The following is a 72,089-nucleotide window of genomic DNA, read 5'->3' on the forward strand; positions in this document are numbered from 1 at the left end:
CTTCTCAAAAGATTGTTATGAGTTTTAAAAAATCTAATAAAATTAGCTATTCATTCAAGGTCCTTTGTAATCTGATGTCATTGTACCTATTCAACTCTACTGCCCTCTACTCCCTATCATAAATTATCTCCTCCTCTTGGTCTTTGCTAAATATGCTGATCTCATTCAGAGTTGGGCTTGTCTCAGTTCTTTCTGCATCTGGAATGTCCACTTGACTTCTTCCACTATTAATTGATTCTTCCATTTTGGGCTCTAATATCACATTTCCTAGTGCTTTCACCAGCAAATCCTTTTCACTTTATTTTTCTTTTTTTTCACTGATGATAACCATTGCTTTTAACACACAGTTATAGGTTCTTATTTATTCCTTAAACAATGTTCTATCTCCAAAGTAGGAATAGAGTGTACAGGGTTGATCTAATTTATTTTCTTTTCTGTTGGTAATGATGCTGGGTGTATATGATTGAAAAAATACATGTCCCAAAGTCTCAGTTTAAAATGAATTATTCAGGATGAGGGGTGTTTGCCTATAGAGTTATTCACTTGAAAGTAGTGGGACACACCATTTGTTACTAGCCTATAAGTCTTCTTATGAGGTCTTAGTCTACTTGTTTGTCACCAGACTTTAAAGATTGCTTGGTTTAAAAACTATTAAACATTTTGGCGGAAGAATAACCCATCCACAACCTATTTAATAAAGGTTTAAAAAGCATTTCTTTTACTTCATGTATAAATAATTACACAGCCTATTTCAGGAGAAGGAAAAATAAGTGTGTACTAATACAGGCCCCTGTAATTACCACAAACTCTTCATTACATTTATCAATAGCCTACCTCTCAGCCCTAAAAGTAATCTTAGCAATTATATAACTATTTAAGGCTATTGAAATATAGTCAGTTTTTGGAACATAAAATATCATCCTTACTTACTATTTTTCTAATTATAAGGACACAGTGAGGCAGTGATTAGAACGCACATAAGAGTTGACAGTTATGATAGTGTGATAGTTGATAGTTTTGTGAGTATAGAGAATGTGAAGTTTGTTTCTCCCTCCATCCTGAGCATGATTTGTTTCTATTATTCAGGCATTTGTTAGATAGGACCTTGGATTCATAAAGACTATGATTGACAGTATGTAAGAATCATGTCTTCTGTTGAGGAAATAAATTCTAGGATTTTAACACAAGACTAATTATTAGACATATGGTCTATAGCGTAAAATACAGATTTAAAATACTTGCTGAGAATTTGAATGACTTCACATTTAGCTGAAACAATCTGCCATGTCTCTTATGAGATAGCTGGAGGCAGATTCAAAAGATTTGGGCCTGACCCTTTAGTCTATTTCACTGTAACTGAATCATTTAATCAGATTTTATAAAACTCCGGGCTATAGGGTGGTGAAATGTTAAGCACATCTTGCTCATTAGAAACAAATGAAAAACTCATTAGCCTTGAGATACAGTCATTTATATTAAATATCTATATAAAATGCAGCATAGATATTGGGTCTGGCCTCGTAGAATCTGTGATGGGGCCTATTTAAGAGATTTTTTAAAAATATAGTCTATTTTATATTACCAACATTTCCATGGCACAGACGAATTAAAAAAACAATAAAAAGAAATTCAAAGAGCATATTTTACTTTTTATCGGCTTTTTATATATCCCATTTCATGTTTTAATTTGAAATTTTGTTGGTGCCATTCTGTAAAGAAATTAAAACATGGGACAGAATAAAATGTAGTCAGGAAACTTGTGTTTAGTCTGTCTAAGCTGTAACATTGGAAATTTAGCACAGGATACATAATATACACAATATTCTACAAATTATTCACTATTAATTCATTACTGATTATTAAACTCCAGTTAGAGAATTTGTTAAAAAAATAAAAAAATACTTTGGGAAATTAAATGAAAGGAATGACACCATGAATGTGTATTTTTTTTTTAACTTCACTCTAGACTATAACCTCTGTGAAGCACTTAGCCCTGTATCTCCAACATCCAGGATATTTAGGGGCTCATAGTAGTTACTCATTTAAGAAGTTTATGGATGATGGTATGAGAATTAGTTATACTATAAGAATTCCAGAGCATTTATTGATTGAAATAAAATCTGTGGAAGACTTCTTTTTTTCTTTTTTGTTACAAACATTCTGATCAGATATCTGTGGTCAGGCACGTCCAAATAGTCCTTAGGTGGCAAGTATCATGTTTTGTAATAGGAGTGTGGACATTCTTATGTATTGCCCTTCTACTCACGCCACTGGGTGGGAAGATATTCCTCGCTTTCAGATGAGAGGCCTGAGGAGTAATCATTTGTTCACGTTTGCTTATACTAATTCAAACAGAAAAATGACGTTAGTCCTTATTCTCCATGAATTACAGACTTGGAGAAGAGAGATCTGGATGCATTCAAAACAGGGGGCAGTTTCATCAGCAGGATCCTTTAGAGGGCACAGACATCTCTGAGAGGAGGAGGGAGGAACTGAGGGAGGGGGGAAGAGAAATGAAACAGGCCAAACTGGAGAGGGAGACTTGGGAAACTATAAGTAACCAGGAATGTAAGGATTTTCAGATACTGGAACATAATGCCCCAAACCTCGGTAGTGTGAAAAACTACTGGTGTGCTCAGAGAAGAAGGAGAGTCACATTAGCAGCGTGTGAGTGTGTGAGGAGGTGAGATGCCAGGGGTGGGAGAGAGATGACAGGGACTGTGTAAGATTAACACCTGTGTCTTGCCAGGAACACTGGATTTCACCGGTAGGGTGTGAAGTTTATTTTTAAAACTCTTCTGGGAGGTTGGTTTGGCTAGGTTAACATTTAGAATACTAATTTCCATTCTTTTATATTGACAGTCTACTTTTGACTCACTGATATCTTTCAAAATAAGATAAAAACACTTGAGTCCCTACCCTATCTTATCACACACCCCAACAGTTTTTTTTCCCTTATAACTTTGCTGATTTATATGAAGCAATTTTAAGTAATAAGATTTATTTTGGTTCAGAATATAAATTTCATATTAGAGAGTTCCCCTTCAAGAAACCCTTAAAATATAAAATCACTAAATTATGGATAATGATTATATATTGAATTTCAAATCCTCAAATTTTCTCATGTAACAAATAGCATGTACAATTTATGTTAGTGGACACTATGCTGTGGACCAATGATTTGTCAACAAATCAATTTTGAAATGATTCTTATTTTGTTTTGTGTCAACAAAATGCATGTTAAAATGTTCGTTCAAGTGGTGTTTTAAGTGGCAGTGACAAAAGACCTAAATTACTTTTATCGTTTGAATTTGAAAGTATTCATTTTCATGCTAAAAACTCCTCAAGTTTAGTGCAGATAACTTTCATGTTTTGTTTCTAAATAAAATTGACATATTGACATTTTTATAAGCATTCTGGCCCAATGAACACCTCTTGAGTGTAGACAATTATTACTTCTAATAAATAAAGTCAAGTTAGGTTTCAGAATGATTAACTGTCTCTGGTTAGCACTGTGTTTTATAGCAGAGCAGGCTTTGTAGGTGCTGCCTGAGAAACTGGTTTGTACTGCAACTTGCATATTGAATGTTGGATTTTTTTTTTTTTTTTTTTTTTTTACTACTAGGGATTGAACTCAGGGACACTCGGCCACTAAGCCACATCCCCAGCCCTATTTTGTATTTTATTTAGAGACAGGGTCTCACTGAGTTGCTTAGTGCCTTGCTGTTGCTAAGGCTACCTTTGAACTTGCAATTCTCCTGACTTAGCCTCTCAAGGTGCTGGGATTACAGGTGTGTACCACCGCGACCGGCATGAATGTTGTTAATCTGGAGGTAAACTTTGTATTCCTCTTAAGTTTGCATTTGATCTTTTTGTTTTAAATAGTGCATATACACTGAGGAATATGGCTAGATATAATAACCTATAACAGCCATTCAGACCTGAATTTCTCACCCAGAGTTCCTGGTGCACAATAAGTACTCAAAAAATTAATCATTGGAAATTACTGGAAAATGCTAATGATAAAACATATCTCAGAAGGTGTTGTAAAGACCAACAGAGCAATTAGAACCAGGTCTATCATGAACGTCACTCTGTTCATCTTGTCTCTCCTTGTGAGTTGAATTGGGTCTTCCCTATATTAGTATTGTGAAATTCTACTTTGCTTGAATATAGGGTGTTTGCAGAGGTAACCAAGTTAAAAATGAGGTCATTAGGGTGGATTCTAATGTTTACAACTGGTGTCAAAGTCATGTGAACCTGAGGGCAGAGGTCAGAATGCTACTTCTTTATGCGAAAGAACATCAAATATTGCCAGAAGAGCCAGGGGACACACATGAAAGAGATTCATCCTCAGAGCCTCAGAAGGAACCCATCTGTCCTCACCAATATGGGACTTCTCCTTTTCAGGACAGCAAGACAATGCATTTCTGTTGTCAAAGCCACTCAATTTGTGGTTGTTTTCTATGGCCATTTGTTGCATACACTCAGTGTGGCCTAGGGACCCCACCTGGATCCCTGCTGGCTGGCTGGATTAGGACACACACTAGCATAAGAAATAGGCAAAAGGTGGAAAAAAGAAAAATGTACTTTATGTAGTTTGATCAAAGAAGTGGGCAATCTCAGTGCTTACTACCCTGTCTCCCTTTTTTGATGTCTGTGAGGATGGATGGTCATAGCCTCCTTTCTTAGCATAAGGAAGCTATTCCCAGTTTCAGATGGGGGTGGGTCCTCAAATTCAGTCTTTTTCAGCCTCCGGAAACTAAGAGAACTCTCATACCCCATCCCCAGTTTATGTCTTCAGATGCCTTTCAAATTGTGGCAAATGCTACAAAGGAGAACAAAAATTGGAGCCCAGAAATTTAATGAAATATAGAAAATAATTACAACATGTCAAGATAACTTTAGAAGAATTCCACATAGTTTGAATTGTGAAAAAATCCCTTTGTGTTATATTTATGTACAGCTTATGCTATGTGTAGCTTGACGTTACAATAACATTTCATTTTTTTCAAAATGCCACAATAAAAATTTAATTTGTTTGATATCAGATTAGATATAGCATTGGATATTTGAAGCACAAAAACCTTTTATATGCTTTACACTCTAAACTTTTTTGATTACAGAAGTGTGATTTCAAGATGTACTGAATACCTTGATTCTGAAAAAGCTTCATGCCAGTTGGCTCCACAGAGTAGGCGAGGGAATGAAGGTAGGTATTTTATACTGTGTATAGAAAATTTGCTGTGTTCTCTGTGCCTGAAAAGAACCTCTCATGCCCCAGGGAGTTTTGTGGGGGTTTTTAAATTAGCAATTTTTCACATCCTCTCCCAGAACCTTAATGTACCAACCCCACTCCATTCTTTCCCTATTCTGGACTCTGTCTTGGGGTGGGACCAGGCAATTTTGTGTCTTGGGGATGGGGATGCAGATGGTATAATACTCACTGTGAGTGTAGTGGCTGGTAAGGCTATTGGCATCCCCCTTTCCAGGGAGGTGTTGCAAGTTCAAGACTCTGGACCTCTGTCATTGCCCTTGCTACCCACATCACAGGGATAAGAATCTATGTCTGAGTTTATCACTCCCAACAGACTTGGCTTCTTTGGCAGCATTGCCTTGGTCTTATATTTTCCTATACCTGTTGTAGGCTATATAATGCCTGGCCTGCAGAAAGTACAGGCTTCCCCTCGTCCTTGGTGCAGGACAGCACTTTGGTGTCTGGCTCTACTGAGCCAGTGGAGAACACTGGACCTCGTCTTATCCTGATGAGGGCTGAGGGGCTGCAGTGTTTACACATGGACTCCCACCATCTGGGAATTAATTCCTCATACTTCTGTCTTGTAGGCTATACTGGCAGGGCTGGTTTGGATGATCATAGAGAGACCTAAGGTAAAGTCAAGCAGATGCTAGGGCAAGTAGCAGAAGGGCTGTGTACACTGTCATACTATCACAAGGGTGTAAGACTATGGTTGGGATCCTGACTTCACCTGCTATACCTACAGTACCTACCCTCTATTAGCCAACCCAAACTCCGTTTTTTTGTGTCTTAAATCTTCTGAAACTTGGGACTCATCTAGAGTCTAGTTACTTGTGTGGTTTCCTTAATTAATTCTTCTTGGGCTCCATTTAGGCCCAGGGACTTTCTGTGACTGGATGGCCATAGCAACAATGTCTCTGCAGGCAGGTGAGCGTTCATCATGTCCTGGGTTGCGGTTCTTCAGAAGATCCAGGGATGAGTTCATTCATTCACATGCTGGGCCAGGGCCTGGGCTACATGCTGTGAGTAACTGGTTCTTGGCTTCTCAGAACTCAGAGTCACAGGAGGAAGACAGACACTTAATATATAATCACAGCAATAAAAAATAACAATTATATGTGAATTGTGAGTCACTTATGAAGGTTAAAAATGATGTAATGCAAGAATAAAATAGGGACAAGGGGGCTGAGTTAGAAGAGGAGACTTAAGGAAACTGGTATGAGTGGGACGTGGTGAGAATTTTCCAAAAAATCATTCACAGAACCTGAAAGGTAGGGAAGATCTTGGAGCACTGATGGAACTCAAAATGTTCTCTGCCTGCTCTTGGATTTAAATGGCAGAGAACAAAATCAAATGCAGAAAAATGTAAAGAAGAACACATATCCTATTGAGAGTGGAATAAATTGTCCAGTGACTGTTCTCTGTCCCTCATGGGCATACACCCATGTGCACACAAGCACACCCGTTTATGGCAAATCCTCATTTTCCTTTGCTTGCTTGGCATTGTGTTTTGTGTGACATTTTGATACAGCCTCAGATGGATAAGGGTACTATGTAAAAGTCTCAAGGTTTCATGGGTTCATTTTCAAAGTTAAATTGTATAGCTTTGATGATAGGAGCTTTGACTTAAACCATTTTACCAAAGTAAGTGTGTGTGTGTGTGTGTGTGTGTGTGTTTCTTTAAGAAGAGTTCCAGGGATAAAATCTTTATGTAAACTAGGGCTTATGTGTCAGGGAGCCAGCCATCTCCAAGGGTTTATGGATCAGTTATTTTACTTTCAGGTCTGATTCCTGAGGGACAAATGCTATTGGACTTACTGTAGGTCGGAGCAGGGAAAAACACAATTTCAGGCTCATCCATGTCCTGCAGTCCATTACAAGAGGGAACATGAAAGACACTGGTTTTCCCAAGCTGAGTCAGATTTGGACTTGATGACTGTCTTTATTTCTGTACCATTGTGAGGTTGAGGAAATTGCAGCTCAAAAATGTTAGGTAGCTTGTGCATTTTCATGGAGCTAGGAAATTCTAGATCAGAAATTACAACCAGTAGTCTGGAACTTACCTACTGTTCAAGTTTCCTTCCTGATGTCAGACAGGGTAAACACAAAGGGCTGTGGTCAACATTTAGTTGGGTGGAAGAACAAGAGTCAGAGAAGGCTCGTGGCAGAGACGATGCTCTGGCTAAACCCTGAAGGTTGGACAGTATTGGAGCAGGTGAAGATTTGAGGAAGTTGGTGGTTTTCAGCAGGGGCAGCCTAGGAGAGGTCAGAGGTAAGAGGGAGCTGGGTTTCATTTGGTAGGACTGTAAGTGAGTTAGTTTTGCTCTTGCATAGGGCAGGATGGGAGTGTGAAAAAAAAAATGACATGGGAAGTTAAGTGTGGATCAGGGAACATGGGCGACTTGAATGCCTGAATCGTAATGAGGATCCCTGGAAGGCTTTTAAGCAAAGCAGTATTGGTGTCAGATCCAAGTTCAGGAGAGATTATTCTGGCTTGTAGGCTAAGACAGAAGGCAGCAGGGCTTGGAGCAGGATTATGCAGCTTCTTGTGATGAGGAGACAGTAACTTGCACACTAGGAGGGGGACAAGTGAGATAAAGAGAAGGGAGAGATTCCAACAGTGTTGGGAGCTAAATAAAAAGGAAATGTGCTTGGATGCATGTGGGGCGACAGAGGAGGAAGGGTGATGGATGGCCCCAGGCTTTTGGATTGAGCAGGTGGGTAGAAGGAGGGGCATGTTTTGAGGCTGGGGGCTGGAGAAGGTTTAAGGTTGGATGAGAACAGGTTCCCTTGAGGGATGTGAAGTTTGAGTGGACTTTGGAAAACCTGGTAGCTGTCCAGCAGGCAGCCTGATGAATGAGTCTGGGACTCAGGAGAGCCCATCCAGACTGGTATAAAAGAATTGGGGAAGAGTGAGCTCATTTGTAGGTGATTATTCAGGCTTTGGAGTAGATGGAGGTGTCAGCTTGAGGATTAAGGGACCACATTATAACTGGTGAGCTCATATCTGAATCTCGGAAATAATTTCATCCAATATCATAGTTCATTTTCTTTTGAAAAATTCAATAATATTCTACATCAGCCTAGCCCTTTGCAGTTTTTCCAGGACTTTCATATACATTATCTCATTAGAACAATGTCTGCTTGGGAACACAGATGAGGAGGGCTCATCTCTAAAAATAGGAATGGTATTTTAAAGGTCTGTAGAACTTGCCAAATTCCTGCTTAGCTAAGGGCAGGGTTGGGATGGATGCAGGATGCTTATGTTTTAATGTTTTTGGAATCATTTAGGAATCTAGCAGGTTCTGATTTATTGCTGCTGCTGCTGGGATTCTTATTTCTAACATACACCCAGATGACGTGGCTGCTGTTAGTCCAGGAATTACTTTGAGTATCAAATGACTAGAGAAGGGAGTTTTCTTCTCTTTTTCCAGTGTTTTTTTTTCTACTAACCCATTTTGAATCTAAATCTAAAACTAAGAATGAGCCCGTCTAGGCGAGATATGTCACGCCAGGACCTCAAGGGATGAAAGTTTTCAGATAGCAGATTTCTTAGAGTTTTGAAACCCTGGACTCCAACATATAACTCCCACTTTTGCAGAAAGGAATCTGCTATGGTGTGAGTGTGTGTTTCCCCACAATCCCTATGTTGAAATTTTCATGGGTGTGATGGTATTAGAGGGTAGAAGCTTAGTTCAGCCATAAAGGTGAAACCCTCAGGATGAGATTAGAGCCCTTAAATAGAGACCCTAGAAGGAAACCTTCCCCCTTTCACCATGTGAGGCTACAATGAAAAGATGGTCATCCAGGAAATATAAAGTTGTCCTTCATAAGCACTGAATCTGCCACATCTTGGGTCTTGAGCTTCCTGACTTCCAGAATTGTAAGAAATCAATTTCTGTTGTTTAAAGTCACCCAGTTTATGACATTTTGCTTTAGCGACCTGAATGGTTTAAGACAGGAGCTGACACACTCAAGGAATGATGGGACCCCTAGTTTCCTGACTCATAACCCACCCAGCACTCGCCGTGCCCCATCTTTTCCACTTTACATATTTGGAAGCATATGGGGTTCTACAGGATCTATCAGAGCTGGGTGTTGAAATTGTTGAAATGCCAGTTCACATGGTTTTATTCAATCCTGAAGTATGGCCGAATACATTCTGTTATCAATTGCTCTTGGGTCATGTTTGAGGGGAAGAGCAAGTTTGCATCAAATGTAATTAATAAGCTCAAGTGGGAAAGGACAAAGAGGAGAGATATTGGTTCTGATGTTAAAAACCAAACAACAGACATTATACCAGGTTCTGATCCCAAGTTCTTACAAGAGGTCCCTGCTGAGGCCTGATTTTTTTTTTTTTTTTAAATCTGTGTCCCACTGCCTCTGAGTGATAGAGTTACACTTTTAAAGCCCAATTACTCTGCCTGGGATGTACCTTTTGTGGCCAACTATGGTACAATTTTTCAGGAGATGATCTTTACTTTCATATTTAAATTCAGGTTTCTGTAATTTAAATTTTGCTGAAAACAGCCATATTGCTCCGAGTGTAAATGAAGGTAGATGAACATTAATGGTGTCAGTTCACAGCTGTTCTTAAGTTAAATAATTACTGCTCACTCCCTGGGATCTCTGTTTGAAATGCCTACAATATTCAATTAGATGCACAAGGCACTTTTCTTCGTCATTGTTATTAGGCTCCGGCGCAGGCTGAGGAACTTGCCTGTGATATGAGACATGGAAATAAGACAGAGGATCTGCTGATGAAACACAGCCAGTTTGTGTTTGAGAGGAGTCTGGAAGCTCTGTTCCTTTTTCAAATGTATTACATTTTCTTAAAAACACCCAAATTAATGCTACATTAATTACTGGTGGGTATGCACCCTGCAGCATATGTTGCTATTAATTGTATCCATTATCACAAAATAAACATCTCTTTATAAAAACAAATGATGCTTCATTTTAATATGTGGCTTGAAACACCCTCCTTCACAGCTGTGGCTGCTTCTGTTTCGGTGCTTTTCCTACAAAGAGCCACCTGTTACAATAGGCATTTCATTTTTTTTTTTAATTGGAAAAAGGGAGAACCTTTAGAAAACAACACCCCATCAGCTTAGAGCATGAGGTTAATAATAATCATAAAACATAATAACCCGAGGGCTTCAGAGAAAGTTTCCTATGTTTTCTTTCAAAAGTTGTCAATGAAAGAACAGGCTCCATACCTTTGCCTTTTTAACCCTAATCATTTAATCTAGCCTTGTCTGATTTTTAGATCTAGAAGAATCTCTTTCTAGTCTAAATGTCATGTTGCAGCTGAAGAAGTTAAGAGCAGCTGGTGTAGACGCAAGGCAGAACCGATGTCCTATGACTATAATGGGTACTTTTTGTCCCATAGCATTTGGCTTTTTTACTTCATGAGCCTGTGGTTTGCATTGATGAGCTGTGTGCCTTTTAGAAAATCACCCAACCACTCTGACCCTCAATTTCATTCACTCCATAAAGGAGTGAATACTTCATTCACTAGGGTTGATGAGAAGATTTAGTTGATATTACTTAGAGTCTAGAATGTGCTAGGTCCTCAAAACTGTTGACTACTATAAAAATTGCTCCTGTTATCATTATTACTAGAATAAATGATAAACATTCCCAAGTTGATGCTTAAAACATTTGCAAAAACTATGTTACTTCTCACCACTAGCTTGGAGACTCCTTCAGAGACCTTGGAATGTCATTCTCACATTGCAAACTTTTGTTCATGAACAAAGAAGTATATAACTATAAATTAAGTTAAAGTCAAATAATGAAGGGGCACTGAGTAGAGTTGTACTAAATCAGAAAGATTGAAGTTGCCAGAAATGTTTGGGAAGACTTCCTTATCATTGGCCACTTTCTGCCTTTTTAAATAAAAAGAAAGACAAATCCCCTTAGCATTTTTAGACTGGTCACAAATGAGTAGGACTTCATTCTGGCCTTATTTAACCACAGTGCCATCTGCTCGTTCATTCACAATCATAGCTGTGCAATCAGTGTTAAATGTGGGAGATCAAAGGAGATAGGATATAACCCCTTGCCTTGAAAAACTTGGAAAAAGTAAGATGGAGACCACAAAAACGTTTTGATTATGAGGCATATGGTTCAAATATTTGAATTCTTTTAGTTGCCCTTAACCTTAACCCTTGAGCCTGTTCATACTCTTTGTTGGTGCAACCTTTTGAACCTAACAATGAAACAACAATGACGGTGACAATAATCACTTCCCATGTAGAACAGTAGTCTCCTGTCCTTGTCCTAATTTTCCCCTTCTCAAATTCCGTGCAGTACCTCTGAAGGCTACAAAGCAGACAGACCCATGTCTCATCTCAGAAATGTGTTGCTTGGTACCTGGGACACTTTGGTTTATGTCTCAGAAGAACCCTAAACAGACTTTGATGTGTCACCCAGGACAAGCCTGTATTTTCTCTGTCTTCCAGATCCAAGACTATTTTCCTTTTTTCCCCAAACTACATCTTCTCCTAGGATGCAAGAGGATTTTTATAAAGAAGCAAGGAATGAACACAAGTAGAAAAAAAAAAGTTAAACTTAAGTATAGCAAATAATGCTCAACAGCAGAAGCAGTGATGTGAATGGCAGTGTTAAGAATATTTTATTATTTAAATAACCTGCTCTAAGTGTATTAAGTGGTTACTTTGCTGAGTCCTTTACTAAGTGATGAATATAAGGAAATAAATTAGAAGTGGATTCTTGTGCTTAGCTGATGGTCCATCTTCTGAACTTAGGTATGTGTATATTCTAGCAACCTTGAAAGTATTAAAACTGGAGTTGAAGAGAAAATGAAGGGAAATGCACCTTGACTCAGCCTTGTGGAAATAACTAGGGATCTTGCTAGAAATACAAACTAGTTATTTCCACAATATGCCAACCCCAAATATGACACTTGGCATATGGATTATTTTAAACCAAAGCAATTCAAAAGAAGCAGACACAAGGCATGTTCTTTACCCTTTCCCATTTGCCTGAAGGCAAGATATAAATTTCTAAAGGTGTCCCTTCCCTCCCCAAAACAATTCTGCACCCTCATTAGCTCAGAGGAATCCATGCAAGAAACTTGACTAACTAGCCCTTGTCTTCCATTAGTCTCCCCTCTTTTTACTAATAAAGAGTTCGAGGTGATTAAAAAGTGACAAATTACTGTTTCAAGTCTCAAATAATGCTAAGATTTCATGGATGTTTCTGGAAATGAAGACTAGAAGACTTTCTGAATATTTTTAAGGAGCCTAGAATTTCACAGTGTGTTACAATTTTCTCTGCATTGGAAAACAATTAAAATATTAGATACATATCTAAAAGCTATCCACCATTCTCAGTCAGCATGATGTTCCTGAGCTGGCCTTGCCTAACTCTCCAGCTAAAGTTTTCATCTACCCAACAACATTCAAAGTTCCCTGGAGGTCCCCAACAGAATTGCCAAACAGGCAATTCTGTGCCTGTTTACATGCCACAGTCTGGCTGGGCACAAAATCACGAGCCACTCAAGCAGGAACAAACTTTATTTTTGAAACTGCCGCCAATGCCCCGTAGGCTCCCGGGAAGATTGCCGACCAACCCACATGGTGTTCTCCCGGGTCCCAACAGGAAGTCCCTCCTCTGGAATTCCCTCCTACCACACTTCCCCAAATAATGGGAACTCTCCAGGAGTCCCTTAGCAGGCCGAGGTGAACAGCAGGAGTCCAATATCCATATGAATGCAAATCTTAACATAATCATATCATCTCAATGGCTTGCTGGCATCACCTTTCAACCAAAAATGCCATGCATCATATTACTTGGCTGTGGCTCTTAGCATTTACATGCTGGGCTTTCTGCCTAAAAGTCTTTTCCCTATCATTCAAAGTCTCATTGTGCCTAAATTCCAGAAGTTTCTACTTCTGGGAGAAACCGTCTTCCTCCCTCTCAGGCAAGTGAATCATGCAAACTTGTGCTGTTGTGCTGAAGAGGCTGCTCCCCATAACAGACTAAATTCAGCAAGGTGGGATTTCTAACCCCTAGAGCAATGTCAGCCCAGAGTGGGTGTCCCAGCATGCTTATTGAGCTAAATTCTAATGAGTCATCCCATGCCTTTGTAGAGATTTTAAAATAGAAAGAAGCACAAACATTTGATTTTTAGTGCCAGGGTTAGTCATATCTTTAATGTCTGTTATTTCAATTATGTAAAGAGAATTTTAAAACAAAGAACAATCACTTTGTGATGACTAAATTGTGGGGGAATAATATTATTTTGGGGGGATTTGGAACTTAGGAACTAAGTGGGTTGTGTACTGATGGGAAAATAACTGCCAAGTATTTTTTTTCTTATCTTTCATGGTAATGGCGAAAGACCCTAGAAAGGACTGTAAAATGATGTGAATTGTTGGGAGAGTCTCATAGTTTCTTGCAACTGAATCAAAAGTACCTGGTTTTGCTGTTCTGGGTTGGGGTTTGAGTTTGTATTTCTAGCAAGATCCCTAGTTATTTCCATAAGGCTGAGTCAAAGTGCACTCTTGAGATTACAAGAATCCTGCATGGATTCAAGGATTCTCTCAACTCTTGGTAGGAAAACTGTAGCAATTTTTGATCCCAAAGAGTCACTTAGGTCTATATGTAGCAAGAAAACAAATTCAATCTTAGTTTGTTTGTTTTTTTTTCCTTCTACCTGTTATTTGGACACCAACCATTAATTTTTTTCCTTCTATAAGTCTGATCTTGTATGTGATTAATATAAATTGGTTGCTAGGAGAAATAGTAAATGAGGCTTCACAGTGGGAATAGATAGAAACCTCAGCTGTTAGGTAGTCAAGTGAGAAGAATGGAAAAGTAAATTATTAGCTAGCTTTTCTCCTATTCATCATATAACTTTTAAGAATAACAGGATATCAATTAAGCTCTAGATATCATCTTCCTCTGCATTAAATGTGTTAATTGACTCTGCATTGCTTAATCAATCTTGTTTTGCACTAATTAAATAGCTGCAGATTTTTTCCTTTCCTTTTTTTTTTTTTAAGGTAAAAGAAAAATTGGTTGCCAACCGATACCAGTCAATGTGAGCTCTTAAATTTCCTAAACTGGATAAGAAACTTGTTTCATGCCCTCTTATGTGGGATAACAAAGCTTTTGTAAAAGATGAAACACCAGAGACAGAGAATATTTCCTATTTAACTGTTAGTTCCAGAATCACAATGATGTCTGTAAAGTGGATCTTGCTTTCTGGAAAATAACTAATAATAGTAGTCTAGTGGGTCAAGTCTGTGTGTGGGGAAACACAAGGTCATAGACTTCAAAGGATCTTAAATCTAAAGGTAAATTTTTATTTTAATATCTATAAAAGAAGAATCTAAGGGAGATGATCTATTTAGAAATTCAAGGGACTTGTCTTCAAATTGCATATTGCAATAACTGAGAAGGACTTTTTTTTTTTTTTTTCCAGGATGTCTATTATTCCGGAAGGCAAAGGAGGAATCATTGATGGAGTTCACCGTGAGGCCAAAACCTCTTGCTCCCACTACAATTTCCAAAGCCACCTCTTGGTACTGCTATTAGCATGAAATGTACAAAACTGTTCATATCTCTCTATATATGCATACTATGGCCTGTAAAACACTACCCAAATTATAGTTTGCATTTTCTAAAATAGCAGAATTGGAAAAAAAAAAGAGAAATCATAAATGAAAGCAAATGCAGCCTGAATCTCTGTTGAACCCATTTTTAAAGAATTGCTAGTGAAGTTTTAAGCGTCCATAAGAATGTAATTATGCTTTCATTGCTTAATGTATGGACTCAAATTCTGACTTAATTATTCTGTGACTAAATTTATATGTCATTTATGTAGTAAATCTTGGCAATTGCTCTCACAACTATCATTGGAAATGTAATTAACTTGGGGTAGATAAGTTTTTACAGTGAGAACTAAATGCAGTGTAATACCCAGACAGCATTTACAAGGCAAAGGCCAAATACATCTTCTTTCTAAACTTTCTTGTTTGTTTGCAATTTCTTTTCCCAGAAGACTAAATGCTGAGTTTGGTTTTTTTTTTTTTTTTCTTTCCAGTTTCACATTTTCCTCTGTTAATTGGAACAATCTTTTTCTTTTTAAGGATGAGGCCTCTACTCTTTGTGTTACATCTTTTACTAAGAACCCACTTTATTTTTGAAAGCAGCTTTTCTGTATGTGATAAAGCTGTTGGGTTCAAAGCGACACTCCTTTTGTTTTACTAGTTAACTGTCGAATGACTTTCTTTTTGCAATCTGTAGCTAAAACTTCCCAAGAAGAAACATTCCACTGAACCTAAAAACCGCATTTTTGTGATTTGCTAAGAAATGACAATACTTTATTTTTATTAGGAATGAGACAAATGATCATTAAAGCAAAATGATAAAATAAAAAGGAGGATTCCCAGGCACTGCGTTCACTTTCTCTTTTAAGCTCATTGAGAATATGTTACTAGGGAATATCTTAGTTTGCTTGGGCTACCATGATAAATACCATAGACTAGGTGGCTTAAACAACAAAATTTACTTCTTGTGGTTCTAGAGTCTGGAAGTCCAAGGTCAAGGGGCCAGCAAGATCAGTTTCTTTCTGAGGTTTCCTCTTGTGGCTAGTAGAGGACTGTTATCTTGCCACACCCTCACAGGATCTCTTCTTTGTGCATGTAGAGCTCTCTTTCTTTCTCTTTCTGTTCTTACAAGCGCTCTAATTCCATCACAAAGACCCTACCTTTATAATTACATCTCAATTTAATTATGTCCCCAAAGCCCTGCTGAGAGCCATTAGCCAAGTAGGTATGACAATTTCCTTGCCAGCGTACCCCATGTTGCTTAGAGGAAGGACTCGTGGAAATGGGTTTGCCTTGGACATTTGCAGTGACATTGCATGTAAGGTGACCTTGCTCAAGGACCAGGGCGGATCCGGGTTTAGGGCGGGTCAGGGTTTAGGGCTCTCTTTGGGTTTAGGGCGGTTCCAGGTTTAAGGTGTACCCTGCTGGGAATAGGGCGTATCCTGCTGCCTCAGGTGTGCCCGCTCCTGGAGTTCCCCATTGAGTTCTCGTGGGATTCAGAGAGTATTTGGGATTTTGAGCCTGGTGGATTTGGCCGAGAACGTGGATTTCCCCAAAACGTGTTTGTAGAGGGCCGGTGTGAGTTCGGGAACAAAGAATTGCTGTTTGAATCTACAAAGCTGTGAGTGGCTCGTGATTTTGTGCCCAGCCAGACTGCGGCAAAGCCCCATTTCCAAATATCATATGAATTTCACGGGCAAGGAGAACAGAATTCAGTCCACAGCAGATAATTTTTTTTCCCCACAAATTTGGATTTTGGATATGTCAGCCATTACATCAAGATGATGTTATGTACTACTATCTGGTCATCATAAATTAATGCTCCTGTTTTGTGTGAATTATAGATATCTTTTTAAACTGCATTCTGTTGATGCCACTTACAACTGTGTAAATTTATTAAAAACCAGATTAACTACTTCTTTTGGGTGAAATTTATGGCATGGAGACTCTCCCTTAATGATGTTCTGATATGAAGAAGAGAAAAAACAAGTTTTCTGCTGCAACCTGAAGTAAAGTCTTCTTCTGTGCTTCTTTGTTTTAAATATGAGTCTACGAGGGAAGAAGATTGAGGAAAATTTGCTGGAATGCCATTTCCAAGAGAGTTTAAATAAATGAAATCGAAAACACACCATTCAATTTATTAACACACCAGATGTTTATATTAGTTACAACACAACCAACAAACCCATTTATTCACCTGGTGACAGCAGATTCGAACATTAGAGAAAAATGGAAGCAAATGACTTTGAAGGTTATAGGAGCAGAAAGATCCTTAGAAGGTGTCATTGAAAGAATGCAGCTTCCACAAATATGTAAATTTGGGAGAAGGCACACATGGTTTAGCAAAAGAGGGCACTGCTGTTTCTGGTTTTCTGCTAAGTGGCACAGACACAGCATTACCTCTTGTCCAATGAGATGTGCTTGTGTACACCAAGTCTGAAATCCTAAGCAATTTTCCCAAAGACAAAAACATTATGTTTAATTAGGATTATTTTGAGCCATTCTGTTTTGGTGGAATCATCCTTGTAATAACATCTGCTTTCAGATACTTCTAAAACAAGAGTTGTTGAATTCTGAGGTAAAAATGTGGTTGTACACTGAACTGGCTGCTCCATCCCCTAAGTCTATCCCCACTGTTCCTGTGATTCATAGACATTTTAATTTGTACTTCTAAAATTTCCTCCTTCCATGATTCTTTGAATCATTGCTGTATTCTTAAATGCAATAGTTTGAGAGATAATTTTAAACATAGATGTACACTTGAATCTATATTTAACTTTCAAATATTAGCTCTTTCAAAATATTACCTTCACACAAACACACTGTACCTCCACTAACTCTTATACTATAGAAATTCCATAGTCTTATTCTGTCATAGAGATAGTGGTCATCAGCAGGTGAATTACTTATTATTTATCTATATTCATATTTTAAAGAATAGAGATGTCAATCTCGTCTGAAGAAAGACCTCTTTAACACTGAAACAAGAAAATCTCTCACCGCCCCAGAATCGCTTTGATTAATTTCTTTCTTACATTCACTCCCTACAGGTTGCTGACCATGTTTCCTGCACATAAATAAACTATGTGTTAAGGTCTCTCTGTTATAAGAGATAAAATTGATTACTTTATTATTATCCTGCTTTGCTGGTTTAAAATATTATAGCCTCATGAATTGCTGTCATCTTATTAATTATGAATTAATATAATTTGTGGAGGTTGAAAGCATTAGCTGGTTTTCTTTAATTAATTGTTTTTAGTTGTAGTGCTAAAGGAGTCTTTTATAATGGTGATGGAGGTTAATGACAAAGCCTTTCATTTTTGGAGACCGGGTCCTGAATTAGATGAGCACCATAAATAACATGAAACACATCTTGTTTTAGTTGCCACTCATATGTCTTGATGATAACTCAATCAGTTCACTCATTACAGAAGAAAATTTGCAGGGAGTTTTCTAAGATCTGAATTGGCAGGGGTGGGGTGGGAGTTACATGAAATATTCCTTTGGTGGGCTCTGAGCTCAACATTAGTCATGTCAACTGGCTGTCCACAGAATCTTTGGGATCATATCATGGCTCCATGCGCCCTAAGAGCATAAATCCTGCATAATCTTGGACAAGTTATTGCAACTTCCAGGTTACAGTTTGTTTATTTCTAAACTGAGGAAAAATATTATAACTATCTCAACGGGTTGATGTCTTTATCTATTCATGCTGCTGTAACCAAATTTTTGAGGCTGGGTATTTTGTAAGTAGAAATTTATTTATCACAATGAGGGAGGCTAGTAAGTTCAAGATCAAGGTGAAGGAAGGTTCACTGTCTGCTTCCAAGATGATACACTGAATGTTGGGTCTTCAGAAAACAATAACTATTGTGTCCTCATGTGGCAGAAGGGACAGAAAGACTAAAAAGGGGTCTGAGTAGTTTTATTCATCCCCTTCATATAAAAGGAGTCCTTGTGATTCTATCACTTCAGGAAGACCCTACCTCTTCATACTATCACATTGGCAAATAAGTTTTACCATATGAGTTTGGTGGGGGGTGCATTCGGACCAGAGAAAACCGTGATAGGGTTGAATGAAATAAAAAATAGGAAAATGGGTAAAGTGGTATGAACACACTGTGAAATGCTCATTAGAAGTTAGTTGCAATACTGTCATCATTGTCTTATGGTTAATAATAAACTTATTTATGGCCTCATTTCCCACCCTTTAATTCTCCCCGCTTTCTCCATTCCATTATCCTGTGAACCTGGGATTCTTTAATACTTTTATCTTGACCTAAAACCACCAAAGTTGAATTTATAACAATTTAAATGTCTAAAACAGCATTTTGTTTTCATCTCACTTAAATGTCCTTTTAAAAATATGAACTATTTTCTTTTTAGTTCATTGACTTAAGTGACTGATTACATGCAAACATGCCTAAAAGTTAATTGATTGGTAAATATTTTTAAATTCATGCATTATTTTTAAAAGTATTTTTTGCAAACATTATTATCCTTACTTTTTTACATGTAATTTTGTTGTGTGAATTTAAAAGATCTTTTTGATTATGTTAGCAATAATCATATAGCCATGTATTTAGCCAATAATTCTTGAATATCTAGCTATTTATAGCTTAAAATTGACCACTGGATTTAAAAACACAGAGGTCATTGAGAGTCTTGCTATGAATGGCTCCATTGGGATGTGATTAAAAGAAGACAAGTGAATTGAGGAAAGCAAATATAGTTAATTTCTTTGAGTTTTTTTTTTTTTCCAGAAAAGGACAACAAAATGAATTGACAATAAAATAATCTTTTGAGTCAGGGGAGGTTATTATTTTTGAGATGGAGAAATGATGGCTTGTTTGTATGCTAATGAGAATAATCCAGCCAGGCAGGGAAAGGAGAGGGTCCAACTGCTACATCAGTATCCCTAAGGAAGTAAGAGGAGTCAGAGTCTGTGTCCCAAAGGAGTACTAAGCTGTGTGTGCATGTGTGTGTGTGAATTCATGCATGTTTATGTAAATGGAAACTGCATGAAGACCAGCATTCTGTATTTCATATCCTTGCCCGCAGCACTGGGTCGGATACCTATGCTCACCTGACTTATCCAGTATGGAGACTTCAGTGGGCTTTGGTACAAGGGTTGAATGAGGGACCCATGCTGAGAGAAGGCTGCTCTTTTCCCTGTAGTTATGGTAGAAGAAGAAAGTTTTAATTGCTCTAATTACTGCCTTGGGTTTCTTTGAAATCCCCTTACTCCTCTGCACAGCTATGATAACATCACAACCTCTCTGTGAATCAGTTCCAGGAGCAGCAGGGGACTTGACTTCACTCACAGGCAATAGCCTTTGATTTCTTCTTATGTAAAAGCCGCTTATCATGGTTACCACCTTGGCTTTGCCAGTAGCTCTGAACTAATTTCTCATTCCTATTAGCAGAGTGATGTTTTATTTCATTGAAACTTCTGAAGAACTTTTTGTTGTTGTTGTTGTTTTGGGGTAAAGAGATAAATGATGCATTAAGCTCAATATGAGCTTTTTATGTACCTTGAGATTGTTCACTTAGTGGATGATCCAGGATTGGATCTTGAAATCAGAAACAAATAATAAGATAATAGATGAAATTTGAAAAGAAAAAAATTCTGTAGATTAGATAATAGTATATCAATATTAATTCCTGATTTTAAAATCTGTACTCTGGTTATATGAGATATTATTTCTTGTGGCTCTGGATGAAAAAGATGAGGGGATTCTTTGTACTATTTGCACAATTCTGTAAGTCTCGACTTTTTTGATATGCAAATTTCCTCACCAGACACACCTTAATTTCACCAATTCTGGAAGTTTAAGGTCTTAACAAGGCTAAATCTAAATCGACATAGGTTGAGTGACCGTGAGGAAAAAAAGTGAGGCCACATTTTGGGGGGAAACATAAAGTCTGTTAAAAATTATAGGTTTGAAAGTGAAGCTATTGGAGTTGCTAGGAATAGTGAGTTTGAGGTTGTCCTTGCAAATAATCAGAAAAATTGTGTAAGTAATGATTGTGGTCACTTTTGACATGCGTCATATAAAGGAAGAATTCAATTTTCCCCTATAAACTTAATGACTTAATTAAAACCAATGGCTAGAAGATAGAAAGAATGGGTTTTGATTTATTATGTGGAAGAAAATCCTAATAATTAGACTTATTCAAATGTAAAATGGCTCCTCACACAGGTTTATTGCCATCTTTGGTATTTAAATTAGAGACCTGATGAGCTTTGGATTTTAATATTAAAAAAAGGAGATCCTAAGTTGTGTAGGAAGCAACAAAGAAACAAAGTTTGAAACCTTTGCTAATTTGATAGTCTATGATATTTGGTTTCATACTAAACGAATGATGTTACCAACTGTCTAATTTACTGTAATTAATAAATATTGCCACTAACATTTGTGTGTGTGTGTGTGTGTGTGTGTGTGTGTGTTTTCTCCCCTAAAGGACAGAATGCTTGAAACATTATCTTTAAAATCATGATTTTTATGGATTATATATGTGAATAATATTAGATGTTGCACAGCACCTATTAAAGTGATTTATTTGTCTGTAGAACAGTGGCCCAAGACTGCTCCAAATATATCTACAGGGTGCAGGTTTGAAATTAATGTGCTAGAGTACTGTAATGCGGGGAGCATGCTGTCTGGGTTTGCTGATGTTTCGTGCAGCCAAAGGTTCTTACCTTGATGGATGGTTGTGTTTCCTTCTTGATCAATGCATGAATCATCTCTCCTAGGTCAACAAAGAGAGAAAACAGTAGGGGGTCCTGCCTACTGCTGGATTAAGTTCAAAACCTGGAGAGAACTTTGCATTTGTAGGACAAATATAAGAAAGTATGTTTATTTGAATCACTGGCATATTACCTATTTTCAAGCTCCTGTTGCCCAAACTGAATGAAGGACTTACCTTTCTGTACTCATTGGAATGGTCTAGATTTAAATGAGATCATAGAAACTATCTCTTCTCATGTTTTGGTATTCTATAAGGAATAATAGTTGATTTATTTTAAAAAAGGCATTAATAAACATGTCAGCTTGTAACTATCCCAGGATACAGTGACACACTGCAGTTGATCAGTCTTGTTTCAGTCTTGCGAATGAGGGAAAAGAATTTTATACTTTATGACAGAGGCTTAAATGCTACCTGGGCAGTCCCTAGATTGCTGGTGGACCAAAACAGACAGTCTAAGAGATGTGGGAGCTCCAGATATTAAATTTAAGCTATTGTTAGAAATATGTGGATGAGGTACAAATAAAGGAAAATCCTATAGGATAATTTCTTGCTGACTTAAACTCAGCAGATCAGAATATATGATATATAAATTAAAAAAAGTATTTTGGGGGGGGCATTGATGGGCATTGGCATCATCAGATCTTGTTGGAATGAAGATCTGTCATTTACCCATTTTGAATCTTGGAAAACGAACTTGTTTCCTATTTTTTTTTTTTTTTGTAAAGTTGACATATCTATCTCAAAGGGCTGTTGTGAGAATTAGTACAGATGCTCTTTAGTAATCATCATACTGTATGGTATGCAATACACACTCATCAAAATTTTTATTAAAAGTTAATTATATCTCCTATACTGTTGTCTCCATTAGGAGAGAGAAATGCTTGAAATAAATTTTTTTTTGGTAATCTATGTATCTAGCACATTGCCCAGACAGAATAATTGACCCCTAAATATTTATGAACCTAATGTTTCAATAATTTTAGTTCCTATTCTCTTGGGAGTTTTACTAAAGTGATATTCTGGTTATGATCATATCAACTGAGGTGGGCAGCAGGGATACTGGATGTGGCCCTGCAATGTATTGGGATTGGCTAATTAATAGCCAATCTATTAATTATTCAAATCTATTAATTTGAAGATACTCCTCTTCCCAGAAGGAAAGAAATATCATGTGGAAAAGACAAGCATACCCTTTCTTTTAGAAGTGGAAAGATTTGGCCTGTTCTCCAGTTAAAGCAAAGTGTGCTTTGGAGATGCTGGTGGGAGACGAAGTGGTGGGCAGAGGTATCCGGAAGGGCCACCTTGGAAAAGTCACAGCTTTCCGGTTCCTTTCCTGAGTGCAGTGATATTGACTGCCTTGAAGATCTTTCACAAGGTGATGGTGGACTCGAGTCCTTCTGGATCAGTCTTCTTTCAACATTACATGAAGGCAGCTGTTATCAGCATGGTCAGAGCTGTTCTTATCCATTCGCACTTGAAAATTGTCTCCATTTTTCAGATTAATCAGAGAAAAGATGACATTAATGTTCCCCAGATGACTCTCAGTCCCTTTCTGGAAGCCTCTCAACCCTCCCAGGAGTGTGTTCTGCACATGAATGAGTTGCTTGAGCTCTCAGAGTGTCACGTTCTGCAGACCCATTAGTTTAGAAAGAGGCTCATTATTTTTGAAATTTCTGCCATTGGGTGTCTGTGGTTAAATTTCAGACATGAGGATTTTTAATTTAAAAAATTATTAAACATTTTTTGCTTCCCTTCCATTTATCTCATTCCTTTATTTTTCCTCCACAACACAGCTGAGATCCCTGAATCACTTTTCATCTTTTACTTCTTTGTGTCATGAAAAATTGGTTTTTATTTCATATTAAATGGAATGCATGATTCTGTATCAACATCCCCAAAAAACCTTCTCTGAGTACTTCTTAAATGCAGCTGACAGTTCTTTAACGTCAATGGCCACATAGAATTATGGATAGACCACAGAAGTTAAAAGAAATCTTTCTCCAACCATGCTTGGCAGTTCAATTCCAAAACGGAACAGTACACTCTTGCCATGGGTGAGACAAGGAACAGTGACCTATTGTCTGGTGTTACCTCTATAGGTCTGTAGAGACCCAATTATCAGAGTAGCTACTTGGAAAGTCACACCTTATATAAAACACTAATCAAAATAACTGTGAATGTAGCAGTGGGAGAATTCACTGAGATCATGTCGTACATCAGAAACTATGAGCTTTGAACTTAGCAAAAACTTTGTTTGAATTCCCGATTGTGTGATTTATGTGATCTCCATGAGACTCAGTATTCTCTCCTAGAAAACAAGAGTACTTAAATATTACTTGAGGCAGTAGTTCAAAGACAAAATGAGAGACAAAATAATGCCATATGTGTTTCCTTGAACTCTTAGTAGCCATAATTTGAGAAGGAAGCTCTGTCTTCAAAATCTGTTTGAATCACTGGTTAAGTTTGGGGAAATTATTTACCCTTTGAGTTATATGTCTCCCTTTTTAAAGTTTTTATTTGTTCTTTTTAGTTAAACATGATCATAGAATCTATTTTAATATATTTATACACACATTGAATATAATTATGGAAGGAGATACTCAGGTGCAGAGGTCTAAATCAATTACCTCCCCAGTGCATGTACATCTCCTCTTGTTAAATTTATTCATTTTATTTTTACTTCCATTATTTAGCCCTGACTTAAGTTTTATAAATGTGTATCCTTTTATGTACATATTTTTAAGACATATACTGTTGTTAGTGGATAATTCTAATTTACATAAATTATAAACTCATTTTAAAAATAGTTTTCATCCAATGCTACATTTTAAAAGATTTATCTTTGTTGTGTGCATAGAAATTTACACTTTATTCCATTGTATGTTTCCACTATATTTTACATCTCCATTTCTCCAGTGATGAACATCTGGATTGCCTCTCGTTTTTTTTTCATTGGACTAGCAAAAGTTAGAAAATTGAACATTTCCAAATGCCAGAAAAAAAGAACTTTCCTGTGCTGCTGGTGGGAGGAGAAATGAGTTCACCACTCATGAAAATTGTGTGTATCGGTAGAGAGAGAAAGATTTATATTATGGGGGTATAGAGATTTACACATGTGGCTGTACACACTTGCATTCTCTCACCTAGCAAGTGTTTTCCTAGAAATCTGAGCAAAGTAGGTTCATAGCATGACAACTTCTGCAGCATAGGAAGACAAATTAGGAGGAGGCATAATGAAATCTAGGTGTCAATTCTCCATTCTACCGCAATCCGGTGATGTGTTTCACAGTAAATGTAAAAGCTCTTCTGTGTTCCTTCTGATGAGATTAACCCCTTCCTGGGCTGTAGGCTCCCCTGGCAACTAGGGAAAGCCTATGAAATCCTTCTCAAGATGTCTTCTTTAAATGAATAAGATAAAATTTAGTGATCACTAAGGAGATCACTCAAATTTTGCTATAAAATTATTAAAACAAGGTATTGCATTCTATCATGTATAACTAATAAGAACAAATAAAAAGTATAAAAAAGAATAAAAACATGTGCTATAAATATTGATCTGTTTTTATAATTTCATTAACACATTAAATAAAATCTAGTGGTCTATCTCATGATTAATTATTGTAATTTTGAAGGAGCAATGAGTACAAATACTATTTCAAGTTATCTTCCATAAGTATAATGTGATAAGAAAATATATGTGAGTAAATTGGTCATAGTCATAGGTGCTACTGATACCACTGTGGTGGTTTTCCACATTCATAACTGAGAGAAATGCTCTGAATTCCAGGTTCAAACTCCTCAGTTTAAGCAGAGGAATGGTCTGAGCTTTGGTCATCATGGGCTACTGACAGCACTCATTGGCCAGTAGCCCACTGGGTGGGTATCTCCTGAAGTTAGGAATTCACACTTAAACTCTGAAAACAACAATTTGGCCTTGAAAGGTATAGAATCCCTTGCTCTAACCTTGGGTGCTGAGAAGTGGAGAAACTCCTAGGGTGAGTAGCCACCATAACCCATCAATGTGTCATCCCAATGTGTGTCCTCCCCTGCTGTTCTTCTGAGAATTTTGGTGGCTGTCAATTTCTGTGGTCATAGTGCATCCAAAGATTGTTCCTCCTGAGTGCATGTAGTGGGTGTAGGTTTGGTGAAGAGGAAAGAGTATTGAGCACTTTTCAAACTCTCCCCTGTGACTTCTGCCCACCCTCTGCTCCAGACCAGGGCATATCCCCTCCCATCTTTGTAGCTATTCTCCAGAATGTAAGAGCTTTCAGATTGCCCAAGAATTTCTGGCAGTTTTGCTGTTCATTCTTTAGATCCATGCTCTTCTCTTGCTTCAGTAGCTTCTCCAGCATTTTATTTTGAGGGGAAGCAGCCAATAGTTCTTGCTAATTCATCATTTTGACAGGAACCTATTAGTTTCACTATTTGAAAAATAGCAATTTAATACCATCTTTATAGGATTGTCTGGAGAATAAAATGAGGCAATGCAACATACTTAGCACAGCTCTTGTGCTAAGGACACACAGTAGGTACATGTCTCAAATTCCCCACATTTTCAGAACATGTGCATGCCAACAGTAATTGGGTACATATTGGTGTTCACCAGTGAAGAAAGACATATGACAGAGGCCAGTCCCTCTGAGGTGGTGGCCTTCATTCTTGGCTACATATTACAGTAATTCAAAGAGCTTGTTAAAGTCCAAACCTTGGTTCAATTAAATCACAATTTTCAGAGAGGGACTCAAGAATTTGCAGTTTTAAAGTTTCTTAGATCATTCCAACCTGCAGTCAAAATTAAAAGTCTCACATTCCAAAATGCAGTCAAAATTAATGAGGTCCATGACTTGAAATTTTTTTCCTCTTTTCTTTATACCCTATAGCAACTCTGAGTGATCCTTGAGAAGAATGAAATTTCTAGGTGAGAGATTGAGTTTACACAAAATGTCATCAAGCTTAATATTTCATGAATACCCTCTCATTCATAAACACATAAAATAGACAACAAAACAAGTATTTAAAAGCACTCAGGGGCAGGATCACTTTAAGGAGGAAGGGGAGAAAATGATCCCGAATACCACATATTTTTTTTTCTGTTGTCAAGGACTGATGAGTGTAAGTTTCCTAAAGTTAGTGAGTTGAACACTTTGGAAAAGGATGCTAGAAAGAACGTGGTAATATCCCTCAAGATGATCATGTCATTCATTATTATGAAGTTTCTCTCCCTACATTTGGGTCTGCAGGAGATTGACATGGTGACATTTGTGGTTCTGGTTTATGTGACTCATCAGTAGTTCTTCTGGCTCAATATGATCTAAAATCCACCAGATTTGGAACATATTATTGGGAGTTATTATAGACTGTAGTGTCGTGAAGTTGCCTGCCAACTCAGAGTTATATCTGTATGTTCCTTCCATGGAGTGAGGTGTGGGAGAGGGAGGGAGAAGGACTTGGCACTAAGGGCCCTTCCTCAGGAAGAAAGAGAGAGTGCAGATGGTCCTGCTGGTGGGGGTGAGGAATTGTAAGCTCTGGAAGAGCTTATAGCTGAAGATAGATTATGAACTTCCCCTAAAGGGGTTGGCGGAGTGAGAATTAATGGAAGCGTTTGTAGTTGCACTGAATGAGAAGAAAGTCAAAGATGAGAACAGACCAAACTTCACTCCCAGTTTCTTAAGGTGACATTTCAAACCCTTAAAATGACCATAAGTGATCTAATGGAGAGCTGCAATTTGGGATTTGTTAGTAAGAATCTCATATTTTCTTCCCTCTTTAAAGGTGACGTGGTCACCACTTGCTGTACCAACTAGCCAGGAGCTAAGAGCAGATTGCCACAGTGGAATGTTGAAAAGACAGGAACATGTGGAAGGATAAAAATTATTCTTATGGTTTCCCCAAAGGAAAAAAATCTGTAGAAGATAAAATATAGCTATATCATCTTTCTCTCCTCTTCAACAACATCAATGTTGAAAACTTTGCAGCAGCTGCTCAGCCCGTAGCTCTCGGTCAGCGGACAATTTGTAACAGACCCTGATCTTTTTCCTTCCCCCTTCTCCATCATATTTCTTTTTCTTTGTCTCTTTATCCTGTCCTCTCTGATTCTGCTCTGCTAAGTGACAGTTAATTTGATGAATGACCCCTTACTAATAGATTCAATGTTAATGCAGTCATTAAAAAATAATAACAAGCATTTATTGAATGCTTTCTACATGTCAGGAAGTGTATTAAAGGTGTGCACATATATCATCTCCAACCAAGTTAACATTTTCGTTTTGAAAGGAATATAATAATGGAATCCAAGAAAATGGTCAAAATGGCAGCTCTTGGGGCTCTGACAGGGCAAAAAGGTGTGTTTATTGACTGAAAAACAGGATAACACTTCTTAAATCAAATCTGGTGGTGCATCTACTTTACTTGTGGCAAGATATTTATTAGAAAACATATACAATTCAAGTCTGATTTCTTTCTTAGAGAATATTATCTTTTATGGACTATAATTTTTAGCTATCGCTGAAATTCTCTAAGCCTTAGTTCACTCTCAACAATAAAAAGAATATGATCAGTAAGACCTTTATGGATGGTTATGTAGATTAGATGTAATGATCTGTTTGTAATTTGAAATGATTCATATTTATCTAAGTTATATTTGTTATACTATTGAGGCTTGAGCTAGTGGCTTTTTTTTTTTTTTTTTTTTTTTTTTTTTTTTTTTTTTTTTTTTACTGGGGATTGAACCCAGGGGTGCTTAATCACTGAACCATATCCCCAGCCCTTTTAATATTTTATTTTGAGACAAAGTCTCATTGAGTTGCTTAAGGCCTCGGTAAGTTGTTGAGGCTGGCTTTGAACTTACGATCCTCCTGCCTCAGAGTCCTGAGCTGCTGGGATTATAGTTGTACTCCACCATGCCTGCTGTTTTTGGTTTTATTCTTTTGCAGTGCTAGGATCAAACTCAGGCCCTTGTCATACTAGGCAAACACTTTATCAGTGAGCTACATTCCCAGTCCTTGAGTCAGTTTTCAGAAACAGAATCCCCAAGGCTAGTTTTATTGTTTCCATGAATATCTATTCAAGACAGTATTTTCAAAATTTAATCTGTCAAGAAATTCATCCTAAATTAAGATAGCCATGCTAACCTGCCATAATTATCATATACTCCAAGTTAGTTGGCAAATAGATAATATTTGTTTGAGGGGGGTTACTTTTATTTAGGACATAGTAATCTTTGGTGACTACTCTGTTATTTTATTTTTAATTAACGTTTAATTTTTCTTTTTAGGTACTGGGGATTGAACTCAGGGGTACCAAACCACTGAGCCACATCCCCAGACCTATTTTTGTATTTTATTTAGAGACAGGGTCTCACTGAGTTGCTTAGTGCCTCCCATTGCTGAGGCTAGTTTTGAACTCACGATTCTCCTGTCTCAGCCTCCTGAGCCGCTGGGATTATAGGCGTGCACCACTGTACCTGGTACCATGTTTTAATTGTACAAATTAACCGTGTTCAGTGTGATTGTTCAACACATGCATACAGCACACACTAATCAAATCCAGCTGCACTTCATTACTGTGTCTCCTGCCCTTCTCCACCTCTAGAAATCATTATTCTACATCCAGGTGACTGACTTTTTACCTTTCACATGTAAGGGAGAACCTGCAGTATTTATCTTTCTGTGTCTGACTTATTTCACTTAACCTAACTTCCTCCAGTCCCATTCATATTGCTGCTGCAAGAGACAGAATTTCATTCTTTGTGGATAAATAATATTCCATTGTGCATATATACCATATTTTCTTTATCTATCCATCCATGGATAGGTCTTTAGACTGATTGCATTTGATTCCATATTTTAGCTATTGTAGATAATGTTACAATAAATATGGAAATGCAGGTATCTCTTTGATATGCTATTTCTTTTCTTTTGAATATATAATCTGAAGTGTGTGAGGTAGCCGGATCATGTGGTAGATCTATTTTTAGTTTTTTCCAGAAAACTTCATAATGTACCATAATGACAGCACTAGTTTACATTCCATACACAATGTATGAAATTTCCTTTTTCTTCATATCCTCATTAGCATTTTTTAGGGAAGCTGAGCTATATCCTCATTCTTTTTTTATTTTTCAGTTTGAGATAGGATCTTACTAAATTACCGAGGGCCTCCCAGTGTTGCTGAGGCTGGCCTTGAACTTGTGATCCTCCTGTCTCAGGCTTTTAAGCCACTGGAATTACAGGCAGGTGCCACTGTGCCTGGATTATTTTTTTTTTCTTTTATAATAACACTTTAACTGTGTGATATGATGCATTATTGAAGTGTTGATTTGTATTTCCCCTGTGGTTAATGATATTGAGCATTTTAAAATATATTTATAGATCATTTGTATTTCTTCATTTTAAGAAGTGTCTATTCAAATCATTTGTTCATTTTAAAATTAGGGTATTATTTCAGTTCCTTATGTTCTAGATATTAATTCTTTATAGTTGGCAGATATTTTTTTTTCCACCATATAGGTTGTCTCATCACTCTGTTGATGCTTTCCTTCTCTGTGAAGGAGCTATTTTTAGTTCAATGTAATCCCATTTGTCTATTTTTTATGTTTGTGCTTTTGATTTCAAATAAAAAAATCATTGTCCATATGAATGTCTTACAGTGTTTCTTGTATGTATTCTTCTAATAGTTTCATAGTTTCATGTCTTTATTCAGATCTATATTTAGATCTTTAATCATTGTGAGTTGATTTTTGAACAGAGTGAGAGATAGGGGTCAAATTTCAATCTTCTGCTATGAGTATCCAGTTTTCCCAGCACCCTAGTGGAAGAGGCCATGCTATCTCCAACATATGTTAGTACTTTTGCCAAAAATCAATTGGCTATAGATGTGTGGCTTTGTTTCTGGGATCTCTATTCAGTCCTGTTGGTCTATGGGTCTGTTTTTATGCTACTATTACCATACTGTTTTGGTTATCATGGTTCTGTAGGTTGTCTTGAAATCAGGTATTGTGATGCCTCCAACTTTGTTATTTTTATTCAAGTTTGCTTTAAATATTCAGGAGTCTTTTTTCCTTCCCTATGAATTTTAGAATTTTTTTTCTAGTTCTGCAAAGAATATCATTGGAATTTAGAGAGGATTACAACAAATGTATAAATTGCTCTGGGTAATATGGATGTGTTAATAATATTGATGTTTTTAATCCATGAACATGGGGCATCTTTTAAAAAAATTTTTTTTCATGTCTTCTTCAATTTATTTCATCATAATTTTGTAATTTTCATTGTACAGTTCTTCCATTTTCATGATTGAATTTATGTCTAAGCATTTATTTTTTTGTAGCTATTTTGTAAATGAGGTTGCTTTCATGATTTGTTTCTCAGAAATCTTATCATTGACATATAAAATGCTACTAATATTTATATGTTGATTTTGTTTTCTGTAACTATGGAATTCATTTATTACTTTAATTGTGTTTTGGTGGCATCTTTAGATTTTTCTACACAAAAATCATATCATCTGCAAGCAGGGATAATTTGAATTCCTCTCTTCTCATTTGTAGACCTATTATTTCATTTCCTTGTCTAATGGCTCTGGCTAAAACATCTGGTACTGTACTGAATAAGAGAGGTGAGAGTGGACACTCTTGTACTCCAGATCTGAGGGAAAAGGTTTTCAACTTTTGCCACTTTGATGCGATGTCCCCTATTTGTTAGTTATACATAGGTTTAAATATGTTTGAGGCACTCTCCTTCTCTACCCCATTTTTTTTCAGTATTTTTAATAGTGAGAGTAAGTTGAATTTTATCAAATTTTTTTTCTGCATCTACTGGGATGATCATATAATTTTTACCTTTCATTCTGAGGCTGCAATTGCTTTGCATTTATTGATTTGTGTAGGTTGAACCATCCTTGTAACCTGAGATAAATACAACTCGATCACGTGAATGATATATTTTTTGATGTGCTATTGAATATGATTTGCTAGTATTTTGTTGAGAATTCTTGCATTGTGTTGATCAGAAATATTGGCCTATATATATTTCTCTCTCTGTGTCTTGTCCTTGTCTGGTTATGGTATCAAGGTAAATTGCTTAAAAAAAGTGAATTTGGAAAATTACTCTTCCTTTCAATTCTTGGAAATAATGTGAGTAATAACCAGAGTACTTAAATGGTGAAGATGTGTCTTAGTTGTGTAAAGAATTGGTGTTGTTAGCACTCCAGCTTATACTCTATGTACAACATCTGTCTTGTGGCTTGACCTCATCAAATTCATTAGTCAGTTTCAACTACCCTAAACAAAAATAGCTTCTTAAAAGTACTGTTCTTCTTCAGTGGCATGTACCTGTTTAATCAAGACACCTTATTAAAAAATGTGCCTTAGGAAAATTTAATATATTTTAAATGATTTTGAAAGAAATGCAACATCTTATTCTTTGGCTTTCTCAATTGATACTATAAGGAGGCAGTGTAACAAACAACTTATTGGGAATACAGGAATCTCTTCTACCACCTTCATTGCTTGAAGAAAAAAAAACATTTCAAAATGAGGGTTTCATTGAAGGAAAAACAAGCAAACAACAAACAAACAAAACCCGAAAAACAAAAAACAAAACAAAACAAAAAAGTTAATAGAATTGAGTAATGAATTCATCCAGTCCTAGACTTTTCCTTGTTGGAAGAATTCATTGCTGATTCAATTTCACTAGTCATTATTGATCTATTTCGATTTTTATATGTCTTCGTGGCTCAATTTCTTTTATTTTTTAATTTTTTTAATTTATACTCTTTATTGATTTAAAAAAATGACAGCAGAATGCATTACAATTCGTATTACACATATATGCCACCATTTTTCATATCTCTGTTTATATATAAATTTATTCCAGAAATTTATCCATTTCCTCTAGGTTTTCAAATTTGTTAGCACATAGTGATTTTGTAATAGTTTCTAATGATATTTTCTATTCCATTGTATCAGTTGCAATGTCACAATGTCTTCTTTTACCTCTCTCATTTTACTTGTTTGGGTCTTCTTTTTTTTTTTTTTTTTTTTTGGCAGGATCACATTTTGCTTTATTCTTTTTTTTATTGGTTGTTCAAAACATTACAAAGCTCTTGACATATCATATTTCATACATTAGATTCAAGTGGATTATGAACTCCCATTTTTACCCCAAATACAGATTGCAGAATCACATCGGTTACACATCCACATTTTTACATTATGCCCTATTAGTAACTGTTATATTCTGCTACCTTTCCTATCCTCTACTATCCTCCCTCCCTTCCCCTCCCCTCTCATCTTCTCTCTCTACCCCATCTACTGTAATTCATTTCCCTCCTTGTTTATTTTCCCCTTTCCCTCACAACCTCTTATATGTAATTTTGTATAACATTGAGGGTCTCCCTCCATTTCCATGCAATTTCCCTTTTCTCTCCCTTTCCCTCCCACCTCATGTCTCTGTTTAATGTTAATCTTTTCTTCCTGCTCTTCCTCCCTGCTCTGTTCTCAGTTGCTCTCATTATATCAAAGAAGACATTTGGTATTTATTTTTTAGGGATTGGCTAACTTCACTAAGCATAATCTGCTCTAGTGCCATCCATTTCCCTGAAAATTCCATGATTTTGTCATTTTTTAGTGCTGCGTCTCGCCATGCACAAAAGTTAACTCAAAGTGGATCAAGGAGCTAGATGTCAAATCAGAGACTCTGCGTCTGATAGAAGAAAAAGTTGGCTCCGATCTACATATTATGGGGTCGGGCTCCAAATTCCTTAATAGGACACCCATAGCACAAGAGTTAATAACAAGAATCAACAAATGGGACTTACTTAAACTGAAAAGTTTTTTCTCAGCAAGAGAAACAATAAGAGAGGTAAATAGGGAGCCTACATCATGGAAACAAATTTTTACTCCTCACACTTCAGATAGAGCCCTAATATCCAGAATATACAAAGAACTCAAAAAATTAGACAATAAGATAACAAATAACCCAATCAACAAATGGGCCAAGGACCTGAACAGACACTTCTCAGAGGAGGACATACAATCAATCAACAAGTACATGAAAAAATGCTCACCATCTCTAGCAGTCAGAGAAATGCAAATCAAAACTACCCAAGATACCATCTCACTCCAGTAAGATTGGCAGCCATTATGAAGTCAAGCAACAACAAGTGCTGGCGAGGATGTGGGGAAAAGGGTACTCTTGTACATTGCTGGTGGGACTGCAAACTGGTGCGGCCAATTAGGAAAGCAGTATGGAGATTCCTGGGAAAGCTGGGAATGGAACCACCTTTTGACCCGGCTATTGCCCTTCTCGGACTATTCCCTGAAGACCTTAAAAGAGTGTACTACAGGGATACTGCCACATCGATGTTCATAGCAGCACAATTCACAATTGCTAGACTGTGGAACCAACCCAGATGACCTTCAATAGATGAATGGATAAAAAAAATGTGGCATTTATAAACCATGGGTCTTCTCTTTCTTTTCACAGTTTAGTTAAAGGTTTGTCAATTTCATTTATCTTTTCAAGAAACTAACCATTTGTTTCACTGAAGTTTGAATTTGTTTTGGTTTTGTTTTGTCTCTATTTCATAAATTTCTGCTCTGGTTTTTAATTTTTCCTTTCCTTCTACTTATTTTTTTTTTAAGTTGTGGATGGACCCAAATCTTTATCTATTTATTTTTATGCAGTGCTGAGTGAACCCAGTGCTTCACATGTGCAAGGCAGGTGCTCTACCACTAAACTACAGCCCCAGCCCCTCCTTCTACTTATTTGGAGTCTAGTTTTCACTTGCTTCTGCATGTCTCTATAATGCATCATTAAGTTGTTTATTTGATTTATTTCTAGTTTTTTGCTGTAGATGTTTAATGCTATGAACTTTCCTTTTGATAATGCTTTTGCTGTATCCCATACAGTTTTATTGTTGCTGTTATTGTGTTTCCATTTCCATTTGCTTTAAGTATATTTTTAATTTTCCTTTTGGTTTCTTCAATGACTCATTATTCATTTAGTAGTGTGTCATTTATTTCTCATGAGTTTTCATAGTTTCTGAAGTTTCTTTTGTCATTAAATTCTATGTTTGGAGATTTTTAAAAATTTGTTGAGAATTGTTTGTATGGTCTAATATATGATCTCTTTTAGAAACTGTTTCATGTACTAAAAAAATTTTGTTTTTTTAGCCAGGTATTTTGCAGCTATGACCAAAATAGCTGATAAGAACAACTTACAGGAGAAAAAGTTTATTTTGATTTATGGTTTTAGAATTTCAGTCCACAGTAGGCTAACTCCATAGCTCTGGGCCACTGATGAGGCCAAATATGCAGAAGGGCATGGGAAACAGAAGCTTCTCAGGACATCATAACCAGAAATCAGAGAAGGAGCGAACTCCACTCACCAGGGACAAAATATAAACCCAAGGGCATGCCCTCAGTGACCTGTTTTCTCCAGCCACACACTATATGCCCAGCGAATCTAGTGGAATAATCCACTGATTAGGTTACAGCTCTCATGACATAATCATTTCACCTCTGAACATTCTTGCAGTGTCACATACAGCTTTTGAAGATATCACATATAATTATACCCAAATTATAACATGAACATACTTCTCTGCAGCTATTGGATGAGACAGTCTGTAAATGTCTGTAAGGTACCTTTGATATAATAGAGTTTAATTCTATTTCTTTGCTGATTATTTTTTAATCTGGATAATCTGCTAACTGATGAAAGTGAGGTGGTGACATCTCCCATTATTATTGTACTTGATCTTATCTCTGCCTTTGGAACTAATAGTGTTTTATAAACTTGGGTTCTCTAGCATTAGATCTATATGCATTTATAATTGTTACATCTTCTTTTTGAATTGACCCTTTGAGAATTATATAGTAACTTCTTTTGTCTTTTTTTGCAATTCTTATTTTTAGTTTATTTTGTCTGATATAAGAATAGCTACTTTTGCTTGCTTTTGGTTCTCATGTTTGCTTTTGGTTTTTTTATTTTTATTTTTATTTTATTTGTGTGATATCTTTTTTCATCTTTTTCACTTTCAATCTCTATGTGACTTTATTGGTGAAGTGAGTTTCATGGAGGCAGAATATCACTGGGTTTTGCTTTCATATCAATTCAGACAGTCTGTATCTTCCAATTGGGAAATTTAGTTCATTGAAATTCAAGGTTATTACAGATATGTAAAGACTTACTCTTGTCCTTTTGTGTTCTTTAGAAAGCATCTCATTGCCTTATTTTAAAAAAATATTTCTATTATTCCTATGTTGAGATTGCACATCTGGTTAATTAGCTGTTTGTACCACTTAAATGGGGTAGCCTTCACAGTAAGTGGTTTTATCCTAAAGATGTGTCTTGGGGTATTGGCTTGGTGTGCAATGTTGCCTTTGGTTGTACCTGGGCACTATAGTGCCGTCCCTTTATAACCGTTTGGCTATAGTTAATGATTTGGGGGCATAGTGCATACTGAGCTAGAGTTAAAGATCCTCTTTCTGGGGATTATACCGGATTTAAAACATTCCAGTGACTCAAGCATATGTGGTACAGAGAGCAGTGTGTGTGGGGTGCTCGATGTGTGACCACTCCTATGGAAAGAGTGCTGCCATCAGTTGGGATGGTGTTTTCCTCACGCACTGAGGAAAATAAGCTCTGCTGTTGGTAAAGGCCTTTGGCGCTGGCAGCCCCAACAGTGTGGGAAGTGAAGCACTCACCCTCCCACCAGGCAGTGGTGGAAGTCTTGACCCTGCAGGGGAGAGGTAGTGGCAGGACTTGCAGCATCTTCTTTGTAATGCTTGCACCCAATCTAACAGCAGCATTTTCCCATGCATTATATGTGGGGGATAGTGGGATGGGAGGGAAAGTAGATGTGGGGCAACATTAGGATCTATGGCACTTACTCCCATTCACATTAACAGTGTGTATCCCATTCACATTAACAATGTGTTGGCTAGAACCACAGTGTTTGCTCCCAACCCCTACAGCAATATGTCCAGACATGGCAGGGGTGAGGACCAAAAGGAGCTACCTGGGAACCTTCATTCAGTCCTGAAATTGACATCAATCTGCACATGGCTGTTCGTGACTTTAGTTCTAGAGGACAAGTGTCGTGGTCTCCTGGCTCTGAAGGGCAGCATCTCCCATTCTCTGTGCTATAACACAGGGCACTGAGGGCTTAGGTATTGGGGCCAGTTACTCTGCTGTGTTAAATTGGGTTTATAGGACTGAAGCTCCCTGGGTTAGTGTAGGGGACTATCTATGGGATCACAGTTGGGATAATGCAGGGGGTTCTGACTCGTAGTGCAGTATGAATTTAGGCAATAACTTGCTTCTTAAGATGGCACCTAGCTATAGCAGTCTGAGCTCTGGGGGTTAATGAAGAGATGATAAAAGATCTTCTCCAAAGCAAAGCTACTGTGCAGACTCCAGATTGATCCCTAGCTGGACTGGAAACTTTCCAGTAGCTATGAAGCCAGGGTCCACACTGATGGAGTTGGGACTCTCTCATTCACCCTTACTTTGCAAAGGAAGTCTCCTTTCCATAGCTTGGAAGATGGGTGGCAATTGCCAGGGTCCTTTGTTTCTCTTTCTGTGCTGTTTTCCCAAGTCTCTGAGTCTTATCAAGGTTTTTCCATGGTCACTCACTTCAAAATATAGCAACACACCTGTTGCTTTGGCTCTTCTTTGTGGAGAAAGAGGTTAGCACTGAATTTTGGGAATTTTGTAGGGACTATTTTATTTCATTTTTTGCATGTAGTATGTATATATTTTTAGGCCAGTTGGGTTTCTGATAAATCTTGGTTAAAGTTTAGATACATGGGAGTAATAATTTCTTCTTAAACTTAAAACCATACCAGTCAGTATCTACTAAAGTGTAAATTGGGCTGGTGTTAACACAAGCACTTTTAAAAGGTCTGAGTAAAGTTATTAATACATTTTATTATGCCAGAACTGTAAATTTATTCCAGTTTAGCAAAAATTAGAGAGCAATAGTTTGGGAAGTTCAATTTACGTTAGAAATGAGTAAAAATGGGATAAGGACCTTTTTTTTCTATTAAAGATGTGTTGTTTCATCTGGTTTGAAGATTTGGCTCACTAATCTGGTAGACTCATGTTAAAGGAAATGGATTCTGCTCTGGATGATTTTTTAATGGTCATATATGTAGTATAAAGCTTCGCTGACATTTCCCAATGTTTGTTAGTAATGATAGTAAGAGAGATATATAGTATTTCTTAAGGCATGGCAAATCTTATAGTGGTAATGAAGGAATGCTGAATACAGCTTGTCTGAATTCTTGCCTCAGTTTTCATGCCACCATCTGCCATGCCATGCATTCTGCACCAGGATGGATGACGTGCTCTCCTTCTTTCATTAGAAGATGAGTAAGATTGCTCAGGGTTATCTCTGTCTGCTACTTGTCTTTTAATCCATTGCATCTTGCTCATAATCTGCATCCAAACATTCAGAATGATCTGTATCTCTGACATGACAATTCCTATATCTTGACCTACCTCCACTTTTACCTGTCAAAATGCTACGCAAACAGCAAGGTTTTTCTTAACTCTCCTGATTTTTTTTCTCTTCCCCCTCCTCCTCCTCCTCCTTCTCCTCTTCTTCTTCTTCTTCTTTTGAAACAGGCATGATTTTTTAAAATGCTGGTCTTAAAAAATGTATTTTCTATTTTCATGATAGTTACTGAAGTTAATAGTACTTAATAAATTGTAAATTCCTTGAGAATTTAATAGTAGCATATATTGGCATGGCTCCCAAATAGTGTGTAGTTGCCTTCCCAGGCAACACAACAAGTTTACATGGGTGCTGCTGAATATTTTAAAATTTTAAGAGAAACAACAACATTTGACATCTGTCACTGATGGCATGAAGTACAAGACTGAGATAATGCATGACTTCAAACCAAATTTCAATCATGTTATAGTCCTTTCCGTGATGCCACATTTTTCAGAAGCTTTTTCTTTTGGGGGCTATTGATGAAAATCAAGTATATGCAAAAGTAAAGTGGAGCTAAAAATGAAGGTAGCAGTGTCCAATTTGATGTCACAATGAGAAACTGTGTTATGTTCACAGGCACGTGCATCCCATTAGTAAATACAAATAAAATGAAAATATTATGTTTTCTTTCAATTTTATGTATTATTTTTAAATGGCTAAGCTGTTATGATACAAATGCTTAATAAACCAATTGGAACTAATTACTTAATAAATAAGTCTGATATTTCTTTCTTTCCATTAATGGCATACTGCTTATAAGAATACAATAAAGTAGTAAGGATATCATGAAAAAAGAAAGTTTGGGAACCTCTGATACATTTTATGACACTTGTATGCTTTGTAATGTGCAGATTTCCAGTAAATGGTAGACATCATATATATATATATATATATATATATATATATATATATATATATCTGTATATAGATACACACACACACACACACACACATATCTTGAAATAATGCTCATAAGTCTGAGTGAGTTTAATTTAGCATCATTTGTTTTCATTTGGAAAGCATAAAATATATGACAAATCTTAAAATGGGAAGACCACAAGCATCAGACACCCATGCATGCATGAGGTTGTATGAGATATCTCAGTTGTGAGATACAGTGAGAATTTTCCCTCACACAGTCACCAAGATATAGAGCATTCCTAAATTACCTTCTCAAGTTGCTCCTCTGAATAAAATACTTCAAAAAATTAAAATTAACAAAAGACTTTTACATGTATCTGGAATCTTCCATGCATGAGACAATGAAATCAACTAAAATTAACACCATATCAGTCTCTTGAAGTAATAAAAACTTCATTAATGTAGGTGAAGGGCAGTGCTCTGTGCCTTAGCAGTCCTTGCCTGAGTCTATAAGGGCAACCTCAACAACACTGCTTACAGGTTTGGGTTTAGAGGAAGCCTGGAGTAGTGAGCCTCTGCCATCAAATTATTGATGGTCCCTCACCATCAGAGGGTCAGGTGAATTACACACACGCACACACACAATTCCCCCACATACTATATTCCACATGAGGAGGAAATTGACACATCAGCACCAAGAAGATTCTTATCTTTAGCAGGAATCATTTCTGGCCGAATTCATGCATGTGAAATGAATTAGAATGTATGGGGCATTGGGATTTCTTGTTCCCTCAGATGGGAAAGTTCCCATGCCTGAGACATTTGATAGAAACGCCGCTTAGAGCAGGGTATCATGGAGAGCAGATTGAAAAGCCTACTCTCAATAAATCAGTGCACATTGGTGTGGACAGATGGGCCGAAGAAAGTGGAGAGGATTCAGGAAAGGGACTGGAGAACACAGAAATCAAACTTTGTAGATTTTACAGTTTTGCCTCAGGCCAGCCCTAGAGCTACCAGACAGTTTGTCACTGACAACCTGAATTTGTAGTTTATTGAAGAGGATATGAACCTTAAAATATCCTTCCCTTCCTTATCTTCATTTGCAATGGCTCCTGTGGGTAGATGAAGCTAATGTCATTTTTCTTTTATTTAACTTTTTAGGGGTCATCCAATATTGTTAAGTTTATAAAGATACAAAAATTTTTGTTAATTTTCAAAAAACTTGTATATGTGTCATTTTTTAAGAATGCAATATGAAACTATGATCAAGAAATGGAGAAGGGAAAGAGGAAGTCATCGCTTTCCTTAGAGAAATGATTTGAGTGGTAGATGTGGTATTTGATGATTGCTACATCAGTTAATCCCAAATTTGGAAATAGAGATATGTGCAGTTAATTATTATAATGATACAAATCAGGCTGAGAGTACCTGCATTTCTGCTACTACAGTCAATCAGGAACAGATTTGTTATTAGGGAAAATATAAAACACTGGAAATATAGTAAAAAAAAGTAAGATGATTCCATGACTTTTTAATGTCATATTGGGGTGCTTTTTAACAGGCTCACAGGAGGTTATTTAATTATCAAATGAAAATTAAGAAATAACATGTTGGGCTAGGGATGTTGGTAAAGTGGTAAATTGCTTCCCTGGCATGCATGAGCCCTGGGTTCAAATACTCAAGCACACACACACACACACACAAGAAACAATATGTTAACTTATAGATGTCTCTCAAAAAAAAAAATTAACAACATCTTAATTTATAGCTTAGTGCTCTATCAGGCATTAATCAATTTTGTATCTATTGCCAAATTAACTTCTGCTCTTTTGATTGACTATGTACATCACCATTCCCAAGATGCTTTGAAACCACCTGATTCTGACTGGGTTCTTCTTTAATTAATGATTTGAGTAAAATATTAAGCATGTGGTTATTCTTTGTATGAGGGTCATGTTTTCATATTTTCAAAAAGTATATTGGGATGCCAATCAGATATATAAACATTGCAACATTCCCCAATCCATCTCTTTAAATCAATCATATTTCACACTATTAACTGTTTAGAATTCCAGATAGGCTTCTGCCATAATTTGAACGAGGAGGAAGTACCCATTAGGAAAACTGCCTATGCAATGCAAGTTATTCATGTGTGTGTGCCATATGTTTTCTGGCCAAAAAAATGATGGCTTTTAACTGGAGTATATGTTGTATCCCTAAAGCAAGCATCCCATCATCTTGGCAGCTAAACGAAGCATATCTGGGAAATGGAAGTGGTAGGATATGAAACTGAAAATTGCCGAGTGCCTGCTACATGCTAAGACATTGTTACTCATGTTTTAAATTAGCTTTCCTAATGACCTTATACTGTAAGATTATCATCTGCACCTCGTTGATGAGAAAGCAAAATTCAAAGATGCAAACTTATTTGGTCAAACTGCCTAATGTGGATTAAACTCCAAAGACTTTGTCAGACTCCAAAGGCATATTCTTTCTACCACTGTAGCACTGTAAAAGAGGATCATTTACATGACCTGAGTTAGGATCTGCTACATAAATAAGAGTGCTCCTAATTCACCAACATCATTGCATTTTTCTTTTTATAAAGATACAAAAAAAAATGGTGGAGAATGTGTCATGACATTCCTAGCATTGTGTCAAGCAATGACTCAGAACTTGGAATCTGAAGTGAATGACAGAAAACATCTATAGAATAATGTTAGAAGGCAAGAACTTCAGACACCTACCTTGGCTTCCAACCCAGGCATTCCTCATCATGTCTGTTTTGAGAATGTGTTTGTGCTACATGTCACCATGGAATTTGAAGGGATAGGTCTCCTTTTTGCCTGCTTCAGTGAGTCCAGGGGTGGGCACTTGTCACTAAGTCACTGTTTTCTGAGGTTCTGAATCTTTAGTCGGTGAGGTAAATCTGGAGGACAGGGAGAGGTCAGTTTCATTAAAGTGGCCCAGGAGGCCCAGGGCCCGGGTTATTACTGCTGAGTTATGTTCACTGTTGCTTCTGCATGGCTGGCCCTTTGGAGTTCCCTTGATGTGGCTCAGATACCACAGTTTTCACAGTATTTATTTCCTTCTGGTTTTATTTATAATGGCAAAGTTTAAGCTAAGCACAAGGTGGTGATTACAGACTAAAATATCCATCCTTCCTTGCAACTAGGTGCAATTGAATGATGAAGTTTCAGACAATGGATGTAAACAAAATTGGTGGGCACAACCACTGGGTCCTTTGCTTGTTCTGACTATTGTTTCTTTTTCTTTTGCTGCAGGCTTAAATGAGGTCACCATAACAATGAAACTTTGACTTTGGGAAAAAGGACACTTTGGGAGATGGAAGAGTGATAAAATGGAAGGAATCTTGGACCCACGTTGATTTTTGTGAACCCAGATTTATGGACTAGCCTGAATTTCCTGTGAGAACTAAGTAACAGATGAGCACTTTCCATAATATTTGGGTGTCTCTATTTACAGCAGCTTCCCAATTTTTTTTTTTTGTACTTGATTCTACAGACTTCATCAATTCTGTGTACTAATGTTGATGTCCTCCAGTAAAATCTCTTTTTGATTAAGATATTCTAATGTGGTTCCTGTCACTTTCCACCAACGATATGGTTTCTGACGGACCTGATTTTTGTCACAATGTGTCTTAGAGCACGTTTAGTATCACCTGAAGCCCTTGATTCGACAATCGTGGTTCTCTACTGATTATTTTTAGAATATCATTGCCAGACACTAAGTTTTCTCTCAAAGGAGCAGAATGTGCTAAACATGAATTTAATAAACATGTGGACAGATGTCACTATCGTGCTTCATCTCTCCCAAGAAAATTGTGAAAACTGGCACACATGAGTAAGGAGACCCTGAGTGAAACTGCTGTAAAGGATTAGAATAGAAGTGTCCCTAATCCATAAGGTACTCAGGGGCCATCCTGAGACTCTGGTCTCCAGTGCCTCTCATTGTGCCCGATACACAGTCAAGGTCTGAGAGATGCTTGCTTCCTTGTCTTTTGCATCTGTCAACACAACAGGAGGAAATGATCCCAACTGGATTCCTAATTAAGCAGCTTCTTAGAAATTATTTCAAAAAAACACATTTAAATCTAGATGAAGACAGAAGGGAAGAACTTAATGCTCTTCTCTCTGTGCTTATTTTCTCATTTCTTTTGCAGAGCTACTCTTGAAGCAGGGTGTCATCACTATTCTCTAGGCTGCTTCTGCTCAGGAAGCTGTCCTCTCTGGGATACATGGGTAACTCTCCTGGGTGTTCAGCTTCCTGCTAGATTCCAGTCTCTAGTGGGGAGCCTCCAAAGGAGAGAAATGAGGAAAGAAAGTGAGGTCTGGGGTTGATTTTCTCTGGAGTTCCTTTGCATGAGGATGACCCTTGCCTGCAGAGTACTTTCTTCTTCAAGGATTCTAACTCTTCATAACCATCTCTTCCTCAAGTTTGATTAACTGCTTCCATTACTTATTAAGTCCCAACTTTTAAATTCTGCTTATATTTCAAAGAAATTGATACAGGGACATTCAAATACACTGGAAATCATAACCTAGAGCTTATTATATAATTTGTTATCATTAATATTTTTAATGATATCAGCATATTAATGAATATTCCCACTAATCAATCACCTGTTCATTTTTATAAATGAAGAGAACTTTAACACACAATATTCATTTCAAAGTCACCATAAGTGGTGCACATGCTGCTCCATTTAAGCTTTTTAGGTGTTCCATAAATGGATGATGGAATATAATGGGTTAGTTCACTCAGTTCTCAAGACCTAGGGAGGCAGTAGCCCCCAAACTCCCAGTCCAGGGTCCTACACTATGTCCTTGGTTCTCTGCAACCACACTCTTATGATAATCACTTTAGAATTAACTTTATTTGAATTATCCTACTTTGTGTGTGTATCATTTGTTTCCTGTTGGCCCCTTACCGATACTGTCTTGATGGAGAATTTGGAACTTGATCATTATATTAGCTAGCTTATAAAGTAACAAGGAAACCTAATACGCAGTGGTTTAAAATGGACTGGAATTTATTTTCTCCTTCCTGTGGCCATCAGAAGCATGGGCAGTGCAGGGCTGGTAGGCTTCCCCTGACATACAGCTTTCAGTCAGTGAGCGCTTCCGGCTCTCTGTTCTTGTTCTTGCCATCTCCCAGCAGTAACAGTGAGGGAGACAATAGCCGCGTTCACGCCCAATCCCATTAAGTATGAAACCCTAGATTGCCTTCACTCAGATTGCTTTAGTCTCATAGTTTCACTTAGGAGAAAGAAAAGCTGGGGAATCATTACTGTCCAAAGAAAGATGGGCAGTGATATGCCCTACTGACATTCTCTTACTATGGAGGAAAGGGAAAATTATCAGTGGGGGTGGCTAATATAAGTCCAGAGGCTGGTTTTAGTTCAACTGGAGTCTGTCAGACAGCGACTATGCCCCCAGGATATAAAATTGAATCTATGCTACCATCCCTTTATGAAATGATGGCCTAGTTGAGAGACAGGCACTGGGACAGACACTTTAACAAGACGTGGTCAACCAGGCTGAGGTCTGATAGAGCTGCTGCAGGAACCCTGGGGAAGGACAGTTGGTCCAGGTTTATAGCTCCCTAAAATCGTGAAGAAGAAAGTATTTGAGCTGTGGTTTGAGGTGACAGTCACAAACTGTCACTGTGTCAGAGTTAATCACTTTTAAACTGCTTGTCCTTACACGAAGAGATTTGTGATTATCTACGTGCCTGCCAAGCCTCTGGTCTTTGATGAAAGCCAACCAAAGTGGATCTTTCTGCATTGAGGTTGCCACATGGCACCAGTAAAACTGTCACTTAATCCTGAGCTTTCTCATTACCCAGAGTCATTGCCTAAGTCAGTGGAAAGCAGAAATGGCCCAGAGTAGAAATAAAAGGATCTTCAGGATTGGCATGCTCCTTATACCAAGAGAAAGCATAGTCTGAGAACAAGCCAACACCTTCCAGGCATCTCTTTGAGAAAGGAAGGGGATCTTGGGCCCAGCCTGCACAATAAGCTACAGAAAGTGGGTATTCCCATTGTCCCTAAGGCCAGATGTGCCTTCTGTTATGAGAACATCTGAGACCTAGAGGGACTGCACACCCCAGAGAGCAACAGTGACATTCATGCATTCAAAATATATTTCTCAAGGGTCTGCTACGTGCCAGGCACCTGCTAGGAACTGAGGTGTCTCCCCTAATCCATTATATTTTTGTAATAATCCTCATTTGTATAAGGAAAACTAGCCACATCTCTCTTTTGCCCTTAGAGAATGGAAGCTTAAATCTGCTACTCATGGCATGATCAAAACAAAGCTGTTAGAGGTGGATATTCCAACTGGCTCTGCTGATCCTGGAGCTCAAATAGTTGAACCACAGAAAGGGAGGGAGTGGGAGTGGAATGAACTCCAGAGCCCCTCAAACCATTGCTCTGGAGTGCTTTGCTTTCAGTGGTTTTATTTATTAAGAATTCACATCATGGTTTTTTTCTTATAAACTAATGGAGTTGTGAGTAGAGACAAGGTCTGAATGGGTCAGTGAGTTTTCATTGACAGCCCATCGGGGCCTCCTTAGTGATGCTCTTGTCTTTGCTTTGTGCTTCTTTAGCAAGACTGGACCATTGGTAAAGAACAGAAATTCAGGAAGCTGAGGAGACTAAGATAAAGAAGCTGGCATCTGGTAAGAGCACTATGACTTCCTTCTCTTATGTCAGAAAGCAAGTTGGAGAAAGAACGTGCGTGTGACTGAGGGAGAGAAAGAAGGGGAGTGGACAAGAAAGGGAGCCTTACTTTCCCTCTTACAGCAAACCCACTCCTGTGATAATGATGCTAATCCACTTATGAGGTATTAATCAGTTTTTGCATTGCTGTGACGAAAATACCCAATAGTCTGGGCACTGTGGTGCATACCTGTGATCCCAGAAGCTAGGGAGGCTGAAACAGGAAGATCATGAGTTCAAAGCCAGACTTAGCAATTTAATGAGGTCCTAGGCAACTCTGTGAGACCCTATCTCTAAATAAAATATAAAACTGGCCTGGGGATCTGGATGTGGCTCAGTGGTTAAGTGCCCTTGGGTTTAATCCCTGGTACCAAAAAAAAAAAAAAAAAATACACACACACACACACAATACTCAATAGGAACAACTTAGAAGAAGGAAAGTTTATTTTGGCTCATGGTTCCAGAGGTTCAGTTCATGCTTGACAGAGTCCATTGTACAGGTTCAAGGTGAGACAGAACATCATGGTGGAAATGCATAGAGGAGTGCTGTCCATTCATGGCATCCAGGAAGAAGAGAGAGAGAGAGAGAGAGAGAGAGAGAGAGAGAGAGAGAGAGAGAGAGAGAAAGGAGAAGGGCCACAGAGAAGATAAACCCTTCCAGGGCACATCCACTTTGACCCACGTCCTCTGGCTACATCCCACTTCCCTATAGTCCATTCAAACTAGAATGGACTGATTACGTTAGAGCTCTCACAGTTTAATCATTTCACCATTGACTATTCCTGGATTTACACAGAAAGTTTGGGGGGATACTTTATATCCAAACCATAACACTGAGGAGAGAGCTCTCATGGTCCAATCATCTCTTAAGTTTCCACCTCTGCATACTGTTAAAATGGTTATTTAATTTCAGTGCAAGTTTGGGAGGGTCAAACTTTCAAACCACAGAGTCTCTGTATTACAAGAACATGGGACTCTGTATATTACATTTTCAGCAGACTCTGCTAAGAGAGGGAGCAGGAAATGCCAATCTCATTTATGTGAGTGTGGCTGCATCTCCAGAAGCAGTGATATTGGCAGCAGTAATAAAGAGAATGACCATTGGGCAATGGCAGCAGTGGTCTCCAGTCAGGAAAAAAAGGTCTAACGTGCCCCAAGGGATAGTTTTTAATTTTATTTTGATGTTTTGTTTTGGAACAGTATCTCATTAAGTTGCTGAGGGTCTGGTTAAGTTGCTGAGGCTCGCTTCTGACTTCTAATCCTCCTCAGCTTCCCCAGTCCCTGGAATTATGGGTGCGCACCATTGCATCCAACCCCAATAGATACTTTAAATTTTTCTTCCATCTTTGACAGCAAGCTCTGGCTTCTAAGAGAGTTCCAGAGAGCTAAGAGATGCTGGCATTTAAGGCTCAGGGCTGCTAGAACCAGGGAACTTCACATTCTTATTAAGATTTCCTTCTAAATTGAGAAAAAGAACCCTCAGAGTAATTAGGCCAGCTCTTTGTAGCCCCACTAGATGGCTTCCATCATCCAGTAGAAAGTCTGCTGGTGGAAGCTCATCCTGGATGCTCACTAATGCTTTCTCCAGTTTGCTGTGTTAGTTTATATTTATAATTAATGTCTGTATTTAATTATCTCTTTTGAAATACCTGTAGTGGTTTCTATGTTCCAATGTGATTCTACCAGATCCAAATTGGGTGAGGACAGGTGTTTGTCGTTTAAAAAATGCAAACAAGAGAAACAATAGAATGAAAACAGCTACTATATAACAATGATTTTCAACCATGTTTTTATTTTAATTTTTGAACTCTGATGGATTTTTGTATGATACAATAAATACACACTGTTGAACTGTGCATTGAGCATGATAAAAATCCTGTTATTATAAAGGTGGCTGCTGCTTTGATGGCTTCAAATCCCTTGGAAAGACCCACATACTTAAACATCCATTTCTGCAGCTTTAGCAATCTGCATGAGAGAGGAAACAATAATTTTGTCAGCATAACTGCTTTTCTAGACATAACTGACATATCAGAAAAACAGTCTCAGAAATGGGTTTCCCCGGCTGGATTATTTATCATGGGGACACAGAGAAATACAAAAAGAATCATCTATGAGCCCTGGAAATAGTAGTGATTCTTGTCCCTTTGGAAGAACACATAAGTACCCATCACAGTGACGGAAGGTTGGGCTTGCCAAAAGATCAATCCCTGCCCTTAGCCCTGCCCCATCACAGGATTCTGTTTAAGGAATGATCATAGATTTGTGCTTCTTTTCTGTTCCAGCTCCATGTTCCGGATGTCTGGGCATATTTTCCAAAGTTAAAGCATTCTCCAGGCATCCTTTGAAAATAAAAATGAACCCAATCAGAAGCAGGCAAAATAATCACAAATTTGGTCAAAAGCAAAACATGTACAAAAGAGATAAAGGGCTTTGGGTGTGACCATTTAAAGCCTGAACTAAAAGCTGAGGTAATTGAAATTCGATTCATCACAAAATAATGGAGTTTATCGGCCTAGGGATGGAGAAGGGAAGAGTCAGAAATGAAAGAACAAAATAACCATGAATAACAGTTAGACCAACACCAGGGGTCAGGGAATAAGCTCTAATGGACTCAGAAATGAGAGCCAACAGGAGTTAGCAGCTTTCTCAAAACCTTCTGAAGGGTACATTAATTCTAAACCAAGATGAAAGAGCAACCCACAATCCCAAAACATAGGGAAAATAATGAAATATCAATATGTGTGTGGCAGGTGAATTTAAGAGTGTGGAAATGGAAAGGCCATCAAGATACAAAATGCGAAAAATGATAGGGGAACAAATAGCGTCCAAGGAGCAGGTGAGAAGTGAGGGGAGTTTCATCAAGAAGAACAAAAATACGTTGTGGTCGATGGGAGGCAAGATCTAAAAAATTGTTGTTTCTTTTTCTTCCTCCCAGTATGATCCAAGGAGTCACAGAGAGCAAGGAGGGCCTTGGCATGCTGTCATTCTTAACGGGCACATTCCTCTAAATGTCCCATGGGTACTGGTGAACATATAATCTATTGTGTAAATAGAGGTGCTTTGGAGAACAAAAAGAGGTGCTACTAATGATTATGCTAGGTAATGGGCATAAAGAGGACTAGTTCCATGCAATGAGGACATGTGATCATTCCACTTATGGGACGGGGTAAACACCAGAATGGTTACCATAGAGACAGTTCAAATGGGACATGGACAGGGCCATGGAAGAGTGGGATAAAAAACAGATGGAAGATGGCTTTATTCCACCCTTCTAGTCAAGCACAGGGAATGCAAAAGGCATCAATCCAAAAAGCTCCATCTTAGGATGGTAGAAGAGGGATGCCAACTCTTTTTATGCCCAAGTGACCAGCTGTACCAAGTAATACTAGCAGCCCAGCAAGTTGTTGTGTTACCACGGAAGGTGAAAGTAGTTAGCAAAAGTTAATGCTCCAAAGAAGGAACAAAAGGAAAGTGAGAAATAAGATGGAAAAAGAAAAAAGTCTGGGCATGCCTCTTGGCCTGAATTGACTTAATGATATCTGAGAGGTTTTGACAGCCAGAGGGGTCGAAGATCAAAGCTAGGGAGAATAGGAAGAGTACCTCTTCCTCATGTGATCCTGGCTGGGGGAAGCAAGATGTACAACTATGGAAAAATTCTTATAGGGATTGGGCACATAAAAACAAAAGTGAAATTGGGTTTCTCTGAGAGCTAGGGTATACAGGGAAGTGGGACAGATTTGAAAATGCATAATCTAAATTCAGTCACTTGAAATTAGAGCAAAAAAACAACAACAAAAAAACCCCAAACCCCAAAAAACAAAAAAACTATCCTCAACAGATAAACATCTTCTATAGGTTCCCAAGCTTCTGTTTGCAGTCAGTAATATGTGTTTAAATCCTTATGACTCTTTTTCCTCTTGTCAAAGTAAGAGGATACTTGCTACCTCTTCACTCTAAGAGTGAGGAGGGTCGGCAGTCTGATTTTGAGAGGACCCAGGTCCCGAGCTGGTTTTGTCTACTATTACACCTTACCATCAACTGACTGAAACAACAAAGGCTCATTTGCATTGTTCTGGAGCCTGAGGATTCTACAATTAAAGTGCTGTCAGATCTCCTGTCTGAGAGAGCATGCTTGCTTTTCAGATGGCCATCTTCTCACTGTATCATCTCGTGGTGGAGAGAAGAGAGACAGGGAAGAAACAAAGTCCCTCCTGTGTCTCTTATAAGCACATTTATTCATGAGGTGGTGTCCTGAAAGGTCTCACCTCCTAATACACTACTGAAGATCAGGATTTCATGTAAGAATTTGGACTAGGGAGTGCAAAGAATTCAGTCCATGTGCATTTATAGAACTATAAATTAACACTTGTGTTGTTTGAAGCTGCTAAATTGTGGAACCATACAGCAACAATAGAAAACTATTTCGGAAGGCTAGGCAGTAGACCAACAACTCCAGAAGGCAAGTTGAACATCTTATGATCCTGGATCACCTACTCCCTGTACACTTCCTGGTACCCAGGGGACCCTCAGATGTGTTTGGAAATGAATGCTCATGTACACAGAGGCAAGGAGTCCAGGCAAGGGTTGAAGAAGCTGGATGCCTAGGATCATATCCTCTTCTGTGCCATTTATTATCTGTGTGAACTTTCTCTTTGCCTCAGATTCTTAATTCATAAAGGAGGCTAATACTAGTACTTCCATATTGAGGTGGTTGCATGGATTAAATTACATGTGCATAAGTGTAGAGTGTATAAGTATGTATAGTGTTTACTAAAGTATATTAAACAAAATACATGTTAACTGCTATTTTAATAGCATTACTGAGATAATTTCAACAAGTTTGTGTCATACCCTGGTTGAGCCACGCATCTGTTCTATCTGAAGGCAGGACCAACATCTCCTTGTTCAGTGCTTCATCATAAGCACCTAGCTGAGCATGTGGAATAGGTTCTTAGTAATTCCCTTTTTCATTAATAAATGAATGGATAAATAAATTACATCATTTACAAATAGGACCAACAGGAAAAATCAGCACAGCCTAGTAGATAGTGAAGGTATAAGAATTGGCATGAGTGAATTTTGTTGGAGCTAATTTTGTGGGGGATAAAACTCAGACAAGGGCTTGTTTTTTTTTTTTCATCATCTTTCTGTTCTGATAACCGTGCTACAGACAGCAAACAAATTGACTTCAAGTCAGGTTTGTGAAGTAAGTTCCACAACGCAGTGTACCTTTCTGTCCCAACCACGGGAAGGTGTTGCTGAATAATTCATCCAGAGCCAGACAAAGTGAAACAATATAAATACAAAGAATAGAAAGGACCTGTGGTGTTAGAAGGGAAGTTCTAAATTACATCTAACTGGGGTTCCAGAAGAAGGGTGGACTCAAAGTAAAAACATCAGTATTTGCCAATCAGAACTGTAACCATGGATGAGAGAGACGAACACCCTGAGTTCCCCTCTCCACTCCACACACCTCTCTGCTGCCACGCGGTGTCTTTAGAGTGGTCCCCTTCTCGGCATCGTCAAATTCTTCCTTCTACTGAAACTTTCTGATAGAATCCATTGTGCTTCATTTTCTCCCTTCTTAAAAGCCCAATCCCCAAACAAACTGAAAGCACAGTGAGATCCAGTATCACACAAAATAGCTAATGGGCGCACCAAAGTCTGTGACATTGGCTCCTCAGAACCCCTCATTCAAAGTCTCTCCGCCTAGAAACACTTTCCTCCCCCGTCTGCACTCTCCAGTTTCCTCAAGCCTCTACCAGGCCTTATCTTTTAGGTATTTTAGAATAAAAATTTGTATCTCTATCACTCTTTATCCTTTTGCTTAACACATCACTATTTAAAATTGTATCTGCTTTTATATTTTAGCTCCTTAACTCTAGAATCCGAGCTTCAAAAACGCAAGGTTTTAACATGCTTTGTCCACGGCTATACCTTCGGCACCCAGAAAGTGGCACAAAGAGAAGGTATTCAGGAAACGTTGGTTAAATACATAAATAAATACATATATGGATAATAAAACTATAACATTAAAAATAGAGATAATCTGGAACTAAAACATACAAATTATCTGTAAAAGAATAACAAATTGGAAGCAGATTTCTCATGAATCATTTAAAAGGCTTGAAGACACCAGTGTAGTATCTTCAAACTGTGAAGGGACATACTGACCTAGAAATACATTTATATGCAGCTAAGTCCTGCTTGAAGGGAGCACAAAATAAAGAGAGTTCAGAGATACATACCTAAGGGTATCTACTGCCCTCACACCCTCAATAAAAATGTTTATTAAAAAATGTACTTCTGCCAAGCCGAAAGTCAGTTACATGGAAACCTCAGAAGAGAAGAAACTAAGATAAGCACTTTATTAAGTTAGTAAACTTCTTTAACTATAATCAGAATTATGGCCATAGCTAGTCACATGCACACACACATATACACACGCACACACGTACACATGCAAAAACTATGCTAAAATCAAACCAAAACAGATCAAGGGCCAGTGATCTATGTGAGTAATGAGCTCATGCGTAAACCTGCACCACAGATGAGAGGAGGGTGAAAAATCATAAATAACTGTAGATGTTTTCAGGGAAAGTTTAAAGTAAGTGTATTTTTAAAAAAGACGAATGGCAGGCTTAACCCAAAGAAATATATCCTATAGCTTCACAACCAGCAAATGCGGAAAAGTTTTGGGGGATAGTGTGGCTAGAAAACATTATTAAAAGACAGAAAAGCCATTTTTTTTTTTTAAATGGAAAAGGTTAAGAAAACAAAGAAAAAGTATTAGGTGTAGGTAAAACCCATCAGCAACCACAATAGATAGAACAGATTTTGTTTACCAATTAAAATAAAATACTCATTAGATCTTGAGCCCAGGAGTTTGGGGTCAATCTGGGTGACATAGAGAAATCCCACTTCAAAAATAAATAAATAGACAAATAAAGCAGAAGATCAAATTGAAGGTTCATGCAGGAGAAATGAGCAGCTATGAGATATATAGGAAGGAAATTCTGAACTGTCGGGATCTGCCTGGATTTACTCAATGCTCCATTTAGAATCAGAATTGTTTTGTTTTCTGGGGAGGAAGAAAGAAGAGAGGGAGTATTGGAGATAACTCACATGGCAGCATCAAGTCTACCTGTGATTCATTACTCATAAAAAAAGAAATACAAAGCGCAGATGAATGCTTGTTACCCACAGTGCCCTCTGTTCTTGTCTGTACGCTTGGGATCACGTATAATTCAAAATAATTAAAACCAAAGTTGAACTGACTAATAAAATGCTTCTGATAATTTAGATGTTCTCAAAATTGGTTTCCTATTTTTTTTTTTTTTCTGAAGCAGAAAAGAAAGTATAATGTGATCGGAGAGAATTAAATTCTCTTGAGTGTGTGTTCTTTGAAGTACTCTGAATTTTTCTAATCAACAATGTGTCCTTAGCAATTCTGTGTTAGCATGTCTGAGCATCATATTGGGCTTTAGTAAGATTCCTGGTTTCACCAAAATCAGCTTGACATACCTGCTGTGCCACTGACTCGTGCTATGATAGTTTTTATACTACAGACAGGAAAAATATGTTTCTTCTGATTCTGGTTTTCTTTTTACTGTGTCAAATGGCCCTTGCTGAGAAATTAGCTTCTGACTTCAAATTACTGTTCTAATGATGTGTACTCCTTATTTATTTTATGTATTTATTTACTTGTTTAGTTTGTTATTCACAGTGCTGAGATTGAACCTACATGTGTGCATGCTGGGTAAATACACTGCCACTGAACTACAAATGCACAGAGCCCTATCTATTTATTTACTTTAATACTTTATAAACTATTTAGGGACTTGCTGACATTGGATGTAGCATGCACATTTCCTCTTATTGATGATGAATCATTTACAAAAAGGTGCATGAGACAAAATACATCACAAATGTGGAGGTGTGTTGGTTGTTGAAAGACTATTGGAGTTAAGATGAACAAATTTTTTTGAGAGGGCAAAAAGCAACAGCATAATGCCAACTATCCTAACAGTATGTTAGTCATAATATTTAGCACTTATTAACTCATGGTATCACTGCACCATGGTTCTAGAAGCCTAATGCAGAATTATCTCATTTAATTCCCCTAGCAGTTCCTCAAGGGATGGAGCATGGCTGTTGGGATCAGCCCACAGATCCTCCATCTCTTCCCAAAATGGTAAGGCCTCTCTAGCGTGATTTTAAGGAGGTAGGTCCATTGACACTTGCATAAGAAAATGGGTTAGTGTCCCCTTGAACATCACAAATCAAAAATGTCATCCACTTTGCCCATATGAATATACAGATCTTCATTTAGAACAACAGGTGTAATGTGTTTAAAGAACAGCGTTTTCCATTTAAAAATTGCTTTAGTCAGCTTTTTTTTTTTGCTTCTATGATTAAAAGAACCCAACCAGAACAATTGTAGAGGAGGAAAAGTTTGAGGGCTCAAGGTTTCAGAGGTCTTAGTCCATAGAAGGCTGGCTCCATTTCTCAGGGGTCAAGGTGAAGCTGAACTCATGGTGGAAAAGGGTAGCAGAGGGCAGCAGCTCACATCAGGGTGATCAGGAAGCAGAGAGAGAGAAAGAGAGACTCCAATTACCAGATACAAAATACATACCCAAAGCCACATCCCAGTTCCCACCTCCTCCAGCCACACCCTGCCAATTCAGTTAATCCCTCTCAGGGGGTTAAACCATTTCTCCTCTGAAGCTTCTTGCATTGTCTCACACCTGTGCTCCTGAGTGACACTTCGCATCCAAACCATAACAAAGATGTTGTAAATAATTATCAGAAAATGGTGTACAAATCTGTTTGCTTCCCTTCTGAAATAATACAAAACTTGAATGTGTAGAATGGATAAAGATATTACAAAACTACCTTTCTTCTCCTATAATTAGTTTTGAACTAAGATTTTGCAAACTTTAGAATCCATTTGTTAATAGCACATACTCTCAGGAATGCCTCCGGGATATGTCTTGCATTTATATGGTTTTAAAAATAAATTAGCATAATTCTAAAATGGTTTCATAAAATTGACTTTAATGCCATATTTAATAATATTCATCTTGTACAGACACAGTTCTTAGTTTGCTCCACTCTCCTTCATTTATCTGAAGTGTGTAAAACATAATTTTTCAGCAAAAACATTTTTAAAGGAATTTATATTAGATTTGATTTCTGTAACTAAAAACGTATTAATATATATGTTGTAAGTTAATTTCTTAAGATAATGTTAAGAATAAAAATTTTCTTTCTGGGCTTCTATTTGGAATTCCTCCATTTTTTCTTTTTAAATGCATAATCAAGTTAGTTTTAATTTGTGCTTTTTAGTCAGAAAATTAGAGAAAGGGTTCTGTATTTTGTAGGGGATTTATACAGTTCTTTTTAGATATAACTAGTCTTTATTCTAACAATTGAAAGTTAGATTTTCAACATTTTTCCTTTTGAAAAAAAAATCGTGAAATGCTAGAAGCACCTTGTTTTGCTGGGTAAGAATCCCAGTCATTGGAATACAGACATGACACAGATTATCCTGAAGCACCTTTGAAAAATGATTTTCCTTTTGTTTCCTTAACGTGTTTTTCTGCATTGGTGTTCCACGTAGTTCTTGTTTTGACCACAGGCCCATAACCGAAACAAACAGAATGACTTTGGATAGAGTGACTTCAGATAAAAATTGTTTTTATTTGCATGAAGACTAGAGCCACTTTTGTAGCTAGGATCCCAGGCTAGTGGCAGGCACAAGAGTGGGACTTACAAAGCTCCCAGGCAGATACTCTGAAGCCTGGGAGCCTCAAAGCATGGGACTTACAGCAGGGCTTGTGTTGACTAAGTGTGTGATATTTGTGATAAGTGTATTAAGAGCAGCACTATGATTATTATTGAATTAACAGTAATGTTAGCCAATCGACTTATTCACTTATTCAATAAATATGAGGACTGTTATGTGCCAGGTAGTGTTGGGAATTTTTTTTGAAAGGAATTTAAAAAAAAATGTGTGCTCTCTTCCACATCCAGTTCATGCAATGGCTATGTCTGAGAGAACATGAGAGTAACTGTGAAACGTATGTCACTATAGCATTGATAGGTTCTGTCATGAGGAACCAGGTCATAGGAATCACTGTCTAGCTGACTTGAGGTGAGTATACTGATTATCTCATTCTCAGTTTTCTCATTTGTAAAATGGGCTAACCAATATTGTGAGATATTATAAGAATCATTGGTTGTGCTTACCAGACTTTGACAATTGCTAAATGTAGAATACTCAAAAAGAAAGTCAGTCACTACCTTGCTACCTCAACATCTGCTGTAGCTGCTGCTAATACCACAAATCTCAAATCCTTCCTCATTTATAATCCAAAGCCCATCAATCTTTGAAAAGGAATTTGATTTTTCTTAAATGACTTTGGGGCAACACTGACTATTTATAGATTTATTTAGCTATTTATAGATTTTATTGTCCTGACTTGTGTGGAAAGGCATACATACAACTACAGAACTAGTAATGTTTACATGTCATAGGGTTTTGCCCCCATCCTTATTGTGCTATACAATATGCTGCATGGACAACATATTTTTGAATTCCAAAACAACAATAACAAAGCAAACAAATCTAAAAAGTTAGTTCTGCAATAATTGGCCCACAAATTCTTGGAAAGGAATTGTGGTCTAGCTCTATACCATTCTTAAGCTATACCAAGGCTGCAGTCTATCTTCTCTATCACTCAGCATTGAATGCACCAGCTAAAATGTGTTGTCTCTTGCTGAAGGTATAATTGCTTATAAACAGACCATGTAAGTAAATTGCCTCACCAGAATTGCATTTCCAGAGTTAAAGTCTATTCTCTGTAGATTTCATCTGCAATTTTGCATGCTGTGGTTGTCAAGTAAACATTAAAAAATAAAGAATCTTAGCAAGTTGCTATCTTCTGTTCATGTTTTGTTTACTGTGACACATTCCTCATGTTCTGAAGCATTTGCTAAGAAAGACAGCCATTTCCTTTGTAGTCAGTACACCGACAGAGCAGAAACGTAGCAGAGCGGTGCTGAAGCAAACCAAGAAGGTACAAAGAGAAAAATGCAAAGATGAATGTTCCTGAAATTCACTTTTAAGCTTAAATAGGAAGTTCATGATTACCCCATGTTTGCAGCTTCGGTCTATCTTTGTTCTGCCTTGGAGGGAAAAAATGCATACACATGGTCGTGCCAGCCTGCTCATCCTGATACTTTATTGTTCTAGAAATGGCTACTACTATATCATGTATCATAGACAAGGGTCATGACTAAAAATGGAGTAGGAACCAGGACTCCAGTTCCTAGGTGGCAAGAATTATGTCTTTCCTTCTTCTTTGATATCTCTCCCTTATAGATGATCACTCAGTGATAGAAACAGTGATTCCTCAATTGATCAGAGCTCCTGGGTTCAGCTGCAGCATGCCCTGCTGTTTAATGTGTCTTTGAAACAGAATTTCAGAGAAGTATAGGGTTCTTATAGTAAGAAAATCCAGGGCTTAATGGAAGGCCCCAGATAGGGGCAAGTGCTGGGGCCAGGTCGTCATTGTTATGGGAAGTTGGTATACACAGAGCATCAGAGAAACCAAGTGGAACTAGATGATGGTGATCAGAAAGAGAGATCCTTGGGAAAGCTCCATGCATGTTCAGACTACAGGGAGCCTTGGTGCACAGAATCAGCAAATATATAAAAGACCATGTTATCATAGATAACCTTTCCCATTCAGTACTCTGCGTTAGACCACATCATGTGAAAGTAATAGACACTTGGACAAATGGCGACATATTATGGAAAGTTTCCTTGATAATGCTGTAGAATTCTAATCATTTAGAAAAAAATAAAAATATTAGGAACTTAACTTGTATCCCTCCTGAGGAACTATATATAAATGAATTTATATACTTGTCCAACCTCTGCAAAGAATATTTGTTTTTATATAACCTGTTTTATTTTAATTGCATTCCACATTGAATTAAAAAAAAAAAAAAACAGATGTGTGAAACTCATACAGTAGTTGCAAGGTACATCTAATTAATTAAACTTCTTGCAAGCTGATTCAAAATAGAATTTTACCAAAATATAAGCAACAAAAGTTGAATTTCCCTTGAATCTAAAATTCAAATATGTTTCAACAACACTGCGACGAGAACTTGCAAACAAAGTTATGTGCTTCAAAAACAACTTTAGGGTAAACTGTAAGATACTCCAGGAAATAAAAGTTCCAGGGAGGACCTTTCTAAATTATGTTCTTAAAAATAAAGCAATGAAATAATTTTTCTTTGGAAATTAGCATCTTATCTCCCTGTTCATGGAATGGTATTACCTACTCTCTGCAAAACATTGGTTTGGATTATAAGAGTAATTAGTTTAAGTGATTGTCTTCAATCTAGTGACACGGAGAGTTAATAGCTTCACAGAAAGATAGAGAGTAGAAAATATTTAAGCCCCTTTTTCCTTTCCTTTGTGAATATCACTTTGAGGTCAGGTTTGATGTACCTTGGAAAGATGACTCTAATATTGAAAGCATAATTTAAAAACTAACACCTAAGTGTATTTGATCATGCATTCAAATGTTCTATAGTTATCTGAAGAGGCGGTACTAGTTAGAGACCTGCAATTCCACTAAGATAGAATTGGACAGGGGTGGGAAAACTGGGGAGTTGAAGGACCTGTGTTGTCATCAACTCTTTCTTTCCACTACAATATGCAGGCATTTAGAACACTTTTAATTTATTGTTTTTCCTGCATTATAAAAACTGAATTTTGTTTTATTTTATTCGGCTTTATTTACTTATTTTTTGTCTCTGTGAACAAAAGAAACTGACAAAAGCAAAGTAGGAAAGGAAAAATTTATTTTGGATCATGGTTTCCAAAGTTCAGTCCTTGGTTGGCCAACTCCATACTTTGGGGCATAGGTGAGACAGAACTTGATGGTGGAGGAAGGCAGCTCAGGATATGGCAACAGGAATCAGAGAGAGCTCTGCTCACCAGGGGCAAAATATAAACCCCCAAATCACATACCCAGTTATCTATATCCTCCAGCCACATCCCTGCCTACAATTACCACCTAGTTAATCCACTGATTAGGTTACACTGCTGATAATTGAATCATTTCACCTCTGAAAATTCTTGCATTGTCTCACATATGAGCTTTTGGGGGGTGCCTCCTATCTAAACTAAAATAGGTATTGTTGATTAGCAAATAGGAAAACAATTGTTACTTATTTTTAAAATAAAATTTTCAAAATATTGGGCTTTGTGGTATGTATGGTAAAAGGTGAAAAGATGAGGAAGTAGTTTTCCAAACTTGAACACTAGTAAATATCCTATCTCTGAAGCAGGCTCAATCTTTCATCTATGGCTCAGACCACTACTCCTTCAAGCATTTCTGCATTCTAGCCTCCCCCAACCCCAAATGATTTGATTTTGTTTCTTTATTGGCCATTAGGGTTGAAAAGGGCTTCACATAACCTATACTCCAAGCACATCCTGCCAGTTTGTGAAATCAGATCCTGTTTGATTTTTGCTTGAAACAGATAGTGCTCTCAAGTGGTGAAGAAAGAACATTCAGTCAAAGCACAACTTGTAATACTATGTGCGGGGCAAGGGAACCACCCAGGGATAGTAAGTACCCAGGGTGCACCCAATGCCTGACAGAGCCAGGACAAGCAGTATTCACTACAGCATAGCTGGAATGGCAGCATGTGAGGAAGGTCAGTAAACAGCCTTAAGCAGATACACAATGTCACTGCCTAACCATGCCCAGAAGAAGAGCATGGAGAATTCTTCCCCAGTTCAGCCTGTGCACCTACTCGCCTATCTTCTGTTGATGCTTGCCACTGGCCCAGGCCAATTGGAAGTGAGTGCAAGGATTCCTGGGTGATGCACCTTGTGGAGTTCAGATTCAGGTGCACAAAAGTGGCAGTGAGCATTGAGCTAATGGGGAAATCGGAAATAAGTGGTACCATCATTGAACTTGATACAGCACAGTGGAGAAACCATAGTGCGAAGACAGCTCCGTCACGCAAATATATATTTGAGTCTAGGATTTGGCAGTGATTGATGTATTCCCCTGAGAAAGTTATTTAGCCTCTCCAAACTACCTTTGATTTCTAGTATATGAAATAATGACACTATACTCACCTACTCTAAGGATGTTGTGGTTATGAGATGAGGTAGGATGCTATTAGCGTTAATAACAATTACAGTGCTTCATTAAGTCTAAGAGATATTGTACAGGGATGAAATGTTATAGTGTTTCCCCAAATCTTCTGTCCACTTGGAACCTCAGACTGTGGCTTTATTTGGAAATAGGTATTTTAAAGATTCAATTAGCTAAAATGAAGTCATGCTAGATGAACAGAGGCCCTAATATCTAAAGATATTAGATATTATATCCTCATAAGAAAGCCAGTCAAAAGGCAGTGAGACACACAGGGGAGTTCTGTGAAATGATGGAGGCAGAGACTGGAATGAGGAATCTACAAGACAAGAACACACAAAAAAATTCCAAGCAACCATTGGAAGCTAGGAGGAAGGAGTGGAAGAATTATTTTGTAGAGCCTCAGAGGGAGGGAGCATGGCTCAGCTAACACCTTGATTTTGGACTTGTCTCCTCCAGAACTGTGAGAATAAATTTCTCCTGTTTTAAGTCACTGGGCTTATAGTACTTTGTCACGACGGTACTAGAAAACTAATACATGTAGCACCCATTTTCCCCTGACCCCACCCCAACACACTCAAGAACTGTCTGGAATTAACTGGAAATAGATAACATCTTGCAGTGCCTGTCAGCCAAGTAAATCAATGTAAAGAATGAGTTCCAATGGTTTTAAGACATTCATGGGGCAGTTGTTTTGTTTTTAATTCTTAGAAAACTGGGTATTTGGAGGAATGTAAGAAAATGGAGAACTTTGACAAGTTCAAGACATTTCTAAAGCTGGGGTCAAAATTAGGCTTAAGTCTACATAGTTATTTATATATGTACTTTATATTATGTATATAATACATATAGCCTGTATTTTATATTTATATATATTATATGTATATATAATATACATTTATCATATATACATAGCCTGCCTTGGAAGCTCATCAATAATGAAGACCAGTTGTGTAGCAAAAGAGTTAAGACTCCTAACTCCAAAAGAGATGTGCAGATGGGGACCTGGACCTGAGGAAGTTTAGAACAACTAGCAAGTATTTTGTTTCACTTGTGTTTTTGTTTTAAGCATGTGTCCTCATCTTGCATGATAAGAATTCATTTCTTCCATCTCTAAAAACCTGTGGAATATGTATAAAATAAAAATTTAAATAATAAACATTTTGCCATAGGTTTTTTTGTAAAGAAAGAGTGAGAGAGAGAGGGAGAGAGGGAGAGAGAATTTTTTAACATTTATTTTTTTTTTTTAGTACTTGGCGGACACAACATCTTTGTTTGTACGTGGTGCTGAGTATCGAACCTGGGCTGCACGCATGCCAGGCAAGCACGCTACCGCTTGAGCCAATCCCCAGCCCCTGAAATGTGAATGTGCTTGAAAAGTTCAAGAATTAAGCTTCTTTCAACACAGTAGCCATCTGAAAGTTTTCTTTTAAAAAATGATATTCTATTCCTGGCCCCAAAAGCTCATGTCCATCTCTAAATGCAAAATGAATTTAGTCTATCTCTGAAAATGCCCAGAGTTTTAAATGGCCCAGCATTGCTCAGAAATCCAACTTCAAAGTCTTTTCTGAGGCTCAAACTCTGCTGGGAACCCCTGCAAAAGTAAAATAGAACAACTTTACATGCTTCCGTGACACAATGGCACAGGATAAACACATTCCAAAAGAGAAGAATAGGAAAATAACAAGGAGAGATCAGGTCAAAGCAAGACTGAAGCCCAGCAGGGTAAACATTAAATCCTACAGCTCCAGGTTTGCATCTGGGGCACTGGCAGGATGGGATGTGGGATCCTATGGGCTCAGCAGCCCTGTCCCTACAGCCTTGCTGGTTGCACAATGCATGGCTTCTCTTGGGCTGGATTTCATGCTGCATGAAGCTTCCCTCCACACCTTTGGCATTTCTCTCTTCTTGGGGGTCTTCATCGCAATTTGGGTTTTACTCTCACAACTTTGGTCTTGCCCTGCTAGAGACTGCATGCAGAGATTCTGCTCCTGCTCCCCACTGGTGGGAAGGCTTTCCCTTGAAATCTTGAAGGAAGAGTCCATGATTCCAAAACCATTGCATTCTGCTTGCCATTAAAACCAGCATCACATGGACAGTACTGCCTTCATAGTGTCACAGAGATTTTGATATGCTGTATATGTGTTCTCATTCACATCTAAGAAGTTTTTAATCTCCTCTTTGATGTCTTTTGCAACCCATTGTTCTTTCAATTTTATTTAATCTCCAAGTGTTGGAGTAGTTTCTATTTTTTATTTTATCATTGATTTTATTATGATCTGATAGAATTCAGGGTAGTATCTCTATTTTTTTATATTTGCTAAGAATTGCTTTGTGGCATAATATACAGTTTATTTTAGAGAAGGATCCATGTGCTGCTGAGAAGAAAGTGAATTCACTTGTTGATGGATGAAATATTCTATATATGTCTGTTAAGTCTAAGTTATTGATTGTATTATTGAGTTTTATAGTTTTTTGTTTAGTTTTTGTTCAGAAGATCTATGCAGTAGTGAAAGAGGTGTGTTAAAGTCATCCAGAATGATTATGTTATGGTCTGTCTGACTCTTGAACTCCAGAAGAGTTTGTTTGATGAATGCAGATGCTCCATTGTTGGACCATATATATTTATAATTGTTATGTCTTATTGATATATGGTTTCCTTAAATAGTATAGAATGTCCTTCTTTATCCCTTTTGATAAACTTTGGCTTGAAATCTACTTTATTTGAGATGAGGATGGAAACCCCTGCTTGTTTCCACAGTCCATGTGAGTGGTATGTTTTTTCCCAAACTTTCACCTTCAGTCTATGTATTTCTTTTCCTATGAGATGAGTCTTTTGAAGGCATCATATTGTTGGGTCTTTTTTTAATCCAATCTTCCAGTCTATGCCTTTTGATTGGTGAGTTTAGGCCATTATTATTTAGACATGATTTGTACTACTGGTCAATTTTGTTTATTTTTGATATTTAACTTGACTTGGTTTCTCCTTTGATTGTTTTTTTCTTTATTGTAATACCTTCCTTTGCTGATTTTCATTGTTGTTTTTCATTTCCTCTTCATGGAATATCTTGCTGAAGATGTTCTTTAATGCAGTCTTTCTAGTTGTAAATTATTATTATTTTTGTTTATCATAAAAGGTTTTTATTTTGTCATCAAATCTAAAACTTACTTTTGCTGGATATAAGATTCTTGGTTGACATTCGTTTTCCTTCAGAGCTTGGTGTATGTTGTTCCAGGATCTTCTAGCTTTCAGGGTCTGGGTTGAAAAATCTGCAGATATCCTAATTGGTTTCCCTGAATATATAATCTGATTCCTTTCTCTTGTGACTTTTAAAATTCTCTCCTTATTCTGTATGCTAGAAATTTTTATTATAATGTGACTTGATGTGGATCTGTTGTGATTTTGTGCATTTGGTGTTCCATAAGCCTCTTGTATTTGATTTTACAATTCATTCTTCATGTTTGGAAATTTTTTTTCTGATATTTTCATGGAATAGATTGCTCATTTCTTTGGTTTATAACTCTATGCCTCCTCTAATTAAATAATTCTTAACTTTGGTCTTTTTATATTATCCCATAATTCGTGATTATTCCACTCATGGTTTCTTAACATCTTCACTGTGAGATCAACATTCTTTTCAAGATTATATATTTTGTCTTCATTGTCTGAGGTCCTGTCTTCCAAGTGATCTAATCTGTTGGTGATGCTTTCTACTGAGTTTTAAATTTGGTTTATTGTTTCTTTCGTTTCAAGGATTTCTGGTTATTTTCAGAACTTCTATCTCCTTATTGAAGTAATCTTTTGCTTCCTGTATTTGCTTATGTAGCTCTTTATTGAAATGATATTTTGCTGCATGTATTTGCTCTCCTATATCATCCTTTAATTCACAGAACATTTTAATTATGTACATCCTGAACTCCTTCTCTATAATGTCTTCTGCTGTTCTGGCCATGGATTCTAATAATGTGGTATCTTGGTTTGTTTGGGGCACTTTCTTTCCTTGATTTTTCCTGTGGTTTGTGTTTTTTCCCCTCTAGCACTGCAGATCTGAGGCATTACAGTATTTACCCTATAGGCTTATGGTGTTCCTGCAGGGTTCTAATACTTCTCCTTTAAGGGGGAGAACAATATTAAAAGATCCAATACAAACAATACACAACCTTAAACCAATTAGCTGCTATTAAGATGTTGACATTTTTGTCACAATATACAGAAATGATAGGTTCAATTATTATCTACAATATAAACAGTAAGTTTGCTAAAAACTCTGCAGTTTCTGATGGTGGACAAAGAACCAGGATTGAGGTGTAGGAGGAGATGTTGAGGGGTTAGAAGGTGAGAATATAGAGTTATTAGATCTTAGGATGCATGAAAGAGGAATCTAAAGAAGTTGGTTAGTAGAAGGAGAAGAGAGAGAAAGTGATTTGGGGGAGACAAGTGGGAAGACAATAGAGAGAGTACAGAAAACAAACACAAAAATTTAGAAAAATAAAAATGTAAAAATAGGAGATAAAAGAGTATACAACTCCACTGTAATATACTATTCAGACATCCCAGTCCTCTGTAGACTAATTCATGAAAAGTACTTGGCTTCACAAATGTTGGGGATGTGAGGGAAGGAGAAGAGAGAGAGAGAAAAGAAAAAAAAATTTTGAAGGAAGATACAAAGATTGTTTTTGTTGGACATCAGTATCTTTCCTGCTTCCCTTCACATCTAATAGGTGGGGTTGTTTGCTGGTGTCTCCACTCTCAGGATGGTGAAGGTTATTAGGGTGGGAGGGTTGTTCTTGGGGATGGAGCACCTGGAGGTGAGGTATAGCACTTTCTGGTCGCCAATGGAAGACTGCACCCCTGGATGTCCTTTGGAGCCTACTTGTGTGATGGGGGTGCCTGGTCATATCTCCTTATATCACCTGTAAACCTCACAATTCCTGGTCTCTAATTTAGTCTCTAAACTGTATCTCACTCATCCCCTCCCTTTCTACTTTGCAATCAGAAAATTTTATCTCTGGAGGTCTTGTGGGCTGTGCTCTGGGGGTTGCACACTGCCTAAAAGCTGTTTTTTATTGGGCAGTTCAAGACCAGGTTTTGAGATCTATGGGCTGGCCACATAGCTGCAAGCATTGTGGTGGGTTAGCGGCTGCAGGGTAGAGGAGGGAGTTGGGGACTTAGGTACGTTGATATTGCTTCTAAGTCCCAGTCGGTATCCCAAGCTGGGAGTTGGCCCAGCTAAAGATGGTGACAAAGGTGTCCCAAGGTAGAGGCTGCTGCTTTCAGAGATGGGGTGTCCAGTTGGGTGGCAGCGGGTGGCGTTGGGTGGTGCGTTCAGAGATGCACCTCTGTGGCATGCGGTGTTGTGGCTGGCGGCTGTCACCAGACCCTTTGCTGTGTCCCCATGTGCAGGCTACCGCATGTAGGGGACTATGGGAGTGTCCCAAGATGGAAATGACCAGGAAGCCCCATGTTGATAGATGGGGGTCCACATGGGAGTGGCAGCCAAGGGTTCTGGCATGGACACTGGCCAGTTGTCCTGTGCGGATGCTGATGCCCATGGTCCTGCTTGAGAACCTTGAGGTCCTGCATGGGCAGGAGTCTTGCGCTCACGCTGAGGCCTAGAGACCTGTGTGGCCCAGCAGCCGTGATTCCCACATAGGAACAACTGTTCAGAGTCCTCTAATTACTAGAAGAGAAACAGAATTCCCGCTACTTGAATCACAGGTCACAGAGCGACACAGAATGAAGCCTCCCTCTAGCCCACCATCTTGGATCCCCTCTTCATTACTTCTTAATGGCTTACTGCCTGTTGTGTACCGTCAAAATGACAGCAATTTGCATTGTTTTTTTCTGCCAACACTTCCCTGAGGATTGTGCATTATTGCTGCAGGCATTGCTTACAACAATCCTGAGAATTAGAGTCTACTTTCTGATTGTAAGATCAAAAACCTGTGATGTAGACCTAAATGGCTACCTCATGGGCACACCAATTTCTGATCAGGATTGTTCTGATTTCATTATTCTGGTGATTTTTATTCTTTTTTTAAACACTTATTATTTTATGGATACATGTTAATGATACAGAATATTCTTTATGAAACATAAGTTGACCAATTTTACTCCTTAATGCATCCCTGTATATTTCCCTCCTCCTTCCCTCTTATCGTCTTGCTCTACCATAATGGTCTTCCTTCTACTCTTTTCTCTTCTAGCTTCCAAGAGAAGAGGGGATACTTGTCTTTCTGAGTCTGGCTGATTTGGCTTAACATGATTCTCTTGAGTTCCATCTGTTTTCCTGCTAATGGCATAAATTCATTCTTCTTTGTGGATGGATAGAACTCGATAGTGTTTGCATAACACATCTTCTTTATCTTCTTAGATGTTGAAGGACATCTAAATTGACTCTGTAATTTGGTTGTAGTACATTGTGCTGCAGCAAACATGGGCATGCATGCATCTTTAGAGCATACTGACTTTAATTCTTTCAGATAAACACCAAGGAATAGTATAGCTGGGTCATTAGTAGGTATATTTATAATTTTTTTGAGGAAACTCCATTCTAATTTCCATGGTATCAATTTATATTCCCACCAACAGTGTATAAGAGTTCAATTTTCCCATATTCTTATCAGAACTTATTTTAAAAATATTTTTATTAGGCTGTTTAGTCACACATGACAGTAGAATCCATTTTGATAGATTTATACAAGCATGGAACATATATTATTTTAATTAGACCCCAATCTTGTGGTTGTACATGATGGTGAGATTCACTGGGTGTATTTATATGTGCACATGGAAAAGTTATTATGTCATATTCATTCCATTATCTTTCCTTTTCTTCTTCACTATTCCTACTCTTTATTCCTTTATCTAATTCACAGAAATTATATTCCCCCCCCATTATTGTGAGTTACCATCTACATATCAGAGAGAACATTTGACCTTTGTATTTTTTAGGATTGGTTTATTTTACTTATCATCATTGTCTCCAGATCCATCCATGTCTCCAGACAGCTAGCAAATGTCATAAAGTCATTATGGCTAAGTAATACTCCACTGTGTGTATATACCTAAATTTCTTAACCATTTATCTGTTGAAGGGCACTAGGTTGGCTCCATAATTTAGCTATTGTGAATTGAGCTGCTACAAACATTGATGTGGTTGTATCACTGTGGTATCCTGATTTAAAATCCACTGGATATATACCAAGGAGTGAGATAACTGGGTCAAATTCTAGTTACATTCAAAGTTTTCTAAGGAATCTCCATACTGCTTTTTATGGTGGTTGTACAAATCTGAAGTTCCACCAATAATATATGAGTGTACATTTTTCCTCACATCCTCACCAACATTTATTGTTACTTGTATTATTTATAATTGCCATTCTGGCTGGGGTGAGGTAAAATCTGAATGTGATTTTAATTTGCATTTCTCTAATTGCTAGAGATGTTGAACATTTTCTCACATATTTGTTGACTGTCCTTTTTATTTTGAAAGTGTCTGTTTAGTTTCTTTGTTTATTGGGTTATTTGTTTTTGCGGTGTTGCTTTTTGAGTTCTTTGTATATCTTGGAAATTAATGACCTATCTCAGGTGCGGGTGGCAAAGTTTTTCTCCCATTCTGTAGACTCTCTCTTCATGCTGTGAAGAAGCTTTTTAGTTCAATACTGTCCCATTTATTGTTTTTGTTTTTTATTTTACTTCCTGGGCTTAGAAGTCTTGTTAAGGAAGTTGGTTCTTAAGCTGACATGTTGGAGTTCTGGGCTTACATTTCTTCTAATAGGTTCATGGTTTCTTGTCTAACTCCTAGGTCTTTGATTCACTTTGAGTTGCGTTTTGTTCACCGTGGGAGATAGGGTTAAATTTCATTTTACTACATATGGGTTTCCAGTTTTCTTAGCACTACTTGTTGAAGAGGGAAGAGGTGATCCTTTTTTTCCAATCTATGTTTTTGGTGCCTTTGTTTAGTATATGATAACTGTGAATTTGTCTCTGTGTCTTCTATTCTATTGCATTGGTCTACATGCCTGTTTTGATACCAATATCATGTTTTTTTTTTTTTTTTTTTAACCATAACTCTGTGGTATACTTTAAGGTCTGGTACTGTGATGCCTCCTTATTTACTTTTCTTAGTAAGGATTGTTGTTATGGTTTAGAGGTGGTGTCTCCCAAAAGCTCACACATGAGACAATGCAAGATGGTTTGGAGGAGAAATGATTGGGCTACACCCTTAACCTAATCAGCAAATCGAAAAACATTTTTTTTTTTTTTTAGGATATTGTGAGTCAGATAGTTTTCCTATTTTTTCTTCCTAATAGGATTAACTGAATGGTAACTAGAGGCATGTGGGTGTGGCTTGAGGTTCATTGGGGGCATGGCGATGGGATATATATTTTGTATGTGGAGAGTGAAGTCTCTCTCTGACTCCTCATTACCATGTGAGCTGCTTCCCTCTGCCACACTCTTCCACCATGATGTTCTGCCTCAGCTGGAGCCCCGAGAAATGCAGCCAGCCTTCTATGGACTAAGATCTCTGAAACCATGAACCTTCAATTAAACTTTTCCTTCTTTAGAGTTGTTTTGATCAGGTCCTTTTGTCATAAAGGTGGAAGAGCTGACTAAAACAAGTGTTTGGGTTATTCCAGGCTCTTATTTCTACGAATAAACTTCTTGAGTGTTTTTTTTTTCCTATTTCCATGAAGAATGTCTTTGGAGTTTTAAAGGGAATTGCATCAAATCTGTACAGTGCTTTTGGTAGTATGGCCATTTTAATAATATTAATTCTGTCTATCCAAGAACATTGGAGATCTTTCCAATTCTAAGGTCTTCATCAAATTCTTTCTTTAGTGTTCTGTAGTTTTCTTTTTAGAGGTCCTTCACGTCTTTGTTAGATTGTTTCCCAGGTATTTTACTTTTTTGAGGATATTGTGAATCAGATAGTTTTTCTATTTTTTTCTTCCAGCTGATTCACCATTGAAGTATAGGAAATATGATTGATTTATGGGTGTTACTTTTGTATCTTGCTACTTTGTTTAATTCATTTATGAGTCCTAGAAATTTTCTATATATAGGATCATATAGTCAGCATACAGCGAACAGTTTGAGCTTTTTTTTTCCTATTTATATCCCTTTAATTTATTTCTTTTGCTTAATTGCTCTGGTTAGAGTTTCAAGGACTATGTTGAACAGAAGCAGCGAAAGAGGTCATTCCTGTCCTTTTCCCACTTTAGAGAAAATGCTTTCAGTTTTTCACCATGACTCTTAATCTCTCTGCACACTGTCTCCTGACGGGGAAAGACTGGCATGCAACTAAGGGTTATTAGCGTCTTATTTTCCTGGGCTTACCACAGCATCTGAATTAACCTGGGCATTTCACATTAAAAACTAATGAATCATGATTTATTTGTTCTATCTCAAAGAAAGTTTTTAAGTTCTAATAGTTATAGACAGCAGAACTATCACTGGCTGAAACTTAAAAACATTTATTTTGTGGATAGCATGTTACAAGAAATCTTTAAAAATCTTTTAGAACTCATTAGTACTGGAGAAAGAATAAAAACATATTTAGTACTAATGAATATTTGAAAAGTCTTGAATGATGGCTGTCCTGAAATACCACATCACATCATTACTACTTACTGTTTGACTTCACCACACAGAATGAAATTTTGCTGTTGATGGATTGACAGATCATTAGATCATTTTATTGGCATTTAAAAAAATAATTTTGCTTGATGTTGAAGGATTATTATTATGTAGGTGGACAGAAGACCCATCACACTGTGGTTCCTAGTTTGATAAATGGCACCATCATTATACCAGCCTACAAATCAGATGCCTAAATACCTTCTCTCCTTAGCCACCCACTTGGAATCCATCAGATTGCCTGTCAATCATATCTTCTAAAAGTCTCCTGAAGAATCTCATCCTGACCCTACTATATGTTCAATAAATAGAGTTGCTCTAATTATTATTATTATGACAATTGTTCCTGGTCATTGAATTAGTCCAGGTTACTATTATCACTTACCTAAACTATCACAATGAACTTGAAGATGTGGATTACTTACATTTAATGTGTACCCATCAAATTAGCAAATGCTACTTTATTAGCTTCCCTAGCTAATAAAAAGATACATTAAGGCAATATCATCATAAATATGATACAAAAGTGAACATTTCTTTACTTCTGAAGGCATAAGGTTGTCAGTCTCTACATTTTGTATGTACTATTCTCGGGTTTTAGTAGATTCCAATGGAGTTGGCAGATTTTTTTTTTTTATTCAGGGCCTCTAGGGGAAATGGGGCTTAACTGTGAGACATCCACAGGTTAGACTATCAGTATCTGTAATGTCTACTATTTGATTCTCCTTAATCTCCATTAGAAAGAAGACTAATACAGTCAGTTGCATTAAAAAAAAGAAAAGGTGGATTGTGACTTATGTATCCCTAGTCAAATGAATGCATAATTCTTATGTTCACAAGTTCATGTAAAGCAAAGAAAGCCTAATGAGGATTTATATTAGGATCTGCTTCCTGGCTTTAAAATGTATTATTTCTTGGACTTATCTTGCAAAGGAAGTGGTGAAAACCCCATCCTCTGAGCTATTAAGACTCTATGACCAATAGATTAGAAAGCACTCTAGGGACCCATGTTGCCTGGATTAGATGAGGTGGTGGTCATGCATCTTATGTTATAATCAGTTGTCTATCTTCTCCTTAGTGTTTGCAAAAAGGCATAAGAAGAACGTGCAGCTAGAGGAACGGTTTTAATTACAATTGAATGGTGTTGCTAAATAAATAGTGGTAGGATATGGAAAGGGATTAGCATCCTCCATTAACCCTGGTATTTTATGTGAACTAACGTAAAACCTCCGGTTTATCCCAGCGGATGTCTGTACCATGAATTCAAAAGCCTCATATGTATTCCTTGTCTGGGACACTAGGCCATGTTGATTCCTGAGATCTCACTGTATCCTGGAACCTCTCTTAGTTATGTTATATTTTCAGGGGCTTGCACAGTGCCTGTGACAAAGATGGAATTGGGCATTTGTCCATGGCATGAATGAATGAATAACTGAGTGGATGAATGAATGATGTTATTCAGTTTCATTCCTTGGAGTTAACACTGAGCAAGTATAATCAGAAAAATAAGTTCTCCCAAACTTTGTGACACTTAGCAAATTCCTTTCATTTTCTTCTTCATATTCTTTTTCTGACCTGGATTTACTACCCTTTTTTCTTTCTTTCTTTCATGCTTTTCCTCTGTGGAGAAGTCTCCAATCCTGCTGAATTACAGGCTAATAACAGCGCACCTTAAGACATCAAAACTTTTTATTCTGACTGATAAAATCCAGCTGGCTGTTGTATTCTACTTTTTTAAAACCTTTGACATAGATTGTGTTAGTAAGTTTTGCTACGTATGGTTTCCAATTTGGAAATCGGTGGAAAAGAGATAACTTTTAATTATCTTTGAACTGGGCAGCTTAACAGTTAAACCTAGTACTCAGAGGCTGGCATATAGAAAATCCGTTTTCGGCTTGTTTTTGAAAAGCCAGCCATCTATTCTCTGAGCCAGTATAAACCCTTTTTCATCTGAAATCTCCTTTCAACTTCAGTACTGTATAAAGAACAGGCTCTCCAGAGATGTCCCACAAACTAAAGTTTAGGATTTCTAATATATTTGGTTGAATATTTGTGATAATATAGTGTAAAGGTTACCTGGGATAGCAATATTATTTGTCCTTTCTGAATATGGTCATAATGATACTCTCACTTTCTGGTAACATGATTATTTTAAGATGATTTTCTTAATATAACATGTAAAGCATATCTGAAATATGCCTCCTTCAATTACTAATACAATCAGTAGTTAAATTTCTTACATTTAAGTTACAGAGTCGAATATACCCATGAGCCTCTGATGTTATTTTCCCATTCTGCAGCTCACAAAACTGAGGCTCATTGAGATTATCAGATTCACCCAAGTCACATATTGAGAACCAGAACTCAGATCTTTCTAACTTTAAAACCATGTTTTATGTCAGTGCATAAACCTATTCACAAAATGTACTTCTGTGGTTTCGGGTACACTCAGAGAAAGTTATTCTTGCCTGAAGACTTCATGTGCTTGATAATAACTAAAGGACTTTAAATAGTTAAGTAAACCCTGCATTCCAAAATGGGCAACGAA

Source organism: Callospermophilus lateralis, chromosome 3 (assembly GCF_048772815.1).
Source record: "Callospermophilus lateralis isolate mCalLat2 chromosome 3, mCalLat2.hap1, whole genome shotgun sequence".
Classification (NCBI taxonomy): domain Eukaryota; kingdom Metazoa; phylum Chordata; class Mammalia; order Rodentia; family Sciuridae; genus Callospermophilus; species Callospermophilus lateralis.